The sequence below is a fragment of the Anolis carolinensis genome, chromosome 1 (genome assembly GCF_035594765.1).
Source record: "Anolis carolinensis isolate JA03-04 chromosome 1, rAnoCar3.1.pri, whole genome shotgun sequence".
In the NCBI taxonomy this organism is placed as follows: domain Eukaryota; kingdom Metazoa; phylum Chordata; class Lepidosauria; order Squamata; family Dactyloidae; genus Anolis; species Anolis carolinensis.
The window spans coordinates 201,915,692-201,987,780 of record NC_085841.1 but is presented as its reverse complement, the minus strand read 5'-3'; positions in this window follow the sequence as shown (position 1 = coordinate 201,987,780).

The following is a 72,089-nucleotide window of genomic DNA, read 5'->3' as shown; positions in this document are numbered from 1 at the left end:
ATAGAGTCATGGCGCCAAACATCATAGAATCATAAAGGTAGAAGAGACCATCCAGTCCAATGCTATTCTGCCATGCAAAAGCAATATAACACTCTTGCAGGCTTCATCATTACTGGATCCGTCCTTCAGGACTTTTGCAAACGTTGGATGTGCAATGTTGCTATTTCATCCAAGGCAGAAATTCAACTCATTCTTGGATGGACAAACAGAACCACAACTGCTAACGTTCCCTTAAGGCAGTGTTTCTCAACCTGTGGATCTCCAGGTGTTTTTACCTACAAGTCCCAGAAATCCCAGCCATTTTACCAGCTGTTAGGATTTCTGGGAGTTGAAGGCCAAAACATCTGGGGACCCACAAGTCGAGAACCACTGCCTCAAGGGAGAAACTGTGGCATTACCTCCGAAGTTAAAAAATTGGAAAAACCAAACTCTTCCTTGAAAAGCTGTGATTGTCTAGACATGTGGGGGTTAAATCTAGGGCAAAGGAGGGTAAAAATAGATGGGAGGGTCCAATGTGAAAGGTTTGGAACCCCTCCCCTTATATATAAAACAAAGACTCCGCCTCCAATATGTGGCATTCAGTGTGTGTCCACACCAGGGTAGAATTGGCACCATGCTCTCCAGATCAGCCATGCACGTGCCACATTATGCCCCTTCCATGTTCAGGGAGTTTGACAGATGGAAGGGCTATCTGAGCCTTGCAAAAGTGGTTACGGAGATCATCGCGGAACGCAAGAAGGTCCCATTTCCATCTCAGAGTTGGGACACAATGGAGTACGACATGCAGCTAGTCCTCAACGAGGACAACTTTGAAACAGCATCACAATGGGTTAATGGAAGCAGTTCCAGCAGCAAGAGCTCCAAAGGTAGTGCCAATGGCCAGGCTTCCCAAAACAAGGAGATTTGCAATTTCTGCAAACACAACGGGGAATCCAAGCAGGTCTATTCGTCCCACCGGCTGAAGGGGATGGACGGCACCGTGGAGTGCCCCATCTTGCGCAAATACACCTGTCCGCTCTGCGGTGCCACGGGCGAAAAGGCCCATACTTTAAAATACTGCCCACTGAGCCAAGGGAAGAGGTCGCTGTATCGCAAGTGCGGACGTAACTCGGCTGGACGCAAGGTGAGGAGATAAGAAGATCAGGAGAAGACCGAAGCATTTATTCTTAGTTTTAGTTTGACTTTGTAAAAGAACAACATTTGATTTCGAGCATCATTAACACTCTTTACATTTCCTCCCACTTTGTTTCAGGTTTGGAGAATGGAAGCCCAATTCTCTTAGACTACATTTGTGAGTCCAGAAATGTTTTTTTATGTATATTGTTGCCTTCTTTCACATTTGTTGTACCTAGGTTAATTATATTGTGTTTCTTTTAGATGTGTCAGTTGCCTAGTGTGATGACTCATGGGCCCTGCAGTCCTATTCCTGACAGTATTGTGGCAGATGAGGAGGAAAATATGGAGTTTTCCCCAGATTTCCGGTCGGAGTCAGAGCCTTGGCAGCTGCCTGAAGTTCTAGTCCAAGAACCAATTAAACCTGACCTTGGTGGGAACTCTCCCCCTTATGGGAGAAAACAGGCTTACACGACTGATAGAGGATCGAGAGAAAAATTTAGAAGTAGTGCTCGCCTTGCTGCCAAATATGCCACTGATTAGAGGTATTTCCCCTGAGAAAATACGGGGAGTCTTGCACCTGCAAGCTGGTTTCCTTCGCTCCCTGTTCTCTAGGGAAAGTGATTGTTGTTTGGGGAAACGAGACCCAATATAGGGAAATTGCGCGAAGGATTCCTTGCGGAGTCAATTCGTCAGCTCCTGGAGAGAGGTCATGTGTGTGTGGACTTCGAATCCTGTTCCTTGCCTCCTGAATCTAGTTCCAAGCCTTGTCCTCGTCTCACGGATTTACCACAGATCTTGTTCCATGCTTCAAGTTGCTTTGCCTTTAGCCACAGCTCCAGCCACGTTCCAAGTAACTTTCAGCCTTGTGTCAAGCTTCATTGGATTCAAGACTTTTTCTGTTTTCCCAACGCTTTGCTTGGCAAAGCGTGTGTTGCGGTTATTGGATTATAATCTTTGGACTCTAATATTTCATATTGGACAATAATCTGCTGGACTATATTTGGCCTCATTTGAAAGGTCTGCTTCTGAACTTTATTCTACACTTGTTTTTATTGACTTTATATATTCCTTTAATAAAGATATTAGATAGAATCTGGCCTCAGTGTATGGTTATTGGTGCCCAGCAGCCTAGATCCTGACACCTTGTATCATGCTTTTTTATACATATAATCATGTTTTTTACATATGTAATATCACGTTCCTTTGACATCTGTAATTGCCTTATATCATATTTTATATTGTGTTTTATATATGCAGTTACTTTACATGTTTCTTTTATGTATGGATGTATAATTTTTACATGTTTAATTATATTATTTGCAACTATAATTGCCTAATATCATGCTTCTTTTATATATGCAATGACATCATGTTTATTTAACGTATATAAGTGCCTTATATCATGTCCGGGTTATCATGTGTGTCTCCAGAGGGATGCAGCCCTATCCTTTGCAGGGAAAATATAGAAATATCTTCTAAATGGCTACTGTCTAGAATTTTGTTTTGTAAAGAAAGGAAAAGTTTATATGCTATTGGAAAGAAAGATACTATTTTATGTTTAAATTTTGGAAAGGAATAGAATTGGTTATTATTACTGTGGTCTAACCTTCAATTGTTTGCAAGTTGTTCTAAAGTTTGGATCGTAGAGTTTAATAAACAGAGTTTATGGTTTTGGCATCAAAACTGTTCATGTTGTGCTTAAATGGGATTGAATTTTCTTTAATTTGTGGCCCATAATAGGCTGGTTATAAGCCTGATCTGGAAGGCAGCCAAGGCAAAGACCATTGAGCTGCTGAACTTGCAGACTGAAAGGTCCCAGGTTCAAATCCCGGGAGCAGAGTGAGCGCCCGCTGTTAGCTCCAGCTTCTGCCAACCTAGCAGCTTGAAAACATGCCAATGTGAGTAGATGAATAGGTACCGCTGTGGCGGGAAGGTAATGGCACTCCATGTAGTCATGCCGACCACATGACCTTGGAGGTGTCTATGGACAACACTGGCTCTTGGGCTTAGAAATGGAGGTGAGCACAACCCCCAGAGTCAGACATGACTGAACTTAACGTCAAGGGATACCTTTACACACACACATATGCAGGGACTACACCAATTTAACAAAGTTTCAGCCACAAAAACAAAGTTTCTAAAGTAGAGCAATGACTTTCACAGTAAAGACAACCCAATTTAACAGCAAATAAGACTTTCAAACCAGGAACAGATTTCTGCAATTATTAAAAAATGGTTTATTATAAAAGCTATGAAAATTTGCCAAAAATCAGAGGATAAGGGAAACGTTCCACATTTTGGTGAGCTATCAGTGTTAAATGTGTTCTACCACTGTACCAAGTTTGAAGAAGATCACTCAAAAAATGAGGGCGGGAGAGCCCCCTAAGTCCCCCCCCCCCTTCGGGCTGTTTTTGGGCCACCGCGCATGCGCGTCCGCCATTAACGAATTAATTTAGAAAATAACGAATTTTCGTTAATTTCGAAAAATTTTGGGGGCCAAATTCGTAATTAGCAACAAAAACGAAAAACTGCCCCCTCTAGTTTTGAAACGAGTTTAGAATCAAATTTTTCATGGATCGATCAAGCCTACTACCATCCCCATCCAGAGAGTAAGTAATTTCACCAACAAAAGAAAATCTGATTTTGCATTTCTCACTTTGATTGGCTTATTGTGAGGGTTGCAAATAATGTGAGATCATATAGGGTAGGAATCAACACTAAACTTTTGTTTGTATAACAACATCCAGTGAAACCAGGAAGGAAAGATGTACTCTCTTCCATCTATGATGAAAGTGGCTCTGTGGAAAAGTCCACATGGGGGTATTCAAAGCCTGAAAACCATGGAGTTTGAGTGTTAAATTAGAAAACTGGGTGACAAGAGTTCAAATCCCCACTCAGCCTTGGAAAGTCATGGCATATATGGCCTTGACCAAATCACACTATCATGTTGTATTGTTTATTTCACAAAGAACATGAGGTTTCTTGTTATGTTCATGTGACACACTACATACTGGAGCCAACTTGTGGATATGATGCAACACACAGTTTGGAAAACTCTGATCTAGCTGCTATCAATCTTGTTTTAGTAATTTCTAGATTATGTTATCCTAATGTAGGTGTCCTATGTGTAGAATTGCCCTTCAAGATTGCACTGAAATATCTGTTAATGTGGATCCCATCCACAGATATTTTCATATGTATGCTCCACTTCCATTGAAATATCTTCACTAGTTGCTAATGTATTTCTGGGATCAGTTCAGGGTGATAGCTTGATTTATAAAGGCCCCCACATTTTTATTTTGAACTCCCAAGATAGGAAGGAAAGAACTCCCCAATCGCTGATATATATAGAAAAAAAAACCCTGCCCCTCAAGGTAAATAAGAAGGAAAAACACCAGGCCCCCAAGATTCATAGGAAGGAAAGCCCAAAGACTGCCGAGATGGATAGGAAGGGACCCCCTCAACTCCCATGATGGATAGGAAGGGGAAACCCCCAGATTTCCAAGGAAGAGGAACCAAGATCATGCCACCCTTTAGTCCCCCTTCCACTCCAACGGTCTCAGTCTCCTGCAAGCCAGGGCACCTCTGGCTTGGATAGGAACTAGAGAAGGTGTCACACTCCAGAGCAGGAACCCTCTGTCTTTAAACAGCACACCAGGTTGGTAAAATCAGCAAGCAGTTTATTGTAGAATATATGTAGGCAAAGATTATCCAAGATTATCCATAGAACTTCAGAAGAAAGCCAAGTCCAATATTATGTATAAATCCATGAAGCAAGGCACATGAAAACAAGGAACCAAAACAGCAGAAACTCTTGGCAAAAATGTAAACTTGACAACAGCTTGATACATGGAACATGGAGCACTTGGAAATGAAACCAGCAAGGTTAAAATATGTTGACTTAACTGAGATATTCATCTCCCATGAATCATTATAAACCCTTTTCAAAAAGCGAAACTGACAGGAAAGCATTCTTTCTCACTTTCCCACAAGATAACTGGTTGCTATTTTTCCTTTGTTGTAAATGAGAAGAGCGCCTGGGATTCTGAAGGTTTTGCCTGTGTTTACTAAACCTTTGCTTTTTGTCCAAGGTTTCACTATTGTCAACACCTGGCAAAGCAATCTCAGAATCATGTCCAAGTTGGTGCTCTAAGAAAAGCGATGAAAAGTCTTTCCCAGAACTGTGACCTTACTCAGGCCTCTCTTCTGAACAACTCCAGCTCGAGCCCATCAACAGGAACATCATCCCGATTCCCATTACGCATATCAATATGAACAGCAGACACAATCCCAGGCTCAACAGGGACATCAGACACAATCACAGGCTGGACAGGCTGACATTCAAAAGAAAGGCCCTCAGCACGGGCCTGCATAATAGGGCTCAGGGAGGAAAGAGGGCAGCGATGGGTGGTGTGATGGTGGGATGTTGGGTGACAGAGAGGAGTAGCTGCAAGGTCAGGGCCAGCTCACTGGAAGTCAGGGCCAGGATGGGGAGCAGGAGAGGCAAACCTTTTCTTATTGGCATCACCAGCAGGATGGCCAGGAGGAAGTTGAGCAGTTCTCTACCTCCAAAGCTCTGATTCTTTTACTTAGAAGGCCTCTAGCTAATGGCAAGAGGGAGAATAGCAACAGAAGTCTATTGCAAAGGAGATCACTCATGGGATCCAGTGGAAAAATCAGTCAGATGCTTCTTGAACGGTGGGAACAGAGTAGCTAGTTCTTGATAAGTGGAAATAGGGAGGATCAGGACTCAATTCACTGCACAGCACCATAATTATACATGAATATCCAACAGGATTTCAACCATTATTTTCCTTGCAGACAACACAGTATTTTGCAGAAATTGCTGCACAAACATAATGTGTGTGTTTGTATGCACAAGCATCCACGAGGAAGAACACACACACACACATATTTTCCCTATGTAACTTCTCCACTTAAAATAGTCTTTAGGGTAATATTTGGGGAAAGCCAACTTCCTGGGTTTCCCCTCTTCAGGAATTTTCCACAAAAGTTTGGGGGAATTCAATCATTTATTTAACTGTATTTTCTGAAGCTCTACCATCAAATCAATAATGTCTTTCACATTCTATAGGAATTGCTTCTTTCATTCTATTATTTCTCCTTCTGCATGCTCATATATTATAACTATTGCCATCACGCAAGCATTGGATGGCCTATTGGCTTGCTCTTTCTGATAAAACATTTATAGTGTTTTTAGTATCTACAGCTGCCAATGAGAGCAAGCCAGGTCTTTTTGCATCACTAATGCCTGTTGAACAAAACTTCTGAGGCATGAGAGTAACCCATGTGAAGTGATGAATGGAAACAATCCCTGAGTCTTCTGAAAAGGTCAGTGAAGACATGATTAATATTATGAAGCACTTGTCTCAACAAGGCTGCAAAATATTCTGTGGGCAAAAAATAGTACTTTTGTTAGTGAAAAGTCAAGCAATGACGTAATAAAATGGACTAAAAGCTAATGTAGGACTTACACACATTGCATTAGTCAGTGGTTGCTGAGATGTTGCACTACACATTGTACTGCAATTCAAATGACAGAGAAGAAACTTACAAGGAAATGTGTGTGTGTGTGTGTGTGTGTGTGTGAATGCTTGTATGCCATGTCTGGCTAACAAACTAATGTTATCTTGGTAGCATTAGTTTTCTAGGCTTTGCTCCTGTTCCTGTCATTCAATCTGTACATATTTTTCTCAAACCCTGAACCATCACACTCTATACCACTTTATAAGATAGCATTCTTCCATAATTCAAACCATGATAACTTCAGTGCTTGATTCCAACCTCACTGACATAAGTAGTTCTGCTGAATTACCATTTTTATTTTCATGCAGGATCCCATTCAACTCTAATGGATCAGAACTCCCTACCAGTAATGTTATACCAGATTTCCCAGCACATGACTTCTTCTAGACACTGGACTGATCTGAAGCAAAACTATTTATTTAATAGGATTCCTTGAAGTGTGGTTTTATTTATTGTAGGTGCATAGTTCTATTATCTACGAATTTCCTACTTATGTTATAAATAGGGATCAAACACTAGAAATGCCCCCTCCCCAGTGGATATATAGTTCTCATTATATTCTGAACCAAAAACCAAATGGTTGAAGTTGAGTCTATTTTATCTACATTCCAATAAAGTTTCAGAATTTGTATCTCCAGTGTGATAGTGATTCTATGATAATTCACAAGGTTTCTCTTTTGACCCTGGCAACAATGAAAATTCAGGCAAAATTAATCATTGATGTGCAGCTCTGGATATGCTCTTTTTTCTAATCTAATGTAGTCTAATCTAAATTTTAATGATGATGTTTATACTGAATGTGTTTAATTGCATTTTTTGAATGTTTAAATATGCAAGATTTATATGCCAATCATTTATGTATAACTTTTATATCTTACTAATTTATTTTGTATGTGTATGGCCTATGGTTTAAGCATTGTTAATACTAAATTACTGTGGCACACTAATTATGAACGTGTAATGCTCTTAACACAAATGAAAGATGCCCTAAGAGGAGTACAAGTAGAATGAGAACTAACACTATTTTGTATTGACTTGAACCAAGAAATATTAGGTATATTTAACAGTACTAATATCTCCAGCAGGGTAATTTTATACAAAATTATAGAGACAGCCTCACATTACTGAAATATTCATCCTGAAGCTCTAAAACAGCAGAGAAATCTCAAAGCACCTTTGGTGGATTTTGCAGGCAAATTTACAGTTCTTATATCTTGAATTGAGCAATGCAGCAATGACAAGCAGCACAGCAGCTTTAGTGGATACATAACACATGAAGGGGAGAAGCTTGATTTTTCAATGCAGCTATTCTGTTTTTACTGTCCCTGACATAGTGTTGCTGCATTTCCATAAGAATGTGTCAGGATGAGACATTAAAAGGAGTGATTTCCAAAACTTTTGGTAAATCAGCATTTTTAGTGCTGAGTTTGAACCTGTCATTCCTCAATATACTGTCTTAGAGGGCCAAGGCCACTGAGAATAATCACACAAGACAGACCATGTCAATTCTGTGTGACAGTAAGGATGAAAAAGAAGTCAAAGATCTTATTAGCCTAAAACATTGTTGGCTTGTTAAAAGATTGTATGTAGTAGCACTGAAGAATATTGCTGTGGAGAAGAGCTAAAAGCCTCAAGGAAATTTTTGGACTGATGATGTTTTCTGCAGAAATGTCTGAAATTTTGTAATTTCTATTTTTATTAAAGTAATGAAATAAAATGATATTTTTCCATACAGTAGACCTACATATCACACAAGAAATCAATTTCAGAACTTTTTGTGTAATATGATTTTCTGTGGATGGAAATGTGAGAATTCCTGCATCACTTTATCCCATAAATGCCAAGTAAATAATATGTGTCTGTGTTACAATCAAATAGATTATTCTTAAAAAAATATGTATAGCAACTTTTCAGAAAGTGAAGTACAGTAGAGTCTCGCCTATCCAACGTAAACGGGCTGGCAGAACGTTGGATAAGCAAATATGTTGGATAATAAGGAGAGATTAAGGAAAAGCCTATTAAACATTTAATTAGGTTATGATTTTATAAATTAAGCACCAAAACATCATGTTATACAACAAATTTGACAGAAAAAGTAGTTCAATTCACAGTAATGCTATGTAGTAATTACTGTATTTACGAATTTAGCACCAAAATATCACGATGTATTGAATAAGCGAGTGTTGGATAAGTGAGACTCTACTGTATTGAGATAGACCCTACCTAAATTAGAGCTAGGGTAAATATGGATAAATGCTTTCCTCAACACTCTTCCAATAATAAAAAATACAAAATAAAATGCAAATATAATTCATTTTCTTATTGAAAGATGTGTGAAATTCTGCTTGAAATTCATTTTTTAAAAAAAATGCAAGGTAGAATTCATTTATTCTTCAAAATGCACATCATCTAATGAAACCATTAGAGGTGTGTAATTCAGCCAAAAGGCATGCTCTTTCAGGGTCCATTTTTGGCTAACCCTGCATTCTGTTTACTGGGAAGTTACTTGAAGTGTGTTAATGGGTGCTGTTTTTGTTCAGCAAAGATTCGGCTTATTGGCTACAATGGGAAAAAAATTAAAGGCTCAACCCTCAGTCATCTTAAGGCCTATCTACATGAAACCTATCTCAGTTTTTGATCCCATTTATAACTGCAGGCCTACCAAGTTTCAAAACAATTCACCAATCTACTGATTTTTCAGAATTATTTTAAGTTTTTACCACAACATTTTAAAAAATAAGACAAAGTGCAAGAGAGGGTTCTGGGAATTGTAGTTGCCAGTTGTGTCCATTTTCAGCCAATGAGAGCATGGACACAGCCAAGCTGAGAAATGGAGAGAGAGAAACTTCAGCTTCCATCATGCTCTGATAGAAAATCAAAGACTTTGCAATGCTCACCCTATGCAAGTGCTGCTGGGAAAGCGAGTTCCCAGCAGGGTCCTCTCTGAAGGAGGAGCCTAGGAAACTTTCCAAAAAGAAATGGACATACGCTTCTGCTGCCGGGGGAGGGAGAAAAAGATTCCGCAATAATCCCATCTTCTCCAGGAGCCCTGCCGCAAACCCCTGCCTCAGTTATGTTGCAGACTTAACTCCCTCCTCTCTAGTAACCGATAAAATCCAGCTGCCTTAATCTGTTTTTGGTCAGCTTTTTGGTTCCTTCCTCCCTGTTCTGTTTTCAGAAATTATACAAAATGGACCACCGAATATTACAAATCATTTTGTTCAAACTAATTCGGGCCCAAGTCTAGAAACCATATTTGTTTTTTCTATATCTATATCTATAATCTATATGGAATCAAAACTATTGTGCAATCTGTGACTTTTTCATGTTTGTAGTTAGAGTTAAAGAAAAACTTTTTATCATTCCATTGTGGTTTTTCAGTAGCGTTCTCAAAGATAATTGAAGGAAATGATCACTTCCTAAAACTGAGATGGAAATTGGACTTTCTTAATGGCAAATCATAGGAATCCTAGGAAAAAATCCTTACAGTCAGTATGTCATCCATGCATGCATGCAGAAATGGCATAGACATTTCTGCAGCATTGTAAATGTACGATTTCCTTACTTAAAGCAATAATTCAGTTTCCCCTTTTCCACATGGACATGTCAGAAGTCATACCAAAGGAGAAGAGAGAGAAATGGAAATCAAGGAACATTCCCCAGAGTTCAAATCTCTTCAAATGTACTCACTCCATTTGTGATGCAGATGCCTTTTAAGAGACTTCATTTTGATTTAGAGGAAGTCATTTTACTGGTCTATGAATAATACCATTTAACTTTCAAATATCCACTTTTCTTTAGCTTAAAAAAATGCCATTATATAGTTGTATCTTGAATATTTTTAAAAACCTATCAGTGATATTACAGTTGTGACAGATCTTTTAAAAAGTGATGGACAGAAGTGTTTTTGCATGATGCTAAAAATCAAATATATTTTTGTGTTCTGCATGCTTAAACTTAGTAAAATCAATGATTTAGATCCTACAGCCAGTTAATTCAAGACAATTCATTGGAGGAACATTTTCACACAGTCCCCATGACTAGCTCAGAAATAAATTGTATTGACTCCCATAGGGATTATTTTTAGATTACTGGAGAAAGGCTCACAGCTAAAATGGTTAGAGATATGAATGTCAGTGCTAGTTTCAAGAGTCCCAAAATTGTGACAAACAATTACAATATTTAAGTAATACTGTAGTTTTAAAATTTCACAGAAAACATAATATTTATTTATTTATTCACTACAGTCAGACCCCATATCCATGGTTTGTGTGTGTGTGTGTGTGTGTCAGGAACGACCTGAGAAACACTGAGAGAATTGGCCGTCTGCAAGGTGGTTGCCCAGGGGACGCCCGGATGTTTTTGATGTTTTTTTTAATCATCCTTGTGGGAGGCTTCTCTCATGTCCCCACATGGAACTGGAGCTGATAGAGGGAGCTCTTCCACGCTCTCCCCGGGTGGGATTCGAACCTGGCAGCTTTTAAATCAGCAACCCAACCTTCAAGTCACAAGGCTTTAATCCACTACACCACGGGGGCTCCTATATCCATGGCTGTAGCCATGGATTCAACAACACATGGTTTGAAAATAAAAATCCAATAAGCAAACTTTGATTTGACCATTTTATATAAGGGATGCTATTGTGCTACATCAAAGTTTATAATGGGATTTTGATAGCGCGGACCCCCCCTTTCTATAATTCATCTGACCTGCGGCGGGGAGTTCCGCAAATCCAGATCGCCTGCAAAGTGGGAGAACGTTCAGACCGTAACAAATTATTATTAAATTTTCTTTTCACTGCTTTCCCCTGACACTGTAACAAATCCTTGAATAAAAAAGGTATCCTTTCCTGTAACCTGAAATCCTCTCCAGTGGTTATTTTGTTTCCTTTCTTGACTCCCTCGCATGAAATCCTCCCCCCCCCTTCCTCCATTAACCTCACCGCGTTCTCCTTGCCTTATAACAACATGGCGAACAGAACAATTTAACCCATAACTTTATCAAAAACATTCCCAGCATGCCTATCTTTTATATTTAACACTCTTTGAGGCCCCTGGTTCAAATACAACCAACAGCGCTGAAATTCGTCCATTTTAAAGCATTGAAACAGCTGACTGTCAAAAAAGAGAAAAAGCCGGCTCCCGATGGCTCTCTTGCAGCCGCCCGCTCCCCAGCTCCCGCGGCTGGCAGATTTCCTTTGCAGGGACATAAGCTCTCCCCAGGGCTGCTGGTGGCAGACTGCCATTCCCTGGGAGAGAAATGTAGTTTCCTCAAGGACCAGCTGCGATCCTCCTCCGTTCATCCATTCATCTTCATTTTTATGAATGACCGGACTTCTCATTCATATGTTTGCCTTCAGTTCTATGAATCGCCGGGCTACCAAGAACTGGAATCAACAGGAATCCCTTCGCATTATTATTGCCTGAACTGCTTATGAACTTTCCATGAATTGCATGCTTATATGTTTATGAAATATTGGGATCAATTCTTTATTAACTGATTAGCCAAATGTAACTTGATCTGTGGGCTCCCTGGAAGACACCCAACTTCATGTATTTCCCCTTTATATATATTATATTACAAAAAAAGGAAACCGGGTTTTCTCTCCCCTTTAAAACCGGAGGGAATCTAAATCTCCTCCCGGTCCTTAGGCAACCCGCGATATCGCCAGATTGTTTACCCACACCCCCCCAGCCTATACTTCCACTCAGAACTCACTCAATTTCGCACCAAGAATCACTCTAATTCATATTTATGTCTAAAATCGCCTAACCTTAAAAATACAACCAACAGAGATCATTTTTGACCATTCCTTCTCCGATCATCAGCTGATTGTCAAACTGCGTTCTTTGCCTAAATCGCCTCCCGCCGTGCGTTATTAGCGCAGGAAGGGAAAATAAGCTATAAACGCTAATATTTAATATATTTTTCGGCAATTTTGGGTGGAAATTGATAAGATACGATTTTCTATATTCCCTAGTATATTTTAATCAAGGAAGGCACAGTCTGAACTCTAGCTGACCCCGGAAATTCCTGCCTTCCCTCACCCTAAAATTCTGGGCTTCACACATATAAGAAGGTGAACTGTCACCAAAAAAAAAGATTTAATCTATTTTGCAACTGCATGGCCCATAGCCAGAGATTGACCCCTAGTTCGGAGCAGTCCCCAGGGTGATAAGGTCTCATATGGTAATGTTGACCACAATCCCATCCTGGACCCCTGGGGAGCCAAAAGGAAGACTCCCCACTGGTCCTGTCTCCGTAATCCCATAGTTTCAATATAAACTGACATCTCCGCCACACCTCAAGGTGTTCATGAACTGTGTACGTGTGTAAAGGACCCCGGACATCCCAAATGACCCTATTCAAAAACAGCAATAATCTTAAGATTATCTTGGAAGGCGCTAGCCTCGGGTGATCGCTTTGCATAAGATAACTCCAATGATTCATTCACCAGAACCCACTGTCCAGCTGATCCCCGCCTTCCCCAACCTGATTGGCCCTGGCAGAGGCGAAGGTTGTCCCTCATTGGCTAAGGCGCAGAGCGGGAAGCCTAGCTCCCGCCTAGTGTGACACCCTCGACCTATCAGCAGTCAGATGAGCGGAGGGACAGGGCGGGAAGTTCAAATAGACTTCAAACTTGTAAAATGTATAAAATGGCTTTATTTCCAATGTATCGTTACATCTCGCATGGCGATCTATCGTGGCGGATGTCCTTTTCAGCTGAATCGCTTTAATAAACACTTTGGCAGTTTTTCCTTCAACTTGGCAGAGTCTTTTCCTTTCGGTCTCAGGTAAATTTATATTCCGGGTTATTTTCTGCCTCCCTGACGGCTCGCCAAGGTTTGTTCCCTCCTCCTCGGAATGGTCGGATCTCCCTCACAGGGCAGATCCGGGCTAATTGCGGTCTCGATGACAATTTGAGCATATACAGATTTTGTCATCCATGGGGGTGGGGACTGCTCTGGAACACAACCCCAGTGGATACTAAGGATCCAGGGCTTGTACACACTGACACTATATTCCAGTTTTGAAAAGAAGTTTCTCCTGGAAATCCTGATGGATTTTCAGTTGGTAACACAGCTTAAAACCTGTTACCCTGGTTTTGCCCTGCATTAGGAAATGTCAAGGAGTGCTCCAAAACATCTGCAAAACTCAAGAGCAGCCCCACACTCCAGGATAGTTTGGACTGCTGAACCAGTTCTAATTTAAATCAGTATACTGTCCACATGGCCAGTCATCACTGCCCCCTTTTCCCTCTGTTTTGCAGAACAGAGAAAAAGAGATGGATTAGAGACATAGAATACCAGGCTGCCCTGAAGCAGAGATGCTCTGGAATGGACTTAGATTTCAGTGTTTGTATAGGTGTGCCCCCACTGTATTCTTAAAAAGCCATTGGTGTGATGGATTGCCCATCCTAATTTGGCTGCTGATAGAGCTGTCTTGTTCCCTGCTGTAGAGAAGTTATGTGTTAAACAGAGATTAGTGATATGATTTTATTTATTTGTTTGTTAAGGGAAAAGGGAGTTATATATTAGCAAGGAAAAGCCTAACATGGAAACTAGCTGGAAGCAGCATTTGGTAGGTTGCCATGGTAACACAGCTTCCCTTGGGAGAAAAAGGGGGCGTGGCTAAGTTGACAGAGTATATTCCCTCTTTTTTAAAAAAGGAGTTGCTGTGAAGGTTTAAAAAGGACAGTTGCGGTTAGGTTTTGGAAAGATTAGGAGCTGTGGAAATCAGCTAAGGACGGCAGCTTATGGTCACTCAGGGGAAAGGCTGGGAATATAAGTTGACCGGGAGTTTAGTATACTGTTTTGAAGAGAAGCTATTTAAGAAATATCCATTGAAACAAGACGGCATTGTAACTTAAGATCCTGAAACGTTGATGTATTGGAACCATACGCTTATGTACAAATAAACTTGAATTTTGTTATTGTTCATAAAGATAAGTCTCCTTGCCTCTCTGTAAGCCTGAAAGAAACCCATTACCTCACGTTGGTGGCAGTTACCATACCTATCTATATAAGTTACAGTACTTTTATATATAAGTTACAATCTTTACTCATTTAAACCCATCAGTTCGGTTATCCTTCCTTATCCCCTAAATCCTCCCTGTCATACATTCACACATCCTCCATCCCTCCCTCTCACACATGCACACATCTCCTCAATTGGAGGCAGCAGTGGGATTTAAAAAAAGGATTTCCCCTGCCTGAGTGAGTTTCACAAATTGGGGCTCTCTTCAAAGGTGTTCACCTTACTAGTATATTCCCTGGAGAGATGGTCATGTGGAAGTGGTTATGGAGAAGAAGGAAAAGAAGAGGGGAGTGGAGGTGTTAGCACTGGTAGAATGGAAAGACTTATCTGCTGAAATCTTGACTTCTGTCTCAATAATAATAATAATAATAATAATAATAATAATAATGCACAGCAGACAAAAAATCAGTACAAGAAAACCGTACTACAAACTAGAGCTGACAGCTGGCACAACAAAACATTGCATGGAAAGTTCCTTGACAAAATTGAAGGAAAAGCTGATAAGGAGAAGACCTGGCTCTGGCTCACAAATGGGACTCTGAAGAAGGAGACAGAAGGCCTGATCCTTGCAGCCCAGGAGCAAGTCATCAGAACAAATGCAATTAAGGCCAAGATCGAAAAATCAGCTGATGACCCAAAATGCAGACTGTGCAAGGAAACCGACTGTGCAAGGAAACCGATCCTATTAATTTCTCACTCTCTGTTGATTATTCAGAGAACATTCAATGTAGCCAGAATGGATCCTCTGCAGATGGGTGACACTTCCCATATGTGATGTGGGAAACATTGCCAAGAGGGAGCTGCGTGTGGGGTGACAGATTCACCCTGCCATCCCTCTATTTTCTCTCCGAAGCCGGGAGAAGAGAGATGTTTTGCCTGGTCTTTGTGATAAGACCCTTGAAATGTTGAATCACTATCATTGGCTCTTCATGGGAGTTGCAGCCAGGCACGTTTTGTCTGTTGCTCATTTATTGAATGACAAAGAAGCCTATCTTCTTGTTCTTTTTTATCACTTTTGCACAATATCAATGAAAGTACTGATTCTTCTGGTTTTATTTACCACAAGTTATAGGAAATGATATACCTTTAAGTTCAAATAATCTACCATCTTTCACGCTGCCCTTTTGGGGATTTATTTGCAGGCTTCCGCTTCTTTAATTAGGAAGCTATTTCCACACATTGCATTAAGAAAGTCTCTTCTTCATACACAAAAAGGCATACATCATGGCAGGATGGTATATTCACCTTGATTACTTCCTTTTCAAGCAAACATGCCAACACAGTGTGCAAATTTCGCCTTGTTTGCAACAGCTGAATTCCCCTGGCTTGGCACTCCTGCTGAAGGATATGATACACATCAGAGAGCCCTTTATCTTTTCATGATATACATCTTTGATATGTATTATTAAGGCATATGACAAGCCTAACTGCAGTGTAGCCATGCATATAAAACACATGTCATCAGTCACTGAAAACTGGGCCTGAGGGTATTTAAGGCTGAGTGGGTGGGTAACTTATTTGTAAGAGTAATGTGACAACTCCTTTAATCTCAAAAGCAAAAGCCAGTAAATGTTTTCCCACAGCTAATGAAGTATTACATCCATCCCCAAAAGGAAGAGCTTTTGACATATCACTTCTTTGTCAAAATTACATTCCTTTTTTTTAATGTCAATGAAAAGATTTGGAAAGTATGATGAATTCAAAACAAATATATATTTCATTCACCAGGATGTCTTTCTTTGGATGGAAATTCCGTTCTTTATTTTATTTTGTTCTCACTGAGTAGAAATCAAAAGTTGAGTAAAACATCTCATCATATCACCACATGGATGGAGATAAAATGAAAAAGGAGTAAAGAGAGATTTTTAATAGCAGTTGAGAAAGACAGGGCCAAGGCTGATGTTCTTATTACTTGTGGGTCTGCACCCCATGCGCTGCCAGTCAGTTTCTGCAGGATGTTATTGCGTGCAGCTACTTTGTGCTTGGTGTTCATGCATTGTTTCCTATATGTTAGTGTTCGATCTAAGGTGACACCAAGGTATTTAGGATGGAAACAGTGTTCGAGCTCTTGGCCTTCCCAAGTAACTTTCAGTTTCCTGTTGGCTTCACGGTTACGTAGGTGGAAAGCACACACTTGTGTCTTGGAAGGGTTCAGCTTCAGGTGGTTCTCTTTGTAGTAGCTGGAGAGATCTTTCAAGGCATTAGTGAGTTGCTTTTCAACTGTTTCAAAATCTTTCGCTTGTGTTGTAAGGAAACCCGACTGGAAAGGGTCCAGGCCGGCTATATCATCCAAAAATTGTTGCAATTGTCCCAGTACAGCCCGCTCTATCATCTTACCTAAGAATGGAAGGTTAGAGACAGGACGGTAATTAGCAAGGGTCATGGGATCCAAGCTAGACTTCTTTAGCAAGGGACGAACCCTTCCCTCTTTTAGGTTGTCCGGGAAGACAAGCCATTGAAGAGAGTTGAAGAGAGCCATTGATTATATTACTCAACGGATCAAGTAGACCTTCCATGCATCACTTCATCAACCAATCAATTATTATTTATAATAATTATAAATTCATGTCAGTGGGCAAGGATGAGTGCAATAGACAAATAATAATATTCTTTAGTGACTAATGACCAACACAAGATTAATTTAAGTGGACTATAAATTTAAAATATCCTGGGGACAAGAAGTACATATGGGAATTTAGCACTACATAACAAAGGGATTAAGGGACACCACACACTGTGTGTATGAACATGTTTTCAAATCGCTGTCTCCTATCCAAGTAATAACCAGGGACAGACCTGCTTAGTTTTCAAGATAAGACAGGATGTGTGTGTGTGTGTGTGACATGAATATTACATATACAGTAGACATAGATATAAGCTGCAAATCTCAGGATTGCAGGCAACATTCATGGCAGTTCAAGTGGAATGAAAGAGTTATGATTGTTTAATGTGAATGGGCTCTCCAACTGTCATCTCTGTTTAACCAACAACAGCTTTAATAACATGTTGCAAAAACAGGATTCATGCAACAAACTAGGTATCTTACTCTTTCTCTCTCTCTTGTAACCTTTCCTCTCCTTTTCTCTTCTCTGGATACATTCTCATTCTCTCTATATTCTTACTCTCTTTATTTTCTTGTAATCTACCACACTCCTCTCCTGAACACTTTCTTTCTGGTTCTTTTTCTATCCACCCCAAATTGGTGCCACTCAAGTATAGGCATCATATGGAAATCTGGGCCACCATCAGCATGGTAGATGAGATAATAATAATAATAATAATAATAATAATAATAATAATAATAATAACAATAACAATAATACTTTATTTGTATCCCACCCCCTCTCCCAAAAAGGGATTTGGGGCAACTTACAACAAAAATATAATATACTTAGTAACAATCAGCAATCAAAGCAATACAAATCAACACATTGCTCCAAGGCAATCTCTTCTTCCCTTGATCATCTCTTACTACCAGTATGGTCTTCTTAATATTTAAGTGGAATCTGTTTCCTAGTAATTTGAATCAACTTGTTCATTTTTTTCTTCTGTAGAGAGCAGAAAACAAACTCACTCTAACTTCTAATAAGATCTCTTCAAATATTTAAAGTTGGCTATCATGTCACCTCTCAGTCCTCATTTCTCAAAACTTGACTAAACATAACCAGCTCCCTGTTCTGTATATGTTTGAACTTCAATGGTGGTTTCCAAAACTGGACACAATACTCTGAATAAAGCAGAATATACTCAGATGATTACTTCCCTTGATCTGGACACTATACCCCTGTTGATGCAACCTAGAATTCCATTGGCTTTATTACTGTCTCATCACATTATTGAATTATATTCAGTATGCTGTCAGAGAAGGGCTATCTTAACAGCATTATAGGCCTCGGGCAAAGCAGTGCACTGGGGCCTGCCTACACAACCACTCGCAGGAATAAAAATGTAAATTATCACTAAAATGCACTTATTGGTATCTCCTTCACTTGGCACACAAATGGAGGAGGCTCTGCTTCTGATAATGGAAATGCACAGTCAGCAATTGTTGTCCCTAGCTGTTAATGACTAGTGTTGTGCTTTTGTATGGAATTGCTGTTTGTTTTGTGTAGTTTCATTCATTTTGTCTCATTTTCATATTTGTTCCCACTAACGAAAATGGGGCGCTTATATGAACAGAATTTTCATCTGGCTTACAAAGAAACGAAAATTTTCGGACCATTGACTGCAATGGGAGGGCTTCCGAGGCTCACTCCCCCCACTCAGTTTTGGGCTAGAGGGATGAAAATTGCCACACACAGAGGGCATTTCGACCACTTTTAGCTCAACAACTTTTAAAACATTTGGATCTTCCCCAGAGTACTATTGTTATTATTATTAATATTATTATTAACACCCATTGGCACACATCAGCTGTCATGGGGAAGCAGCCCTCTCTCAGACTTAGCTTAGGGTCCCAGAATAACAATTGTTATTAATATTAATATTATTATTAACACCCATTGGCACACATCAGCTGTAATGGGAAAGCAGCCCTCTGTCAGTACCTGCTTATTATTACGGGACCAAAATGAAAGGAAAACAAAAGCAAGCACGATGACTGTGTGGCTTTCATTTTCGTGTCACCTCTCGTTTCCTACGAAAATGTCATTCATTTTGTCATCATTCGAATGGTTGAAACAAAACTATAGCATGAAAGAAACAAAGGAAACATTTTTGCGCACATCTCTACTAATTACCTACCATGAATCCATTACAATATTCTGCTTCCATAACATTGCAAGTAATAAAAATACATTGGCAAATGCTGACATGCCAATTTTCTACTACAAGTCAACATGTTTCTCTTTCTACCTAATTAGATTTGAATGTTGATGCAGGTGATTAGAAAATTAGTGTTGAATTGTGGTCTGTGTGTAAATTAGCATGGAACCCCTTTGTTCGTATGTCCCCAGGCAACTACCTGGTGTGCCCATGCTTTAAGATGCCACTGCTAAGACTTCTAGATTGCTTTAATAGATACTGTTGTCAAACCCAAGTGTCACTCATCCTATATGTGTGCAATTTCATTTTTTTTTCTTCATGTTGAAATCCATTTTGTTGTTTTGGTCTAGTTCTTTAGTGTGGTACTAAAGTAATTTGTGTCCACTAATTTGTGATTTAGACAAATTTATTCATTGAACACAGGAAACAAATATATAGAAATATATATCCTGATGATATATGGCAGTAGTTCCTTGGAACTGATTCATTTAGAATAGCACTTCATTATGGAATACTTACTTTTATAGTCATTTGTTATCTTTCACCACATGGACCCAAAGCAGCTCACAAAATTTTTAAATATACATAGTAGGATAAGACCATTAAATAAAATAAATAATAAAATATTCATGAATTATCCATAGCATTATAAACAATGAAAAGTTAAAAACAGAATTAAACAGTCATGTAAAGTTTATCTGCTGCAGAGTAATCAGTTTTAATTGTCTTATTATGAACTTACCAAAATTTTGACAGAACTCACATATTTCCATGAATCTACTTTTAGTCAAAACAATTTGTCCAGTTTTGTATGATACCAAAAGAAAGTCTAAGCTTTGTTCTAGTTTCTTGAAAGGCAGCAAGGGCAAACTTTGGATGGCTGGGAAGCAAGGAGAGCTGTGGATATAAGCTCCTTGCTTGGAGAGCTAGAATTCAGAGTCAGAATTAGATTGTTTTCCTCTATGTGGCCATTGGACCTCTTTTCTTTGGATTGAACTTAACCTGATTAGAAAACACAGAGACCTGTCTGTTCTTATTTGTTAATGAACAATCATATTTTATGGCATTTTGTCCCTGTCTCTATTTTTATTACTAAAAATATTTATATTCAAGGATCTGTCGTCAGCATGCAGTAAAATCAATTTAAATAGTTTCAAACAATTTAAAATCAAATGAATAATTTAAACAGACTAAAAACATATAACACAATTTGATACTCCAAGCAAGACAGTCTTTACCTACTGAAAACAGTTGAAAACAATTTAACACCATGCTCATAATCAAATGTGGATGAAATGAGGCTGTAAAAGCTTTAATGAAAAGTCATGTATTTACTTAGTGCCAGAATCAAACCAATGTTAGGACCCAAGCAATCACTTCTACTACAGAATAGCACATAAAAAGAGCTTCTCGTCTGGAGCATTGCAGTTGTTGTGGCTCAGCCATCATGGCCCAGGTTTCATAGAGAGTTAGAGTTAGAAACAGATGAGGTGATGGATTTCGAGGACATTCCTGCTTCAGTTCCAGGTCCCATGGCCTTGCAGGTGCCGGATATTGTGATATTACAGGATCCGCTAATTGACAAACATTCCAAAGTCTCTCCAGTGGTACAGACGTGGGGGAGAATGTAACTTTTAATCCAAGAGATTTTGTTACAAAAGATAGAACCAAGAAACAAGGGGTGAGAAGAAGTCAAAGACTCGCTCCCAAATTGGATAATGATAAAATTCCCATGAGAACTTTGTGGGTCCTGCACTCCCTAATTCTTGCAGACTTGGGATTCTGTTAAAAGTACTTCTCACTCTATGCTGATTGCGGTGTCAACTTTGCCTTTCCTCAGAAGAGGTTCCAGTTTCCAGCTTCTTGCCTTGTCTTCTAAATCCATGCCGAGTTTCCAGTTTCAGCAGAGCTGCACCGAGCCGCGACTCCCGAGTAGACCTTGCCTTGTTACTGCGACTTCCTTGTTCCTGAATCGAGATTGACTCTGCTTTGTTTACCTTGCTTCCTTGACTTTGCTATGGGATTTTTCAAGTTGATTTGCAGTTTCTACTGTTGCTTCATGGACAAACTTTGATTTTTAAAGGAAGCTATCGGGCTTCACTTGTGGATTACAAATTGGACATTGATAAACTCTTTCTGAATTGCGATAGACTATATATTATGGACTATTTCTTACTCTGACTTTCCACTTTAAATGCGCATAGATATATATATTCTGCTTCAATAAACGGCTTGTGTGTTATATTGGCTCCGGTCTGGTTTTCGAGTGCTCGCACTGCCTTGGGGTGCAACAGCAGTGGGACAAAGAAGAAGACAACTTCTGTTGCTGTCAGTCTTCTGGAGGTGTATATGAGGAAAGGTGCTTCTGCTTTTGCTAGGGTTATAAATGTTATCACAAGCACTTTTCATTTGGACCAGAAGCATACTGACATACAGGCAGTCCCCAAGTTACAAACATCCGACTTACAAATGACTCATAGTTAAGAATGGGGTGGAGACAACAGGAAGTGAGAGAAATCTACCTCTAAGAAAGGAAATTCACCCCTAGAAGAATTATCATGGGGAAAAGGTGTCCCAACTGAAGCTTTATCATCAATCCTTGTTTCCACAATAATCCAAATATTTCACAATCCAATTATCACAGGGAGTGTGAGGTGAATCTTCTGAACAGGAGCACAGACAGCAAAACAGATACCATACACACACACACACACTGATGAAGTTACACATTAAAAACATACCTGTTCCGACTTACAAACAAATTAAACTTAAGAACAAACCTAATGAATCTATCTTGTTTGTAACTGTCCGTTCCTGGAAGGTGTAGGACCCAAGAAATAGGCTCACACCGCTGGTCGCAATGGAAAACTTTATTGAATCCGCCTTGCCAAGATGACTGCAAAAGCTTTTACTGACCCTCTTCCGCTTTTCCCCTCAGTATATGGGGTTGTTGCCTCCCCCCTCCTCCTTCTCCATCCACACCTCCCTTTCCTTTTGTCCTTTCCCACGTTTGAAGACCAGACCCTGTCATAAATCAGCCTATCCCGCCAAATGGTCTCCTTCCTCTGTCCTCTTGTAATCAGGTTGCGAGAAGACCAGCTTTGATGATGCTGTTCTTTATTGCACCCTGACATGACTCCCCCCTTCGGACGACGACCCTGCGGGGAGAGACAAAGTTCCGACAATCTAAGAACAACAGCAGCAGAATAAGCCAGGAGAAGGAAAGAAGAAGGAGAGAGAGAGTCCAACCCCCTCCCTTTTCGGGATCATGGTCCAGTTTTATGGGGAAACTTTGTGTGAAACTGTTTTCTCAACTTTGGGGCTTTAACATGCTCTGCTGCTACCCATTCCGGGTGTAAGGTCTGTGAAGACCATTGGACCAAGTAGTACAGTTTCCCCCGAGACTTCTTGGAGTCTAGGATATCCTTGATTTCAAAATGGGTGTGTGCCCCCACCATAATGGGGACCGGATCTGCCCCCGGTTTACTCCATCTGTGAGTGTTTGGCGCTGGTTTCAGCAGGCTAACGTGAAACACTGGGTGCACCTTGTGCCATCTATGAGGCAATTGTAACCGTACTGTCACTGGGTTCACAACGGCCGAAATGGGAAAGGGACCAACATATCGTGGGCTCAGCTTCCGGGATGGTTGTGTGGATTTCAGGTGCTTTGTCGACAAGTACACTAACTCCCCCACTTTGTAGTCCGGTGGTGCTGTTCTCTTTCTATCTGCATATTTCTTGTAATCCACTTTGGTGGTGCGCAAGGCCTCCTGAACCGAAGGCCAAGCGGCAGCGATCTTCTCGCCCCAATTCCCTGGCTTCTCGTCAGAAGGCAACTCCTTTTGCAGTGCGGGGAACGGCGGAAAATCTCTGCCGTTCACAACTTTAAACGGAGAGACCCCAGTGGACGCGTGATCCGAATTGTTAATGCAATATTCGGCAAGTGGTAGCATCGAGGACCATTGATCTTGCTGGTACGTGCTGTAGCAACGGAGGAACTGCTGAAGGGTCTTCTGAACCCGTTCGGTGGCTCCGTCTGTTTCTGGATGGAAGGCTGTGCTCAGGGCCCTTTCAGTTCCTAAAATCCCCAGGAAAGACTTCCAAAACCTTGATGTGAACTGAGAGCCCCTGTCACTTATGATCCGCTTGGGACACCCGTGCAGGCGGAACACGTGTTGCAGAAACAATTTGGCCAACTCGGGTGCCGTTGGAAGTCTCTTAAGGGCCACGAAGTGAGCTTGTTTGGAGAACAGGTCAATTATAGTCCAGATTGTGTTGAAACCGTTGCTGTTGGGCAGGTCTACCACAAAGTCCATAGCTATATCCGTCCACGGTCTCGAGGGGTCTGCTACTGATTGCAACAATCCTTCCGGTCTGCCCACCTTTTGTTTTGCCATAGCGCACACTGGGCATTCCTGCAAATAACCCTTTACATCCTTGCGTATGGTTGGCCACCAGAATTGTCTATCCAACAGTTTCAGAGTTTTTGTAAACCCAAAATGACCAGCGAGCTTGGAGTCGTGTGCTTGGGCCAGCACCCTCCCCCGAAGTTCCTCCGGTACATAGTATTTGGAACCGTGAGTCCACAATCCCCCTGTTTGAGACAGTTCATCCCTATGAGACTGGAGCCAGGGGTCTGCATCTGCAGCTAGCCTCAATTCCTGGGACAGTTCGTGTGGTTGACCACTAGGTGGGGGCTTTTCCTTCGCTGTGGCCCTTGTCTGCACCATCAAACCCAGTTGTTCTTTCGTGAACACAGTTCCGACTTCCCCCAGGGCCGAATAGTTTGCATCGGGCATTCGAGATAGGGCATCTGCCATCCTGTTCTGGGTCCCCGGAAAGAACTTCAGCTTAAAATTGAAACAGTTAAAGAACTGTGCCCATCGCAGTTGTTTTGCATTCAGCCTTTGAGGGGTACGTAAAGCTTGCAGATTCTTGTGATCAGTCCATACCTCAAATTGGGCCTCGGTTCCCTCCAAGAAATGCCTCCAATGGGATAGGGCAGCCTTCACTGCGAAGGCCTCCTTCTCCCACACCCGCCAATTCCGTTCCGTTTCCGTGAACTTTCTTGATAAATAAGCACACGGTCTTAGAGCACCCTCATCATCGGCCTGCAACAGTATTGCTCCATAGGCCGCCTCTGATGCATCACAATGAACCACGAAAGGTTTGTCCCGTTGGGCATGAACTAATATGGGTTGACTTGTGAACCTCCTTTTTAATTCCTCAAACGCCTCTTGGCACTCAGGCGTCCAGTTCAGTTTCGCACCCGGCGTCTTAGTCTTACGAGTCTCCCCCACTCCCTTAGTCTTTAGTAATTCTGTCAAAGGCAGAGACAGCTTGGCAAAGTCTTTGATGAACTGTCTATAGAAATTTGCAAAGCCTAGAAATCCCTGCAGCTGTCTTCGAGTCCTTGGAGGCTCCCACGCCAATACATCCTGCACCTTGGCGGGGTCCATAGCTATGCCTTTTGTGGAAATGCGGAACCCCAAGTAGTCTAACTCCGTTTTGTGGAATTCACACTTGGAGAGTTTAGCATAAAGCTGATTCTCCTTTAATCTCCGCAAGACTTCTCGAGTCAGCCTAATGTGTTCAGACAGTGATTTACTGTACAAAAGAATGTCATCGAGATATATAATAACCCCCTTATATAGCATGTCACGAAAGGTCTCATTTATGAACTGCATGAACACCTTTGGACCTCCGCACAAGCCAAAAGGTAAAACTTTAAAATGGTACTGCCCAAGGTGACAATTAAAAGCCGTTTTCCAACAGTCTTCATCTTTGATTCGAATCCTATAAAAAGCCTCCCGCAAGTCCAGTTTGGTAAAGATGCGTGCCTCGCCCAATTGCGCCAACATCTCTGACATTAGGGGAAGCGGGTATTGGTTTGTGGTGGATATTGCGTTAAGACCTCTATAATCCACCACCAATCTTAGGCCGTCTGCTTTTGGCCTGAAAAATACTGGCGCTGCCATGGGGGACTGAGATGGCTCGATGAAGTCTCTCTCTATATTTTTGTCAATAAATTCTCTGAGTGCCCTTTTCTCTGGTTCCGACATTGCATAGAGTTTTGGCTTAGGTAGTTTGGCATTGGGGTCTATTTCAATTGCACAGTCCGTCTTCCTATGAGGGGGCAACTGGTCACACTCCTTCTCACTGAACACCTCTGCGAATTCATGGTAGACTCTGGGAACGCTTTCCAATGGTACCCCCTGTGACGTGGCTGCTATCGCCCCCTCTGGCTCCAGTACCTCTATGTCTTTCGGGGTACTCTCAAAATTGCAATTTCCATCCCAGAAAGTAAATGTCTCCCTTTTCCAGTCAATCTGAGGGTTTTGCCATCTCAGCCAAGGAACGCCCAAAATGACTGGCTGATGTGCCATTGTTGAAACCACAAATTGCAATGTCTCAGCATGAGAACCCATAGTCATTCTTAAAAACCCTGGTTTTTCTGTTACTGGGACTCCGTATGCTGGGGTTCCATCCAATTGTGCGAAGACTACTGGTGTCTTTAGTGGGTTTGGCTCCACCCCCAACCTGTTTGCTAGTTCGGGAGTAATTAGGCATCTCGTGCACCCACAGTCCAACATAGCATCTGCTTCTACCTGGATCCCTGTCTCTGGGTTCAATAGCCTCACTCTGACTCTCACAATGTCACAATTTACTCTTCTCAACTCACCCCCGTTGCCCTCTGGTGGTTCGATCTGTTTCCGGGCGTTCAAAACAGATCCCGGTCATTTCCCGGTAACTCCAGGTCCTCCGCTTCCTCCATCTCTTCTGCCTGAAGCTGCCCTGGGGCTACAGCCGTTTCCGTTGCCATGGCAGCTTTCCCTTTTGCTAGTTTGGAGTTCTGGTGGGGTGGCTTCTGGCTGTGAAGCCTCTCTCCTTTTGTCTCCACGCCTGTCCCTTTCGGACACTCTGCCGCTCGATGTCCCTCGCGGCCGCAAGCGAAGCAGGCCCCCCTCCCTGCTCTCCTCTCCCTGCTGGTCGACCTTCCGCGACGAGGGGAGAAGCGGCGTGTTGCTGCTGTCGGGGGTTTGATTCTGTTGCTCTCCCTTGGACGACGAGAGATTTGCTGTTGGTCCACCTCCACGCGCCCCGCCAGCAAAATCCAGTCCTCCAAGTCTCTTGGATTTCCTCTGTGTAAAGCCCACTCGAGCACCTCAGAGCGTAAACCAGCCCTGAAATATTCCAGTTTGGTGGTGTCGGACCAGTCCCTAATCTTCCCCGCTGTGGCTTTAAATTCCAGGGCGTATTCTGACACTGTCCTTCCTCCCTGGTATATCCTTTTGAGTTGGGCCTTCGTCCTCTCCTCTGCCAAAGGGTCTTCGAATCTCTCACGGAGGGCTCTTAGGAAATCCTCCAGGCAGGCTAGCTCCCGGGCACCAGTATCATACATCTGCATTAGCCAGTCTGCAGCTGCTTCTTTCAAGTTTGCCCCCACCGTGTGGATTTTTGCGCTTTCTGAAGGGAATTGGTCCCCAAAATCCTCCATGAAGTGTCTTACGTTTGTAATGAAATAAGACAGCTGTTTGGGGTCCCCGTTGAACTTCACCCGAAATTCTCCCTTCCCAGGCATTTGGCTCCTTCCCGACAGGCCCGTGGGGAAAACTGACGTCCCCTGCTGCGGCATCTCGTCCTCATAGTCCTGTGGACCCTCCCCGGCAAAGGGACGGGGTTCAGTGCCTCTCCCGGGCAGCCCTCTCCTCTGCTCCCGTTGCTCGACTGTCGCCCTCCAGGACTCGTTTACCTGCCGCTGCATCAGATTCATCTGTCGAGAGAAAGTTTCAAACATTTTCTCCATCGCATCTAATCTCCTCTCCATCCTTCTCATCTCCGGGGCTCCCTCTCCGTCTCGCTGCCAATCGCCTCCCATCTGGATCTTCCGTCTCACCGTCACTCCCCTGCCTGCGGGTAACTGGGTGGAGGTCAGCGGCTTCCACGACGGGTCCGAGGGGTCTGTCCCCCCTTCGCTCAACGCGGGCAATGGGTTCCTTTCCTCTCTCAACTCCTCTGCACCTCGAGGGTCGCCTGTTCTTCTACCAGGAAGAGGAATTCCTTCATGGTTTCTCCTCCATCAGGGTTCATGCTCTCACCGGAGAGACCTTTCCTCATGGGATGAGCCGAAAAAAAAGGGGAGTAAAAGTTCCTGGAAGGTGTAGGACCCAAGAAATAGGCTCACACCGCTGGTCGCAATGGAAAACTTTATTGAATCCGCCTTGCCAAGATGACTGCAAAAGCTTTTACTGACCCTCTTCCGCTTTTCCCCTCAGTATATGGGGTTGTTGCCTCCCCCCTCCTCCTTCTCCATCCACACCTCCCTTTCCTTTTGTCCTTTCCCACGTTTGAAGACCAGACCCTGTCATAAATCAGCCTATCCCGCCAAATGGTCTCCTTCCTCTGTCCTCTTGTAGTCAGGTTACGAGAAGACCAGCTTTGATGATGCTGTTCTTTATTGCACCCTGACAGTAACTCGGAGACTGCCCATATATTGTTAGCAAATGCAATTCCTTGGTTCACAATCTGTGGGTCCCTAGGTGTTTTGGCCTACAACTTTCAGAAATCCCAGTCAGTTTACCAGCTGTTAGGATATCTGGGAGATGAAGGTCAAAGCATCTGGGGACCCAAAGGTTGAGAATCATTGCTTTAGATGGTATTTTATGGTTTCTATCTGGTGTTTTTGTCAGTATTACCTGGAACCTCTTAGAGCACCTGGAACCCTAGATTTTCTCATAACTGGTGGCCATGATTGTTCACATAGGAAGTATGAAGTTACTGCCATGCTTCTAATTATTTCCCTGTGTGTGTAAACATAATGTCAAAGGTTTTAGCCCTTAGTTCCTTCTCAGAAATTCTGAAAAGTGAAATTTACAAAGTGCTGACACTTCAAATCACAACACTTGAAGTGGCTACTTAGTCTGAAGCCTCAGCTAGCCTTGCTTCACCATAAATGTCAAGGAAAAGGAAATAGAAGGAGGAGGCAGAGGAAGGCTACTACAGTAGAGTCTCACTTATCCAACATTCGCTTATCCAACGTTCTGGGTTATCCAACGCATTTTTGTAGTCAATGTTTTCAATACATCGTGATATTTTGATGCTAAATTCGTAAATACAGTAATTACTACGTAGCATTACTGCATACTGAACTACTTTTTCTGTCAAATTTGTTGTTAAACATGACGTTTTGGTGCTTAATTTGTAAAATCATAACCTAATTTGATTTTTAATAGGCTTCTTCTTAATCTCTCCTTATTATCCAATATATTCGCTTATCCAATGTTCTGCCGGCCCGTTTATGTTGGATAAGTGAGACTCTACTGTACTTCTCATTCTACCTATTTCTTCCACTTTTCCAACTGTATAGAATCTGGAGCTGGGTGGTCCTCCAGATGTTTATCAGAATTTTATTGACAATTCCCACAATTTTTAGTTTGGGTAGAGCTGTCCAACAGCATATTTTACTCCACTGCTCTCCATCTCTGATTTAGAAAATCTTCTCCTAATATCAGATGGCAAGAGCCTTGTTTGTTCTGGTTCCCATTGTGATATAAAATTAAAATATCTGTATCTGGTACACACACACACACACACACACACACACACACACATGCATGGATTATTCATCCATGGATTCAATCATCCACAAATTGAAAATATTTAAAATAAATCAAATAGAAAATGTTGATTTTGCCCTTTTATATAAGGGATACCATTTTACTATGCATTCTGGTATTCATCGGCTGTCTTGCAACCAAACCCCAGAGCAGGGGTCCCCAAACTAAGGCCGGTGGACCGGATGCAGCCCTCCAAGATCATTTACCTGGCCCCCGTCCTAAGTTTTAGACTTAGGCTTGCCCAAAGTCTGAAATGACTTGAAGGCGCACAACAACAACAATCCTAATTAACTTGACTATCTCATTGGTCGGAAGTTATGATATGATTTGCCTATATTGATTAATCATTAGAAGTAGCTAGATGAGTGGGATGAACAAATGTGTGGGAATAATAATCAGGGTAATAATCATTATCATGGTGATTATGCCATTTCACAGTCTTCTTTTAGCAGCAGAAATAAACTGAGTACAATAGTGCCATGCATATAAATCTGTTCCCTGCCAGGCAACATTTGATGGATTTTCCTCCTTTTCTTAGCAGTTTCTTAGTACGTAAAAATGTAATCTCTGCCCAAAATGTGAATGACTTACTTTCTCCAGACTCAATAAGCTATTCAAGCATGTTACATCAATGACTGTCAAGGCAAAATCCTGCCTGAACTGACTTCCAAAAAGTCAATTAGACTTCAATATTTAGTTACACTTTCCTAAATGTAGCGAATTCAAATGCTAATTCAGCGTGTTTACTTGCAGTCATGAAACGTAGCTTTGTTTTACTTCCTCTGTCCCTGCCACCCACACAAACATGCATTTTTCTCAGACCTTCTGTCAAAAAAACAAAACAAAACAAAACCATCCACCTTCACGCCTTTCTATGGAACAGAATGCATTGAATGTTGTTTGTTAGAAACAAGAGTGGTGAATGACTTCTGATGAGCAGTTAGGTAATATGCAGTGATGTTTATAGTATGACAGATAAATATTTTAGCTCCCCTGCACACCTACCTCCATGTGCTCCTTTTATATTACTAGGTAGAATTTGGTGTCTTGTCCAGAGCTTCGGTAGTTTATAAATGGCTAGTTATTTATAAGTCAGGAGCCCTGGTGGCGTAGGAGCCCCGGTGGCGAAGTGTGTTAAAGCACTGAGCTGGAGTCCGAAAGGTCCCAGGTTCAAACCCTGGGAGCGGCATGAGTGGCCGCTGTTAGCTCCAGCTCCTACCAACCTAGCAGTTCAAAAACATGCCAATGTGAGTAGATCAATAGGTACTGCTCCGGCGGGAAGGTAACGGCGCTCCATGCAGTCATGCCGGCCACATGACCTTGGAGGTGTCTACGGACAACGCCGGCTCTTCGGCTTAGAAATGGAGATGAGCACCAACCCCCAGAGTCAGACATGACTGGACTTAACGTCAGGGGAAACCTTTACCTTTATTTATAAGTCATTAGCATAACCAAATTACAGTGGGCTCTCCACATTCATGGGTTTATCTTTTGCAAATTTGATTATTTGAGGATTTAATTACTATGCTCTTGCTAGATTTTTTTACATCCTCCAAATAGCTGAAAGCTGGTCACAAAGTTAATCTGGGGGACCTAATGATTTCAAGAGAGAACACTTATTGAGGAATCTCTAGATCTTTCAATGTGATATTTGTTTTCCAATTATCTAGGAACCATATTTGTGAGTAGATCAATAGGTACCACTCCAGCAGGAAGGTGACAGTGTTCCATGCAGTCATGCCGGCCACATGACCTTGGCCGGCATGACTGGATGGAATGCTGTTATCTTCTACAGACAACATCAGCTCTTCGGCTTAAAAATTGAGATTAGCACCAACCCCCAGAGTTGGACACGACTAGGTTTTATGTCAGGGGAAACTTTTACCTTTACTATATTTGGCTACAATTCTTTCTTCCTGGAAATTATTCAAGAAGCAGTAGCTAATGGCACATGGGCCAGCACCTTTTACAATCTCATCCAGCTTTGTGTACAACCCAGTCTCCCAAGTATTCATTCATCTTCTGAATGTTAGATGCAGATGGTGCTCTATATGAAATTGGATCAGGTAGGTAAACATGCCTTACTTTTTCTGCCACAGTGGTTTTATACCAGCATGGATCCAAAATGGTTATAGCTGCTGCAAAAGAGGTATTGACAGCAAGGACATCATGCAACACTATATAGCACTTACAAAAAAATGCATACAGGCTGCATATTTTAGGTGATGGATTCAATAATGTGCTTTCTGAGGCCAGATTCTAACTGCAGACTGTGGTTAATAAAACTGAAAATGGCTATACAATAAAATTCATACCTGCTCATAAAGCCTGAAGTAGAAAGCTCAATAGTGTGACGAAACAATGAATATACCTTCTGTTTTATCACAGGGTGCCAAAACCAACTATCCCTATAATATATTTGAGACACATCTGAGATCAAAAAGAGAGCAAATACTGCAATATCTGTCTGCCAAGGTTTTTCAAATTACTCAGTTTTGTTGATGCTTACATGGTATTTGCAACAATAATGAGTTTTAAGAGAGAAGAAGGAAGGTGGTTTGTTTCTTAGCTTATTGGATAAACAGAAAGCAGGAAAGTGCTTCTTAGCTGTATGGAAGTATAAATGGAATAAGCTGGCTGTTGTTTAACTGGTAAAAAAAATAAACCACAAATACAAGTATCCACTATTACAGTGATACAGAAATCATTAAACCTAAATTTAGTTCAATACATCAATTTGAAAACAGATACAAAAGGCGTTGTTAAACAATCAAACAAAGGACTGTTACATTCACAGTTACTCGCATTGGAATCAAACTGTTAGCAAAGTATGCGTGTTTAAAACTTTGATCTTTCTGATCCACATTTTAAAAAATTCAAAAAAACAACTAAAAAAAAGGACTACAATCCACCTGATGAAGACGCTTTTGAGTTGAAACCGGTTGTGGTTTTGCAGTCTACTATCCATAATAAAGAAACAAGAACAATCATTATATATAAGAAGAGGACTCAATTTGTGTATGTGAAACAATCAAAGAACTAAAGAACATTTATTGTTTATGAGAAGAGGAGTAAGTTCATCCTTCAAGAGAAAAATATTGTTACTACTGTGAATGTAACAGTCCTTTGTTCGATTGTTTAACAACGCCTTTTGTATCTGTTTTCATATTGATGTATTGACCTAAATTTAGGTTTAATGATTTCTATATTACTGTAATAGTGGATACTTGTCTTTGTAGTTCCAGGGAACCCATTTTCTTTTTTGTTAAAAAAATTGAAACCCTTAATAGTATATACCAGGCTGTCCTAACTCATTAATTGGATGCTAGTTATTCTACATATGTTGGTGTACCTATTTTTTTTGCCATAAAAACAAACACAATTCAAAACTTGTTCTTCCAGATTCCAAGAACTTTAAGAAAGTGAAACATTTGGACATGGTTAAATGTGAAATAGACATATTTGCCCATCTCTAGAAATAAATACACCTAAAAGTGACTGATTTTCATGCTGGAAAAATACTTTAGGACAGTCAGAATCTTTGTCCTTCTAAACATGAATGAATAGTTTCCAAAGTTTCAGTCCTGTGGTGTAAGATCGGAAAGTGTCGGGTTCTCTTCTCCCAGTTGTGCTGTGGGTCAGTCTTCCACCAGAAAAAGCACCAAGACACACACTGGTAGATTCCAACAGGTTTTATTGTACAGAATACCAGAACCTTCTCTTTGGCCCATTTATATAGTGGCTCTCACATACCAGAGGATAATTGAGGTTTTATGGCTGGCCCGTTTTATGGCTGGCATCTGTTCTTTGTCAGCCGACCGGAGATGTCAAAGATTGGAGATCATGACAGAAAGCTTTCTGCACAGTCCTGGGTCGCTTTTCATACACTGAATAGTTAGTATTTCTCACCACAGATGTTCCTCTATAGTAGTGGTTCTATGCCTGTAGTCCCCAGATGTTTTAGCCTTCAGCTCCCAGAAATCTTAACAGCTGGTAAACTGGCTGGAATTTCAGGAGTTGTAGGCCAAATACATCTGAGAACCCAGGGTGAGAGCCACTGCTCTATAGCACTCTCACTATTCATATTTTGAATATGAGAAATACTTATAGTTGATGGAGAATTAGAAATAAAAGAATTGGAATCCTGTCATTCCCTTTATCCTTAGAGAAAGAGTTATGCTCACGGAGTGATAGCCATGACTGAATCAACTGCTTGTGTGTTTTAGCCAAGATGCATATAACACTGGGCAAATGTGCCTAGTGTCATCCAACTCAACAAAGCTTACCAGCTTACATGGTGGTTTAGAGATATGATAGACCTGCTGTCATTGCCTGAAAACGCAAAAATCACAGGCAAATCAAGTGCCACATCTAGCGTGCTGTGTTTCTTCTGTTTGGTCTTAACTGTGTAGGACTAAAATGAAATTCCTGTTGTGCTCTTGTTAACTACCATCAAGTTTACGTAAGGAACCTTCAAACCACATCAACAGCCCAAGTCTTGACAAGTATTACAATGTTATACATTCTATTACTTCTTTTACAAAATCTAGCATCCCTAGATTCATTCATTCATGCTTCTCACATTCCATGTTTCTATAATATGTGTGGTGGGTCATTCCATGCCAAGTGGTCTAAAATTTTAAAAAAGTTCCCACCATCATGTTTTTGAAATTTGTTCAAATTTTAGGTGTAGCACCAGTCAGTTTCCCAAAATCTGAGGCCTCTAACTACAATATTTGCGGATCTAGACCTGTTTGGAAAATTATATGCATCCTCATGGTCCTGCTAGTTACTGCATGGATAATGGGCATGGCCCCTATGGTGATGGGGATGCTGTTTTCAATGTGATACTTAATGGTTACATTGCAAAACAAAAACATATTCTCGTAGAGCAATTTTTTCTCTTTCAGTTGATACTATTCACAAGCATATTCAGGTAGACCCTTTTTAAATAATTGGCTTTGAACTTTGATAGTCTTAAATGTATAAAAATAGCTATAAAAATAAAAAATTACTGATAATAAACCAGCATTTGCAAGACTTGTTAAACAGGCTGATTTTCTTTTTTATGAACTAAAGCATTTCCTGCAGAGTCTACTGTAAACACTGCATGTTGTGGCTAACATGCAGTGTTTGATAGATTTTACCATTTCCACCGAAAGTGCCAAATTTGAAGAGTTCTTGCAGAGCAGTTATAGATGCTGGGTAGTTGTAAATTTGCCAGTATTACATCCAGCACAAGCATAATGCTTAGACAAAATTTCAAGTTTGTATCTTTGTTTGCAGTCTGAATATTAGTCAAAATATGTTATGACACATTTTGATGCACATTTTGAGTCAACTTGTTTGACTGGATTTTGCATTCATAATTTTAAAATTAATTTCATCAGAATCAGCAAAAAAAAACTGCACAGGATTTCAATTTACTAGCCATTCTTATACATTTAGTTCCAATTTTATTTGACCCCAAAAATGGCATTTTGTTAAATGTTGTGTGCATACTGACTGACTATCCTTCAGATAAGGGGGTCTAGATCAGCATCTATTGAAGTTAGAGACCTCAAATTTTGAGAAACTTAGTTTAATACCTGACTGGCTCTACAGCTAAAATTTGAACAAAATTGGAGACATGATGGTGGAAAGGTTTAGACCACTTGGTATGGAATGACCCTGGTATAACTTTGGACTTGTCTTTTATTGCTGTGCATGTCAATAACTGAACATCCTTTCTGCTTTAATCCAGTAGTATTATTAGTCACATTGCTGTTCACAGTTGTTCCCAATAGTTCGATGAGTGCCATTCAGCCTAGAAATTTCATGTTCTGACACAATCTCTCGTTTCATTTTAGATTGTCTCCTCATAGGGTTTTTGAGGTGGAAGGCTTCAGAAGTGGTTTATTACTGCCTTCTTCTGTGTGGTACTAACAAGTGTTAGTTATGATGCTATTGCTGTTGCCTCTGAGAGATTTTCCACCAGTGTCAACCCTATTACTGCTGTTGCCCAGTAGCTGTTTGGCACATTTAGTCAGGCTTCACCAAAAGAAGGATGGCATAATCCCATGAATCAATCAATGGAATACGCATTGGTGTTTGACATTCCCCACTTTGTTTGAAGAGGAAGAACTATAGAACTGGACTCAGTGAATATTTACTAACTGGCTTGCTCCATGAAAATATATATCTCCAGTTGTCTGAGTAGAGTTCTCAAAATAATTTATCAGTAAATTATTTTCTGCTGTATGTTTGCCTAGCTCTACAGTATCTACATCTATATATTCAAGACTGGAAGAGCTTGCAGGCAAAATTAGCACATGTGGCAATGTTTTCTCTGCTTTCATTATTATTAATGTACCTGACACACCATCAGGCAATTAAATCATTGTTATTAATTTTTATTATAATAATGTATGTGGCTCCATTTTGTGTGAAGGACATTGTTTCTCTCTAGTGAGCTCAGCTTACCATAAAAATCAATGGCAGAAATTATGTGGCATTCTGATTATGTGCCATTATGTGCCATTCCCAGCAGCACTTGCTAGTTATTCATTCATTTATTTGTATGATTGGCACTGTAAAAATAATAATAAATAAAGGCATCCAATGCCTATGAAATCTGGGAGTTACAGTAAAACCATATTCATAAGTACAGTAATTACTACATAGCATTACTGCATATTGAACTACTTTTTCTGTCAAATTTGTTGTAGAACATGATGTTTTGGTGCTTAATTTGTGAAATCATAACCTAATTTGATGTTTAATAGGCTTTTCCTTAATCTCTCCTTATTATCCAACATATTTGCTTATCCAACGTTCAGCTGGCCTGTTTACGTTGGATAAGTGAGACTCTACTGTATTCCTATTGAGCAGAGGTAGATGATAGAGACACCAGGAGGGAAAAAATCCCCAGCAGAATGGAATTGCAGCAGGCGAAGAATGGGACATATATTCAGCCCATTGGTGTTATTCACAATGTCTGGCATACTGAATTATGCAAGTCCACCTTTCACCATTGCAACTCCTTTTTTTGACTATTGTAGCTTCAAGTTGCCTTTCAACTTGTGGTGATCCTATGAATTTCATAGGGTTTTCCTAATGCAAGGAATACTCAGAAGAGGTGTTGCTAGTTCCCCAGACATATAGCCTACAGCACCTTGTATTTGTCACCAGTCTCCCATCCAAGTACTAACGAAAATTGACCCTGCTTAGCTTCCAAGATCGGACAGTGTGAAGAAAACATGAGGTAGACATAGCCTCAAAGCAGCCAACTGCAGCGACAAGTGAACATGAGCTTCAATACTTAAACCATGTGACATTACTCTGGCACTGAGTGGTGAGTTTACTTTAATGATAAATGACTTGAGGCTAAATCACCTAAAGTCGCCAGATCCTGGCTGATCTTGGAAGGTAAGCAGGGTCAGTTAGTACTTGGATAGGAAAATGCCAATGAACACCAGGTGCTGTAAGCTATATTTCAGAGGAAGGAAGCAGAAAAATCACCTCAGAGTGTTGCTTGCCTAAGAAAACTCTATAAAATTCATGAGGTCTCCATAAGTCAACAGGCAACTAGAAGGCACATACACAATGATAAATGAAGCTAAAACAGCTACGTCACCAAAGAAGTAACATTATCCTTCCTTATATTTCCATTAGCTGAAGAAGTCCAGTTTATTGTCCATCCCAAAAAAAGAAATGAAATAATAATGTTTTATTCTATTCTACTCTAGTCTTCAGGGAAGCATCCATTTTATTTGAATGTCCTACCATATTTCAGTTCATATGGAATATTACAATTGTCTTAATTTTATGTTGCCATTTCTCTCCCTGTTCGGTGCTATATATTTATATCCCATATTCTCAGGGAAAATGATCCTGGCAGGAATTTCTGGTAAAATCATGCAGCTCCCAGCCATCTGTTACTCAAATGGCAGTAGGTAAAAAATAAAATAAAATAACAGATCATGGGCCAACAGCTAGCAGATTGCCTGTTGCATTTGAAAGAGAGAGACACAGATATTCAGGAACAATAAAATCCCATTGTCCCCTGCTTCTTACAAATAAACATGGTTTGTTTTAGGGTTTTCCCCTAAACACTGATAGCAGTGTGGTCCTCAGAGGAATGGCAAAAAATAGGGAATGAAAACAAAACAAATATCAGATCAGAAAGTGAGTGGGAGGAAGAAATTGCTTTACAGAATATTTCACCAACATCTACTGGGAAGAAATTCACATAAACATGCCATCACGGAATCCCACATGAGAAAGAATAGTCTTAGATCTTCATCAGATGGAGATCCTCAAGCCAGGAGAAAATGGGGGCAACCATGGGGCAGAGGGACAAATCCGGCAGCCACTGGAAGAAACTGTCGCTGCGCCCCACATTGTCCACATCACCCCCTTCCCTATCCCATGGGGGTAAGCATTGCCACTGAGAACACAAGAAGCCTCCCATGTTCTTAGGTCTCCGTAGTAGGATGCTGCCAAGATGCTTGAAGAGCGGAGTCCTAGTGGAAGTAGCCATGCACTGAAGTGGCATCAAACTGCATTGATTCTACAGTGTAGGTGCATGTTAGATGGGGGTAGTCCAATTCAGCAGGCACCATTCATGGAGGTCAAAAACGTTATTCCTTCTTATTTGAGAATTGTTCCTCAGATTGGTTTCAGAGCAAAGTAGAGAAGCAAAGGGTTAGAGGATTATAACTGTGCTCAACAACATAAAAAAAGGCTGTTACGATTCGTACTGTAAACCTATAGTTTAATTTCAGATGAGAATATGTTTGATATGAAATAATTTCTAAGTTCATGGTGTGATTTGTTTAAGTATTTTTAAACAGCATGATGGAAGTTTAACTAAGTACATTATACAATGCATTTCAACTCTTTTTACTCACTATGTTTTAAATGAAGGATTTTCCCCCATTCAAAACAACATTTAGTGGGTGGCTAATTCCCTGATTTAGTTTCCATTCTTGCTCTCTGATACCAACTGCTGTTATGCTTCCTGTTCCATCTTTAGTAATTATATGGTAACTTGAACTAACTGTGCCATGCTATGCGGATGTGATCTGCAGAGAACTTTATATCCAGCAATGTATAGTCAGTCAGTGCAGGTCTTGTTAAATGAAAACAATCATAGACACATTTGTGTTTTTTCCTCTTTCCCATTCTTGCTACTGTCCCCTGAAGAGCACATGACCCAGGCAGAAAGAAACTAATCATTATTTTCTTCTCTTGTAGATGAACCATTTGAGTCATGTCGCCTTTTAAATTACATCTAGTGAAACCTGTTTTGTTTCTGTTTTCATTAAAATGGTAATGGATACAATGCCAGCTTTATGATTAAAAGGCTGTGCATTGATACAATTATGTTCACAATTGAAATTATTAATGGCTCAATGTCTCCCAAGCTGATGTCCCATATGCAACATACCTCTTCAAGGTCAGGGAATGAGATTCTCTATATTGGAGGAAATATCATCTGCAGTCCTACCTGCTTATCCCCACAGAAACAGGAACAGTTCCTATCTATGGTGATGAAGCTCTGTTGGCAGAGAAGGAGAAAGTGGAGATCAAAAGCATGGCACAAGTAGATCAAGAAAAACATTGGATACAATGGATCCAAAGTCTTCTCATTTTCCAGCTTCATGGAATCTTGATGTCAGGAAAAAATGCAAGGTTTTGTTGTATTCCAGGAACTTTGCTAAACCTAGTTCTTTCATAATTTCCATCTGGCTATATATTTTCAGCCCTCAATGTCAAAGTTAACATTGCCCTGCCAATGCACCACAATAACATGAAATATGAGCATCCTGACCAGTTGGGAATTGTGGGTCACTGTTGACTATTGACTGAGTTGGCAGCTGCTGGAACTTGATCATGGGAAAAATATGATATTCTTAGGCATGGAAAAATTGCTGGGCTCTCTATCTCCCAATGGAGATGTTGATATCTCTTTCTCATCTGAGTCATTTTCAGAGCAGTGTGGAGTCCAGATCTAGGAGTGACGAGAGTGTTCTTTTTAGCCACATATTGATCTCATCCTTAGTTACATTTTCCTGTAATAAAATCTCATTTTCTATGTATCTTTGTGACTCTGTGTATCTTTGTGACTCTTTGTGACTTCTATGTATCTTTGTGACTCCCAGTTGGGTTCTAATCAAGTGTCTAAATCTAAGTAGAAGTTGTTAAGGTAGAAGATCTGGGTAGAAGTAATATTCAGCTGATATAGTCTTAGGCCATAATTCAGAAAGTGTGCATTGAGGAGTAGCATACAGTCTTAGTCAAGTGTTTATCTTCATGTCAGGAGTGACTTGAGAAACTGCAAGTTGCCTCTGGTGTGAGAGAATTGGCCGTCTGCAAGGATGTTGCCCAGGGGTCGCCCGGATGTTTGATGTTTTACCATCCTGTGGGAGGCTTCTCTCATGTCCCTGCATGGGGAGCTAGAGCTGACAGATGGGAGCTCACTTTGGTACCTGGATTCTAACCTCTGACCTTTTGGTCAACAGTCCTGCTGGCACAAGGGTTTAAGCCATTTCACACCAGGAGCTCCAATCTTAGTCAAGATGCTTAGTCCTCAAAGCCAGCCAAGATGAGACAAAAAATTGTACAAGAACCTCTCCCTTTCTGTATGACAGTAAAAATACTAGAAGGTGTTTATGTATTGTGGTTGGAATCTTGTATCAGCTGAGTTCTCCTGGCCCAATCCATCAAGCACTGAGTGCTCGACACTATTCGTTTCAAGAATACAGAATTTCAGCATTGTCTTCAAATTACACAACTGTGGAAAACAGAGCTTGAGAGTTTAATTTTAAAAAACAATGTTCCCATGACTTGTTATAGTTTTATAAGAGTCATTATGTCTACTCATTACAGTGCTGGAGAAAATAACTCATGGAACTAGTTGCAATACGCAGTATGTATTAATTAGAATGATAGAATCACCAAAAGAACCATCAAATCCAACCCTTTGCCATCCAAGAATATAGAACTAAACCATTCCTCAAAACCATTTCCCAAAAATGGACATCCAAACATGGTTTAAAAACCTCCACAGAATGTGAGTCTATCATCCTTTGAGCAGTCCAAACAGCTTTTACAGTCAGTAAACCCTTCCTCATCTAAGGGTGAAACATGTTTTCTTGTCATTTTGAATCCAATAATAATAATATTAACAACAACAACAACAACTTTATTTATAAACCGCCCTCTCTCCCCAAGGGGACTCCATTGGTTTGATCCTTGTTTCTGAAGCAGCAGTAAACCAGATTGCTCCACACAAGATCCCTTCAGACGTTTAAAAATGGATATCACCTCACTGTTTATTGGATTTTTTTTCCAGACCTTTGGTTATTTCAGTTGTTTTCTTCTGCTCACATTCCAGTTTTTTAAATATCTTTCTTGAATTGTGGAAACAAGAACATTATTCCAGGTAAAGTCTGACCAAATCACAATAGAAGGACATTGTGTCCCTTGAACACGAGACCATATAAAATCATACTCCTATCACTATACTATTGGCCGTCCTTCCTTCATTCCAACTATACTCCTATCACTATACCTGCTTCTCTCATCCAATAGGATACATCAATGTCTATGATGTCATTTTTCAGTCTTCTCTAAGCTAAACATACCTAGCTCCCTACATTACTCTTCTTATGGTGTTTGTCTCCAAACCTTTTAGTTGCATTTGTTTATCTTTAGGATTGATAAGAAAGTTACATTCAACTTCAAAATAATTTCCATAAAAATGCCTAAAAATTCCTTTGAAAATCAAGAGCAACAATACTTTGAAATTACAGATAATCCCAAAAGAGAAAAAGAAAGGTTAGGTTTACTTGGATCAATAGTGGGAAACACATATACAGTAGAGTCTTACTTATCCAAGCTAAACGGGCTTGGATAAGCGAATATCTTGGATAATAAGGAGGGATTAAGGAAAAGCCTATTAAACATCAAATGGGGTTATGATTTTACAAATTAAGCGCCAAAACATCATGTTGTATAACAAATTTGACAGAAAAAGTAGTTCAATACACAGTAATGTTATGTTATAATTACTGTATTTATGAATTTAGCACCAAAATATCACGATTTATTGAAAACATTGACTACAAAAATGCCTTGGATAATCCAGAATGTTGGATAAGCGAGTGTTGGATAAGTGAGACTCTACTGTACTTCTATGAACTAATCTAGCAGATGAAGTTCATCTACACAGCATCAGTTATACAACTGATCATTGCATCATTTGTATTTACTATTGATTTACAACATATTTAACTTTCAAATACAATTACACACCACCATCCATCACATCCAAAGTTCATATTTTACAGTTGTATGCTTTTAATTAATGCAAATTGCATATTACAAATCAATTTTGATGGAAAGGAAAGGGGAAGAGTAGATTAGTAGAGAGGGGAGATAAAAATGAAGAAATAGATGAAGATGAAGGGAGAGAAAGTAAAATAAAATAGTTAATCATTGACTTGCATAATGTAATGTTGGAATATTGTGATTACACATCATTTTTCTATATGTAATTCTACATGTGTCAAATTGTTTGAAATTGAGACTCTTTTGTCTAATTTAGTACCAAGAGTATTTCTGTGTGCTGTTAATAATAGAATATGTTGATTCCAACATACTGTTGTTCTCAGTTTTCTAATTTTTGGAAGATTATACATTTGGCTTTTAGCAAATCATTTCCCCATCTCACTGGCACTGGGAATAAGGCCTGCCAAGACATGCATGCACAGTCTACTATTAATTATTTGTCAAGGACTATATACATTATTTTCTTAATTTCTGTCCAAAAGCTGCTATAGTTTGACATGTCTGTGGGAGATTTATCTGATGGGGCTGTATCAAGATTTAAATACATTTCTCTGTGGATTGGTTTCATCATTGAGATGTAGAGAAAAATGTCTTATCCTCCAAGACAAGTTTTCTTATCTCCTGTGAGAAAGCATTTCCTGATACTATGAGACATCCTGCCAGAAAATGGTCTACTGTCATTAGGCTTTTCACGTTTTTTTGTACTAGTAACCTGTTTAGTTGTTACTAGTTGTAACCCAGACACAGCTTCTTGTAGCTTTTGGGATTCATCGTTATGGTTCTTAATGGGCAAATGTGACTACAAAAGGCAAGTAAAGACACAACTGGAGGACTTCTGGGATGGTGCAGTTTTCAATGCTGGGAAATATCTGCTATGCTCTATCTGACCTGGGGCATACTAAGAACCGAGAGATTTCGCAGAGTCCTTCTATAACTGCTATTCACAACTGGGAGAAGACAAAAGATGCCCGTTGGAATTCACTAAGTTAGTTATGAATGCATAATCACCTTACTTACATATCTATGAATTGTCTCCAAGCCTGATCCCTCAACCCTCACTTAGGCTGCATCTTCGCTAGGCATGCTACTCTGATATAAATTTGGCCTGTAGCAGGCCAGGATCCAGCACATATATGTCACCTCTGTTGTGGTAATCTCTGAGTGGTTAGACTCAATTTAATCCTCTCTGGGGGAGATTCCACCAAAAATCAGCAGAGTAGCAAAAGCAAAACTTTTAAATGCAGCAGTTACTTACACGGGGGTGAGCAAGAGAAGCCTTTGATCAGTTAGGATTGCAATGGACTGCAGAGTCTCAGTAAAAGTTCAAAAAGTATTTATTCAGGTAAAAAGAACTCCATTGTAGATAGAAAGGCTTGGGAGCTTTCTAGTCTACTCTAGACTGGTTTCTAAGGAAAAATAACAAACATCTAAATAGTTACATCTTGCCAGGAGAGACAGCAAGATGCTTCTTGTTAGCTAGAAGAACAAAGGGAGAAGAAGCTTAGAGAGGGGCGACTGACCGCATGGTTGTGCCTTTTATTGGGGCAATAAACATTCCAATGGATAGGAAGTTAGTATCCCTAAAGAGTCACATTTCTACTAACTTCAAAGTAAGGGATGTGACGTAAACAGGATAGAGTGAAAAAACAGTAAAGCCTGTCTAGGCATGCTTTGGAAACAGGGAAAGGATTCCCCCAATCTAACTCTATCATCTATCTAACTACATTTAGACTTGAGTAGTCCAGGATGATTCCCAACAACCTCATACTCTGTGTTACCACTGCAACTCCCAGATGGCCACAGAGCTTTGTCACATCTGCTGTACAACCAGCAAGAAAGAGAGGGGTGATCTTCCTTCCTTCTTGCAGGCCATGGGTGTGTCCCATTCTGAGATTATGGAGCTCCATGACCGGTGGGGAGTGACAGAGGTTGTCATACAGGGATAAGATATCTCCCATAACTGATGATCAGTTCAGGTGTCATTGTACATCTAGACATTGTGTTGGTCTGAAACAGACCTAGTTCAGCTGTCCACACTGCCCTGAAGCTCTGGGATACTCCAGTCTAGCAAGGTCCAAAGCATTCCTGCACATTGCCTAAATCATGGCAATGTCAGATTAAATTTTAAAAAAACATGGCATACTTACTGGAAGTTGCTGTGCATTTTAGAACTTCATCCCACAGGATAAGCAAAGCATTTAGGATCATTGTTTTTCCCTTAAGATTCACAAAGCCCCATTTTGAATTTAAATTGATGATTTTCCTACCCCCATTGCATGGTTTTCCTCTTTCCACTTTCTTTTCTAATTATCCATTTGCCCCCTCATCACTCAAGAAACATATTTCTCCTTTCACACACCCCTTTTCTTTGGATATTACAATTTCTTTTTATAAGTACAGATAGTTCTGTATTCAAAAGGTATATCTATTTTATGTTTAAAATGAGAGACAAATTACAGTTCCTTCCTCATCAATTCCAAAATGGTAAAGGCAGAAGAAAGGAATCAGTACTGCCCATCTCAACTCCTCCCTCTGTTGCGAGAGCACTGAAAACCAACACAGAGACCAATAATCTTTTAATATCTTTATTAAAGCAATAGTAATCAAAAAATGAAATGGTGGGAAAGTTGAGCAAGCAATAGCCCTTTAAGAAAAGGTATAAGATAGTCCAGAAATGTCAAGGAATATGTCCAGTATTAGAGTCCAAAGTCCAGAAACCGAAACACACTCAAAACTAATGATAGCCTTTGAGTGGGGAATCAAATCAACAAGCTAGGCAGACGAACGGGCTCCAAATGTTCAAGAATAGTTCTTAGAAGCAAGGCAGGAACTTGAGATTGTGGAAATAAATCTTGGTTCGTGAAATAACAGGAAAGTAGACTTAAATCCAGGTCTACTCGTGAGTCACAGCAGCTGCTAGCCACTTGAGTCAAGGGGCTGGAAACTGGAGATGATGTATCTTCTTAGAGTTGAACAACGTTGGCACCGCAGGGAAACTACTGGGAGCAAAGCTTTTATTGAAGTGCAGAGTCTTCCCCTAAAAGGGGGGCCTTCCTTCCCAAAGTTCCCAAGGGAAAGGCTTCTAGAAAGAGTCTCCATGCTCAGCCAAGTGGGCACTTCTCCTCAGCGATTGTTTCTCAGATCTTTGCTTGTTTAGATACTCTCTCCAGTTGAAGGTCACAGACTCCGGTGAGCTAGAGACATCTGGCAAGGGAGTAGAGTTATCCACAACACTCTCCCTTTCAATTAGAACTGGCTGTGTATCGTCAACAAGTGGCAGCTGCAAATTCATCGGGTCTTGCTGACTCAGAGAAATATCAACATATTCTTCATCCTGGTCAAAGGCGAACCCAGGGTCAGGTACAGGGGCCAAAGGTAGTTGGGATATAACACCCTCTATTATGATGTCATCATTACGCTTACGAGTGGGTAACGGGGAATTCCCACCACATGGTTAATTGGACAATTTTACATGTTTCTACAGAGGAAATCTAAAAGGAAGACAATTGCCAATCAACATAGGGAGTGTAGGGGGAAAACACTTTAGAAATGGTAAAATACCTGGAGCCCACTGTACAAGCTTGAGTCATATGATTGGCTCTGTCAGTAGCAATTTTTAAATTGGTAGAAACACTGATTTTACTGCATATGATGAAGTCCATGAAGACAGAAAGTAGTGCATTTGTGGTGAGTCCACTTTTTTTTTTTTTACTAATGTAGACAAGACTTTACCAGACAGAAACTTTTGCAATTGATGGGTCTCTATTCCTCTGTTGATTGGGAAGCAGTTAGCTGATGTTTTAACTTGCTCCTAAAATTTCTAGCTCCAAAAACAACATTCTTTCTCCAATTTCTTCTTTCACTATAGATCACATGTATGGGAAGTGGGAGTGATGGGAACACCAGTTAGCTGCATCATGATTGACAGGGCACCATGGCCTCATCTATCACAATGGCAGCTGCCCAGAGAATTAGAGGACTTTCATGGTCCCAATGTTTTCTTAAACACAAAGGGATTATAAACTTAAACCATTCAAATAGGAGCCCCCAGATGGCGTAGTGGACTAAGTGACTTGAAGGTTGGGTTGCTGACCTGAAAGCTGCCAGGTTCGAATCCCACCCGGGGAGAGTGCGGATGAGCTCCCTCTATCAGCTCTAGCTCCATGCGGGGACATGAGAGAAGCCTCCCACAAGGATGGTAAAAACATAAAAAACATCCAGGCGTCCCCTGGGCAACATCCTTGCAGACGGTCAATTTTCTCACTCCAGAAGCTACTCAAGTTGCTCCTGACACGAAAAAAACCCCCATTCAAATATCACAAATTATACATTTGTGAATTCCAGCCATCATTTGCTGCATTCTGATTGGCCACCACAGAAAACTGTTAGCATCCACAAGAGAGCCCTGGCACCGTAGTAGCGTCTGACAAAGCAAGAACTGGGACAATTTTTTTTGAAATAAAAATCCATGTGTTGTACAATTTTTTTTTATTTCAAACACCATACACACTCACACTTTTCTCTGCATAACTATTATGGTTTTTACACATTTTCTTCTTTAATTTGTGCTCCAAAGTCCCACATTAAAATAAGAAATCATTCAAAAATGTAGAAAAAATTTCATAATCTCATCCGGTAAGATGAAAATCTTTGAAATGTTCCTTTCTTCTTAGAGTGAACAAATAAGTGAAGCATTATATCCCCAATTCACCAGAAATCTTCCGAAAGAGAGAATGTGGAGATACTTTGTCTTCATCGGAGCCTGCTGTAATGTCAAATGCCATTCAGTTCACTGTTCATTTTAATTATCTCGTGTCATTCAGTTTCATTCACACCCAAAAAAATTAAGACATGATTTGGCAGGAGGGAAGACAGTGAACAAAACTGAAGCAAAAATCACCCATCTTTCCTATAAAAATAGCCAAATCGCTTCAGATTGCACTTCCCTTTTCTTTCCTCCCCCGCCCGTCCCTGAAATGGCCAAGAGTAACATTGATGGATGTTCATTCCTCATACTGGAAGCTTTTTCTGTCTGCTTCTTCCAGGGCTGCCGAGCAATGATCAATACAGTTCTCAGTACTAATTCAGCTAATCGTTAGGAAGTGCCTGTCAGCTGTGAAAACAATCAGTGTCTAGATTTGCACAGCTCAGTCAACTGTAACCTTTTATCGCCTCTAATAAGAAAAGTGGGACCCATCTTCTCTCTCAAACATACTACCGCAGCCTATTTTATCAACTGTTCAAAAACAATACGGGAGTCACAACTCTTACGCTAGAATTTCTGATAGGCTGTTAGTCATTAGATCTCTTAGAGTCTAACCTCAAATAGTTGAGCAAAACGTAACTCCACAATAACTGGGGCATAAAAAAGATCAACGGTACAACCTAGGCTTATGTGTTTAGAACTACCAAGAATTTTACCCCAAGACAATAACATTTCCTATGGATGGGCAACTGGGGACACATCTACACTTTAGTTTTAAGGCATTTTGATACTAGTTTAACTATTATGAATTAATACTATAGAATAACAGAAGCTATGGAGCCCCCGGTGGTGCAGCGGGATAAACTGCTGAGTCGTTGAACTTACTGACTGAAAGGCCGGCAGTTAGAATCCGGAGAGCGGAGTGAGCACCTGCTGTTAGCTCCAGCTTCTGCCAACCTAGCAGTTCGAAAGCATGCAAATGTGAATAAATCAATAGGTACCACTCTGGCAGGATGATAATGGTGTTCCATGAAGTCATGCCAGCCACATGACCTTGGAGGTGTCTACAGACAACACCGGCTCTTCGGCTTAGAAATGGAGATGAGCACCAGCCCGCAGAATCGGACATGACTAGACTTAACGTCAGGGGAAACCTTTACCTCTAACAGAAACTGTAATTTTACAAGATCTTTAGTTTTATGTGCCAAAGAGTGCTGATACCTCATCAAACTACAAATCCCAGAATCATTGAGCCATGGTTGTTATAATGTAGTATCGAGATACATCCTAAAACTTTCCAGATGTTTTGGGTCAATGGATAACCTAGCCAGCATAGTGTCTGATTATGGAATTTATAGAGGATTAACCACTTGGATTTCACTTTGAGAAAAGAGTGGGAAATATATTAAATGTATACATGAATGGATGGATATACAGTAGAGTCTTACTTATCCAAGCCTCGCTTATCCAAGTTTCTGGATTATCCAAGCCATTTTTGTAGTCAATGTTTTCAATTTATCATGATATTTTGGTGCTAAATTCGTAAATACAGTAATTACAACATAACATTACTGCGTATTGAACTGCTTTTTCTGTCCAATTTGTTGTAAAACATGATGTTTTGGTGCTTAATTTGTAAAATCATAACCTCATTTGATGTTTAATAGGCTTTTCCTTAATCTCTCCTTATTATCCAAGATATTTGCTTATCCAAGCTTTTGCTGGTCCATTTAGCTTGGATAAGTGAGACTCTACTGTATATGGCTGCAGCTTGATTCCACATATGTATTTTGAGGGTTCATTCTTACATACACATCTACCTAGATGTAAGCCTGACTGAATTCAACAAGAGTTGTTTCCCAGTAGACATGAATAGTATTTTCCTGTGAATATGTTACAAAGGTCACATGACATAAAATAAGTGTTATCTTCCTTGTTTAAACAATTTACATTCAACTGTCTTTGATATTATTTTATAGTAAGCCTGTGCAGTCTAAACATTGCCAAAATGGACTATGCCATAACTTCATCTATATTTAAATAGCTTTCCATTCTCTTTGCTGTTAAAAGGCGCTAAGGCCCTCAAGTGCTGAATTTCATTTTAAAACATTTACTGAAAATATTAATGAATACATCAATGTAATATTAGTCCAACGTGATGGTACTTTGAAGTGGTGTCCCATCCTTCCTTTACCTACATGGAAGGTGGCTTCTGAAATCCTCAGCCAAAGTCTGCCTCTTGTGAAGATAAGAGTTTATCAGATTGAACTTTCCAATTCTCTAATTAAAATTTATGCAGGAAGAGGTGAATTTTAGGGGTTATTACGTATACTCTGTAAATACTATTGGGCTACAACTCCAATGATCTCTCACTATTGTCTAGAAGATTCTCCACCCTATAAAATGGAAAGGGCAACTCCAAATCATTGCTGATTGGTGAAACTGAACTTTCTCAGCAATGCTGTGAGAATAAAGTAATAAAGAACCAGACATGGTCTGGTTTGCGATAAAAAAAATAGATAGATAAGATGAACAATCGATGTTTATGTGAAAATGTGTTGTCAAAGGCTTTCATGGCCGGGATCACAGGGTTGTTGTATGTCTTTCAGGCTGTGTGGCTATGTTCCAGAAGTATTATCTCCTGACATTTCGCCCACATCTATGACAGGCATCCATACCTCACAACCTCTGAGGATGCCTGCCATAGATGTGGGTGAAACGTCAGGAGAGAATACTTCTGGAACATGGCCACACAGCCCAAGAGACATACAACAACCCGATGTTTATGTGTTTGTGCATGTGTGTAGTAGAGTAAATCAAACCAGAATTCTCACTAGAAATGATGATGACTAAAATGAAGATGCTGTACTTTGGACACATCATGAAACTATGTGATTCATTGGAATAGATTATAGCATTCAGTATAGTGAAAGACAGTAGGAAAAGTGGGGGATCATACTACTGATGCATTGATGCAATTGAGGAAACCGCAGGGTGCCTCTACACATACATTATGATGCTGTTTGAAGTTGGCTCAAGAGCAGGATGTCCACAAGACGGGCATCCCCAATACATACTATAGAGTGGATCAAACAAAAAACAGTGCTTAAAAAACCTTTTCAACAAATCAGCAGAAAGTCTGGAATAGACCAGATAGTTTGCTGTAGCCCATCAGAGTAATATCCCATGCAGGTCTTGCATCTCAGAGTGAAAAATGTAGAGTGCTTCTCAGGACATCACTAGCATTGAAACAATTTAAAAAACGTCAAAACTCAGCTGGCTGGAAGATAAACAATTGCTCTCCCTGGGATAGGAAACTCCATCATGCCCATGGGAATGCTTGCTTTCTGCCCCTTTGTTCTAATTCACATTCAGTAGATACTATGGCCTCCTTGAATTGGTTCCTTGGGGTATTTGTTAGGTGCTATATAGCAAAATTGGTTCATTTTAATCAGTCTCCAAATTGCATTATAGTAGCAGTGTAGAAGCACCACAGGCTCAAGTTTGCAAGACTTGAACAGGATAGATCACTGCCCATAGAGTAGCAGATTTTTCTTCTGAAAGCATGACTAATCTATATATATAAAAGAGTGATGGAATCCTGGCGACCGACAAAACAACAAAACTAAACACCCCACAACCTTGAAAATTGATAGCACAACCCCTCATCCATGCCTCTAGGTTGATACAACAAAAAGAGAAGAAAAATAAAGTCCTAATTAGAGGAATAATTGTTTTTATCCAATTGCTGCCAGTTAGAAGGCTAAGCTCTGCCCACTTGGTCTCCTAGCAACCCACTCAGCCCAGAGGACAGGCAAAGTTAGGCCTCACTTAGGCCTGATCCACACTGCCTATAAAATATAGACACCACCAATCCAAGAGTTTGGAGAGACCCCTAAGGGCCATCCAGCCCAACCCTTTCTACTATGCAGCAGGACACAATCCAAGCATTCACAACACATGGACAAAGTATAAATACTATACAATACTACACAGGGACATAGACCCCCTCTACCCTCACCACTTTCACAGTACACAAACAACCAAATGCATACTAAACATAAAGACAACCATATAACAGACATTCAATACCACCACTACCTCAACAATTTCTCACCAACACAACCAGACAACGCCACAGCAACGCGTGGCCGGGCACAGCTACTATACATATAATATATAATAATAATTTTATGTTTTACCTCTCTTCATGACTGGAGGTGAGTTACAACATTGCTGAAACACATAATCAAAACACACAATCATTTAATCACAACTAGTATCCTATATTTGGCAATCATTCTCAACACCTGGATTCTTGAGATACCTGAGGTTTGACAGATCATAGAATCCTAGAGTTGGAAGAGATCACTAGAGCTATCCAGTCCAATGTATTTATTTATTTACTATATTTATACCCTCCCCTCTCTCTCTCACCCCAAGGGTGACTCAGAGTGGTTTACAATATGACAATATTCAATGCTGCACATACAATCAAATAAAAAGCGATAACATAATATATAAAATAGCAAAGAAAAACATATAAAACACCGTAAAACTGTTGAAGTATTAACTGTTGACCAACCACTGCCATACAGGAATAAAGAATCATAATATAATTTCAGTGAAGAATATTTGTCTGTCTATTTTATTGTGTTAGGAGAAAAGAGAATGCCCTGATTATTCAATACATTTTCCAGTTTTGGGGAGTAGTTGGATCGTAGCAAGTTATGCTTGAATATCCATGAGAAAACACTTATTTGGACACGTTTCTTGATTCTCTAGTTTCCCCCCTGTGAGGGGTTCACACTATGCAACCCTTGTTCTATAATTCCTTTCAAGCTGCTGATTCTGTTCAAGCTGAGAAAGGGACTCATCATCAACAGTGAGAATAACAGTTTTGTCTTAGTTGCCTTGAGCAATTGTTTTCTTGGAGAGGTTCAATTTGCTAGTTTTAGACCTCCTGCCATAGAAGAAAAGAGCCTATGATCATATTGATTATAGTATGCCACACGTGGAGAACAGAAACAACCGTTTTTGTTGGGTTTTTTTTTTTTTTTGCTTTTATCAAGCTTCTCCCAGGAAAAAAAATCACCAGCATAATTAGAATTTTATCTATCTATCGATCTTTCAATCATCTATTTCCTATGTGGGAGTGCGGAATAGTTTGTGTTTTAAATGGAGAAGCAGCCATGGAAATAGATAGCATTGAAATTATATTTTCTTTTTACCTGGAACATTAGTTTACAATGAAGTGTGGTCAACAGACAGATACTTCTTATATGTTCACTACAAGCTAATTCAAGATTGGGCAGATCTGCCTCTATTGGTACATATCTTTCATAGTCGATCGAAATTTTGACTCCTGTGAACAGCAACAAAATTATTGTCCCTCTTCTCCTCCTTTTAAGTATTCTACAGGAATGAAGAAGGCTTGAAGGAATTAGGAATGTATTTTTCCATGGAGAACCTGTGAATTCACCTAAGCTTCAGTAATCTAAAAATAGATTCCCAGCCTTGTAATTTTATTTTTTGTCATTTACTTGAAGCATCATATCTCAGATGAACCCAAGTCAACAAAGAAACAATTTTTTGCCATACTGCACACACTAGTGTCCAGGAAGAAGATAGGAGGCTACTTTTTCTTCTTCTTCCCACCTTGTACTAATTCTTCCATGGTGCTACTCTGTGCAATCCTTGGCTCTGTAGTTTGGTGAGATTCTTAAAATTATCTGCTAGGAAGCTGTAATGTCTGTCTGCAGAGAACTATGATACAGCTACAAATCCCAGTTCCCACAAGATGGAAACATGCCCACTGAAGAGGTATCAAACTGCTATTACTGGGTTGTGCAGATAGAACAAGCTAATGTGCACTCTTCATATCTTCAACTCTAGTGTGTGTGTGGGGGGGGGGGCGGGGGCGGGGGGGGGGGGAGACGCACCTCTTTATGATTCCTCAGCTTAATGACCAAACATGTATCTTAGGACAGAATGGAGGATGGACAGAGAAAGACAAATTGACAGACAGGGAAAATATCTTCATTAGGAGGACCTAAAGAGAGGATGAACAAGCTTTGTTATGCCTACATCATTTGTGCTTTTGCAGTAACTTCAATTTTATAAACAGTCTAGAGATCCAGCATGATGGAGTGGTTTTAGGACTGGAAAAAGACTCTAGGAAACCAGATTTGAATGAATTCCCATTGGCTCTGTCATGGAATCTTATTGGGTGCCCCCACTGTGCCGCAGAAGGCAATGGTAAATTTCTTTTCAAAGAACCTTGCCAATAAAGCTTATGCTCAACTTATTTATCTTTCAGAGTCCGCATGGTGTAGTGGTTTGAGCATCGGAACATAACTTTGATCCATTGAGTGACCTTGTGCAACTTACTCTCTCAATCTCAGATAAGGGTAATGGGAAACCTGTGTCAACAAAGCTTGCCAAGAAAATCCTAAAGCAGATTCAATTTAGGGTTACCATAAGTTGGAAAGAACTTCAAGGCATACAGAAAAACTTAGTCTTGCAATAAATGTTCATAACTGTAAGACAGTCTGTGTATACAGATAATTATGACAATCAGTGTAATCATAGACCATGCTTTTTTAAAAGTACTGTCAGTCTATATTTATGACCTTCCAAAGTAAGGAGTTCTGTCTTTGGCATGATTGTACAGAGATTTGGATCTTGAAGCATCCCTAGTTTTCTTACCTGTTGTCAAGCTTTCACTGTTTTTTTTTTTTTGTTTTTTGTTTAAAAAAATCTGCTTAAAAAAAGAAAACTAGTGCTAGACTGATTATGCCGCCTGCACTGTACTGGAGAGCAATGTATCATGTAGTAAGTAAGATGTATGCATCCTAAAATGACTTGAGGCCACAAAACACTATTACATTCTTAAATTGGTCAGTGTTTGGATGGGATACTGCTTGGGAGCCCTAACTATGGTATTCTGAGACTCTCAGATTAGTGAAAGATATAAATGTGATAAATAAATAAGAAGTTCATAAAGGCATTTCTTTATGAACTCAAATTACTTTGCTTTGGTGTAACAATACATTGTGATATGCAGGTACTTATCATGATAGTAATTTTCCCAAGGGGAGCTGTCTATCTATATCTATTGCATACAGTGGCATCTGGTGGCTCTTATGTCAGTTTGGCAGTTAATTCACCCTGGGTTTTAATCTGAACTGGACTATCTGAAGGAACCATCTAAGGCACTGGATCTATTTTGGGGTTAGAGCCCTGTGGGTGACTCCTTTACAGTTCAGAGCAAACCATGAATAGATTCACTGCTTCACATCAGAACCACCAGCTGGTGATGATAAGATCCAATTCTAGAAGATATGAAAGTGATAAGGACTGAGGTTTCTAGATCAGTTACTTTTGTAACTAAGTAGCATCTCCTGACCTGACCCTCCTGCCCATCAAAACAAGCAGTTGTTGTGAGCAATGGGAATTTGTACTTATGTTGATTGGGATACAAAAGACTGATGTGACCACCCCCTCCCAAAAATGATCTCCAATGTAACAGACAGGCATAGGATCATTGTCACAATTCCTCTTCACAGCAGAGATTACTTGCAGGAAAGTGGAAGCATGAATCTGTTGCATCTGCAGGAGAGCAGACCCTTGTCACATGCAACAGCTGCTGCCTAGTCAGTTAGGTTTGGGAAAAATGTCCAGTTCTTACATACTCACTGTACTACTGAAATGTAGGGATTATGAATATGAATCAGTTATCAATGTGGATTTTCACTGTACTCAGGATCTTCCATTTTGTTACATTCTCCCTCCTCTCTTGGGACTTCATCACATTAGAGCATCTATCCACTTTTATCTGGTTGCTGCCTCCTGCAGAATTCTGGGGTTTGTAGTTTAGTGAGGCCCAAGACCTCTCTGGTTGAGCAGTTTAAAAGCCCCCACAAGGCCCAGAATTACAAACCCCAGAATTCTGCAGGAAGCAGAAACAGGATTTAAAGTGGATAAATGCTGATGAAGTCCTTAAACCTTCAGCATTCTGTGACTAATAGGCTTGCCTGGACTCATCAGGCTAGCAGGGAGTGTTGGATTTATGTTCCATTTAATCCTTCTCCTAGTGTTTTCATAAATTAGGTTTTCCCCAGATATATTTCTCTCTATTTTCTATGTAAACCTATTTGGAATGAGTGTATAGAAACATATTTACAGATATCAGTATTAGCATATTTATTTAATGTCTTGGAAACTCTGTATATATGAGGAATTTTGGAATGTTCATCATTTATTATATTGCATATTGTTAATTGATGTATGATTAATTTGATTTCAGACTTGAGTTGCATTGCTCACTGTGCATGACATGACACTGCAAGACATTTCAACCCCCAATTGTTCTGCATTGCCCCGTAATCTTGAATGTATCGTGGCGTGTTTTGCTATAATAATCTCAGCATCATTTATCTGGAATCACAACATTTCTGTCACTCTTGCCTCACTTGGCCTGTAAAGCCTTCACTCACCCATTTCCTTTTTTATGCTCTGAAAAAAATGCAGTGCTTTTTCCAGCTTAGCAGCTTTTCTGTACATCACGGTTGTGCTTTTTGTAAACAGAATAAAGTATGCTGTTTATCATTGTTTTCACTGTGTGGGAGGCCATATCCATTTCTTCCTTTCAAATTACTTCAGTGGCACCTTTTGTTCTTTCTTGAGATGCCCTCTTTATATTTCTTCACACAAATGCTTGGAAAATATATAGTATTCTGCTACAATTCTTTTAAGAATGCTAGCAAGAGCTGAAAAGATGCAGTGAGAGTATACTAAAAGGGAACTTTTTTGTGCATAGAGAAAAATGCTTTTAAAAAGGAAATTATATGATGAAGACGGAAGACATGGTAGAGAATGTGCGTATTTAATGTGTCTTCTGCATGAGGGTATCCAGTTTTTGGGTGCTAGAGGGATTGGTGTCCCCTTTCTCTCTCCATACTGGCCAAAGACCTTCTCATTTATTTATTTTATTTATTTAAAACATGTATATTTCACCCTTCTCAGCTCGAAGGCGACTCAGGGCAGAGCACAACATATATATGGCAAGCACTCCATGCCTGGACATAAAATAATTACAAATATACACCAACATTAAAATCAGTTATAGTAAAGTTAATGGTTTCCCCCTGACATTAAGTCTAGTCATGTCCAATTCTGGGGGTTGGTGCTCATCTCCATTTCTAAGCCAAAGACAGCATTGTCCATAGACACCTCCAAGATCATGTGGCCGGCATGGCTTCATGGAGCACTGTTACCTTACCACCAGAGTGGTGGCTATTGATCTACTCACATTTGCATGTTTTCGAACTGCTAGGTTGACAGAAGCTGGAGCTAAACGCAGGAGCTCAGCCCTCTCTCCGGATTTGAACCTCTGACCTTTTGGTCAGCAAATTCAGCAGCTTAGTGGTTTAACCTGCTGTGCCACCGGAGGCTCAAATCAGTTATATCTACTTTAAAATCTGCTATTTAAATGAACTCAGGACACCATGCTGGCTTTGGTTTACTATAATGCTCTAGTTGCTATTCTGTGCTTCATGGCGAACAGGAAGCAGCAGATAAACAACTTAGCCAGACACTAAATCAGGGGTCCCCAAACTAAGGCCCGGGGGCCGGATGCGGCCCTCCAAGGTCATTTACCTGGCCCCTGCCCTCAGTTTTATAAAATAATATTTTTATATCAGTTTTAATAATATAATATTGTATATACATATAATATTGATAGAAATATTATAATGTAATACAATGTAATACTAATAATAATACCATATAATAATATTAATTATATATTATATATTGCATGTAATATTACTAATAATATTACAATATAGTGGTATAATTCAATATAGTAATATATAATGCTAATAGGCTTGATCGATCCATGAAAAATTTGATTCTAAACTCGTTTCAAAACTAGAGGGGGGCAGTTTTTCGTTTCTGATGGTATTTCCGAATTTGGCCCCCCAAAATTTTCGAAATTAACGAAAATTCGTTATTTTCAAAATTAATTCGTTAATGGCGGACGCGCATGCGCAATTCCCAAAAACAGCACAGAGGGAGAGGGCTTTACAGGACTCTCCCACCCTCATTTTTTGAGTGATCTTCTTCAAACTTGGTACAGTGGTAGAACACATTTAACACTGATAGCTCACCAAAATTTGGAACGTTTCCCTTATCCTCTGATTTTTGGAGAATTTTCATAGCTTTTATAATAAACCATTTTTTAATAATTGCAGAAATCTGTTCCTGGTTTGAAAGTCTTATTTCCTGTTAAATTGGGTTGTCTTTACTGTGAAAGTCATTGTTCTACTTCAGAAACTTTGTTTTTGTGGCTGAAACTTTGTTAAATTGGTGTGTGTGTGATATATATTGTGTGTATATATATATATATATATATATATATATATATATATATATAGTCCCTGCTTATGTGTGTGTGTGTGTGTGTGTGTATAGGTAAAGGTAAAGGTATCCCTTGACGTTAAGTTCAGTCATGTCTGACTCTGGGGGTTGGTGCTCATCTCCATTTCTAAGCCCAAGAGCCAGTGTTGTCCATAGACACCTCCAAGGTCATGTGGCCGGCATGACTACATGGAGTGCCATTACCTTCCCAGAAACACCCAGAAAATGGGAATTCCAGACAGGAAACAATCTGGGCCAGCTGATACCTCCCAACAAAGGATTCCCCCAGGTAGGAAGCAGCCAGGCTTTGAAGCTGCAAGGCTATTCAATGCTAATCAAGGTGACCAATTGCAACATTCACACTTGCCTCCCACAGACAAGAGTTCTTTCTCCCACCCTGGACCTTCCACAGATATATAAACCCCACTTGCCTAGCTTCGCACAGACGTCAAAACCTCTGAGTATGTCTGCCACAGATGTGGGTGAAACGTCAGGAGAGAATGCTTCTGGCACATGGCCATAGAGCCCGGAATACATACCACAACAGTGTGATCCCGGCCATGAAAGCTTTCGACAACACAACCACAGTATCCATTCAAGTTCATGTAGCGTGGTATGGACTGGAGACCTGTATTGGGGGAGGGAGGGTGCGAATCTGGGCCCCTGGGAGTCGTAGTCCTCCCTCCCTCCCTCCCTCCCCGGGAGCAGCCAAGGACGGGCCTGGCCCACACCCCCTCGCATCCCGGGCCTCTTCCTCCTCACCGCCAGGCCCCTCTCTGTCTCTCCAGGCCTGAGCTGAGGCGAGGCGGCGGCGGCGGCAGCCATTTCCCCCCTCCGTCTTCCTCCTCCTCCTCCTCCTCGGCCTCCTTCCCCCTCGCCCCCTCCCATTGGCTGAGCCCGTGACACCCCTTTTGCTGAGGGGCAAAAGGAAAGGAGTTTGGGTGATTTGCAAAAGCTTTTTTTTCCTAACGAAAAAAATGAAGAAATAAGAAAAAACGGCCTCTCGCGATTCGAAACCGCGATATCCAGACGTGTGGACAATCAAGGTCGTATATTGCTTCAAAACAAACGAAAATAACGAATTAATAACGGGTAACGGGGAAATCGAATTATTTGAGCAAGCCTAGTATATAGATATAAATTGTAAGCCACTCTGAGTCCCCTTCGGGGTGAGAAGGACAGGATATAAATGTAGTAAATAAATAAATAAATAAATAATAAATTTTTGACTTAGGCTCGCCCAAAATCTGAAATGACTTGAAGGCACACAACAACAATAATCCTAATTAACTTGACTATCTCGTTGGCCAGAAGCAGGTCCACACTTCCCATTGAAATCCTGATCGGTTTGAGTTGGTTAAAATTGTTTTTATTTTTAAATATTGTATTTTTCTTTCATCGTTGTTGTTGTTGTTGTTGTTGTTGTTGTTGTTGTTGTTGTTGCACTACAAATAAGACATATGCTGTGTGCATAGGAATTTGTTCATTTTTTTTCTTCAAATGATCATTCGGCCCCTCAACAGTCTGAAGGATTGTGGACCGGCCCTCTGCTTTAAAAGTTTGAGGACCCCTGCACTAAATAATAATATCAATGACAAGATCTGTAGGGGGTCCTCCATAGGTCTCAGTGGAGCTGTAATCATTTTGTTTCTGACTACAGGGACATAGCCGGTCATTTTTCCAATTCTACTTGTTCTCTACGAAGTACATAATAAGTTGAGTTGTGGGAAGATACATAGCTCAGATTAACAGAGGATATTTATGCTACAATGAAATGACATTGGATTATGGACATTGTAGGCCTAGATGATGGACTGCATTAATAGACAAAAAGGCAGAGAAGCTGGATACTATCATTCTTTTTTTCAAGTGAGTGAAATTAATAACGTAAGTATCAAAAGCATTTATTATTGAAGCAGTAAATAACACCAAATTGCCTTTTATTAAAATAAAACCAATAAGAAAAGAACCAGGAAAGAACTATATGTTGTTAGCTGCCTTGAGGCGCATTATTGGGAAAAAGACAAGATACACATTGACAAAAAATATATATAAATAAATCAAAGAGGAGGAGGAGGAACCTAGTGGACTGCTTTTCTCTAACCTATATAAAAGTTATGAGACTATGGTCACAACATTTAACAGTATTCATAGGCCAGATTTCAAAGTAGCAACATAAATCTTCTGTATGTTTTTTTCTGAAGGAAGGAATTATTATTATTATTATTATTATTATTATTATTATTATTATTATTAAAAATATTTCTTTGAAATAGTGTTTAAAAATTGCAGTTTTTGAAATCTAGTCACAGTTTAGGACTTAATCTCTTCAAAATTCACATGAAGTATGTTTGCACAGAAAACAATATTTTCTGTGAATAAAATAATTCTGCCATGAAGGAATATTACTTTCAGCTCAGAAAATGCTGTATTCTGCAGAAAACAACTACATACACAGTTTACATAGAAGAGTAGGATAGAGTAAATCTCAAACTGTGAAGATTCTCATCTTTTCAGAACTCTTCTTGTTAGGATTTCTTGACACTTTCCAGAAACATTTTTTTACAAATTCGCTAACATTTTCAAAGGAGCTGTTTGAAATTTTAATTATGGAGGCTCGGTTATGAAAGCAAACACACGAGAGAGAAGTTTCTGGATTAAGAATTATTCACAAGGTTTTTGGATGAATGGAACTATGCACTTTATACGGTTTAAATTTTGTATTTTGCTCCATGTTAATGTAAATTGTTTCTTATCTGTTTTATGTTTATTGTATTGTTGTTTTGTATTGGCAATGAATTTTTGCCAGACTTGTAAGCCGCCCTGAGTCCCTTCGGGTGAGAAAGACGGCATAGAAATGACATAAATAAATAAGGCTGAATGCACCTTAATTCTTTTTGGTTCTGTTTGTTTCATTTCATTCTACTTTGTTTTTATCAATTTACAATTTGTAATCGGGCATTCCTTCGTGCTTGGCAGCCCGATAGTCTTTATACTATGGCACATGTGCTAAAGGCTTTACTATAAAACTTTAATGACAAAACTTTTGAGAGTTCATGGTTTATCTATCACTATAACTATTCTAACATGGACTGCCTTGAAATGACCTTGGAGTCATCTTTTGTGAAGAACATAAGATTGGCACTAAACTTACCATCCTCTTACAGAAAACTTTAGAGGAGCTGATTCAACTATATTTTCCTCTCATTCCAGTCAAGAAAATGATCTCTCATTGTTTTCCCCCATTTCCCTGTGCAGATTGTTTTTTAGAAATGCAATCAAATACCCAGTCCATCCTTCTTAACTCCTCCCCACCACATCTATATTATGTTGCCTTTTGAACCCATTCCCCAAGAAATAAATGCTTTGTGCATTAACCTACTGCACCAAGCACTCCCCTTACATGAGACTTTGCTAATGCCTTCACTGTTAAATATATTGACCAGTACTATTATTTTGCCATTATCATTAATTGAATGGTGTTTCCCTTCTGCTGCTATTTGAACTCAGTGTTACCCATTCTGCTAATACAGTACTTTCTGGACGACTGTTAACTAATGGGGCACTAAGATTAGTTTAATCATCAATTAAGATGAGAAAATTAAGAGCATCCGCTAGACTGTATATATGAAACAGACTTAACAAGGACCAATTTAAACTTTACAGAACTGAAACAAAAATATGGTTCCTTTGCCTTTAGGAAAATGATTGTTTTGCTCTTGCTTGTGTGTGTGTGTGTTCATGTCACTTCGTAAATACACATCACTAAATAATTCATCCACTTTCCTAATCTTATAATGACTAAATTGGTTCTGGCCACTAAGGAATAGTTCCAACTGTCACTTTGCTTACAAGCCCATAATATTATGGTGTCACTCACATCTGCTGGGAGCAAGGTCATCCACCAGACACTCGAGAGCAAGTTCTATTGACTGATCCCAGATGCCTTCTTACTGAAACTTAATATATTTTTAAAGCTGGAAAGGTGATGAACATGCACTCAGACAGACAGATCCTTCAACCCCTTTCCTTTCAGTCGACAGGAACTGGCATTGATAGAGTGTTTTGGGGGAGAAAGGCTTTACAGTTCTGAAGGACATCTATTTGAGTTGCATCAAATTTAGAGCTTCTTAAATATTCTCTCACCCAGCCTTCAGAAAGGCATAGTGATGGGATGTCTAACCTAGTGCTCCAGAACTGGATGTAAAAGGTCATTCACAGTAAGTGAGAATTTATTTTTCCATGTCAAATCTTTCATGTTGGGGGGAATCCAGATTGTGGGCTGCAAAGCTTTTCATGTCATGTTTCTAATTAGGCCCATGACTCACTCTCATGAATAATATATATCAAGATGCATATTAGCAACTAATCCCACTAAATCATCAATTTACAGTAACCCTTGGCTGTGGCAACCATAATAATGAAAATGTCAAAGATATGGCAGTATATTTTTTTTACTCAACAGATGTTGGAAGGTCTCCCTAGATGCTAAACTTCCAAAGCTGCTTATCAAGACTAAAAGGAAAGGCAGGGGAAGATTCTCAAGGTGAATAGTGACACCTGCGCAGGACCATAGCAACATCTGCACAGAGCACCTCTATAGCCCCACTGCCTTACAACACCTGGCTAGGGCACCTCCATGTCCCCCCCCCCCCCCCCGCTGCTTTGCCAGCTACTCTATCACGGCCTTACTACCCTGCTGCCTGGACTATTGCTGCCCCGTTCTCCTCCATGACTCCTGTTTGCTTGGGCTGTTTTTATTCCATCAGCCCATTTCAGTTGGGATTGAATGTATGCTTTTAAACTGTTTTATTGTACTTATATTTTAACTGTACTATTCCATTGTACTTAGGTAAAGGTAAAGGTTTCCCCTGACGTTAAGTCCAGCCATGTCTGACTCTGGGGGTTGGTGCTCAACTCCATTTCTAAGCCGAAGAGCCAGCATTGTCCATAGACACCTCCAAGGTCATGTGGCCGGCATGACTGCATGGAATAATAATAATAATAATAATAATAATAATAATAATAATAATAATAATAATAATAATAATTTTATTCTTATACCCCGCCCCATCTCCCCGAAGGAACTCGGGGCAGCTTACATGGGGCCAAGCCCGGACAGAACAATATAAAAACAAAACAATAAAACAAATCAATCAGACAATAAAAGCAAGTCATAAAAACCACATACAAGATAAAATGATAAAATCATGAATTGGGTTCAAAGGATCTAGGCCAAAGTGCTAAAAGTGCAAATATATCATGTCATCAGGGAAGGGTGGTTACTCAGCTGTGATGGCTATAAAGTACCATTATAATACTGGGGAAGGCATACACTGTTAAATGGGCAACAGGTCGATCATACAGAGATCAGTCACCAAAAGCCTCTCGGAAGAGCCAAGTCTTCAGGAGAGGAGAGTAGGGGCCTGCCTAATCTCCCTGGGGAGTGAGTTCCAGAGCCGGGGGGCCATGCTGGAGAAGGCCCTCTCCCTCGTCCCCACCAGCCTTGATTGTGAAGGTGGTGGGAGAGAGAGGAGGGTCTCCCCCGAGAAGCGAAGAGGTCGTGCAGGTTCATAGGGGGAAATACGGTCTCGAACACTGGAGTGGTACCTATTAATCTACGCAGAAATATGGTTCCCAGATAATTGGAAAACAAATATCGCATTGAAAGACCTAGAGATTCCTCAATAAGTGTTCTATCTTGAAATCACTAGGTCCCCCAGATTGACTTTGTGACCAGCTTTCAGCTATTTGGAGGACGTAAAAAAATCTAGTAAGAGCATAGGAATTGAATCCTCAAATAATCAAATTTGCAAAAGATAAACCCATGAATGTGGAGAGCCCACTGTAATTTGGTTATGCTAATGACTTATAAATAACTAGTTATTTATAAACTACCCAAGCTTTGGACAAGACACCAAATTCTACCTAGTAATATAAAGGGAGCACATAGAGATAGGTGTGCAGGGGAGCTAAAATATTTATCTGTCATACTATAAACATCACTGCATATTACCTAACTGCTCATCAGAAGTCATTCACCACTCTTGTTTCTAACAAACAACATTCAATGCATTCTGTTCTATAGAAAGGCATGAAGGTGGTTGTTGTTGTTGTTGGTTTTTTTGACAGAAAGTCTGTGCAAAATGCATGTTTGTGTGGGTGGCAGGGACAGAGAAAGTAAAACAAAGCTATGTACCTATTGATCTACTCACATTTGCATGTTTTCAAACTGCTAGGTTGACAGAAGCTGGAACTAACAGCGGGCGCTCACTCCGCCCCCTGGATTCGAACCCGCAACCTTTTGGTCTGCAAGTTCAGAAGCTCAGCTCTTTAACACACTGCGCCACCAGAGGCATGCCATTGTACTTATATTGTTTAAATTGATATGTTATATTTATTGTTATATATATATAATGTGGCTTTGAATTTGCCATGGTCTGTAAGCCACCCTGAGTCCCCCTCAGGGTGAGAAGGGTGGGGTATAAATATAGAATGATGATGATGATGATGATGATGATGATGATGATGATGGAGTAGAACCAAACAGGACCAATCCAATCAAACTTTACAAACTATACATTTTAGATGAGTGAAAAAGAATACATGCACACAGAGCTTACAAATCCAACTCTAAATAAATAAAGCTCAACTTCAATGATTTCTCAATTGTGGTCTTAACCTACATATTCTCCACACTTTTAAGTTGACACATGTCAGCAAGTTTCAGAATGACATGTCCAGTATCACCCATGTGCTACACATTCAGTATGGAGGAGACATAATACAAAGTGTGTAGGAAAATATATATTTTGCATACTTAGGCTCTCTTAACCCTATATTATTGAAGCTATTATTTAAGTGGTTTTCTTACTGTAGAGCAGGGGTCCTCAAACTTTTTAAGCCAAGGGCTGGTCCACAATCCTTCAGACTGTTGAGGGGCCGGATTATCCTTTGAAAAAAAAAACAAATTCCGATGCACACTGCACATGTCTTATTTGTAGTGCAGAAACAACAACAACCACAACAACAACAATGAAAGAACAATACAATATTTAAAAATAAAAACAATTTTAACCAACATACATTTATCAGGATTTCAATGGGAAGTGTGGTCCTGCTTCTGGCCAATGAGATTGTCAAGTAAATTAGGATTGTTGTTGTTGTTGTGTGCCTTCAAGTCATTTCAGACTTTGGGCGAGCCTAAGTCTAAAATTTATGTATTTATTATTTATTTATTTACTGCATTTATTTACTACATTTGTATCACACCCTTCTCACCCCAAAGGGGACTCAGAGTGGCTTACAACTTATATGTACATACAATATATTATATTATTAGCATAGCACAATATTAGCATTATATATTACTATACTGAAATATACCACTATACTGTAATATTATTAGTAATATTATATGTAATACAGAATATATAATTAATATTATTATATGGTATTATTATTAGTGTTATATTGTATTACATTATAATATTATTATCAATATTATATGTATATACAATATATTATATTATAAAATTGAGGGCGGGGGCCAGGTAAATGACCTCGGAGGGCCGCATCCGGCCCCCGGGCCTTAGTTTGGGGACCCCTGCTGTAGAGTCTATTTTCCACACATATGGTGCTCTCAGCCCCCATTTAAATGTATTCTTAAATCAGGTCTGACCTACTTTGATGTGTCCGGGGGGCTACTTTTAAAGTAAAAATATTCAAAGTATTTGTGAATGAAGATGGAGGTGCAATGAATAGTTTTGATGTTAAACTGGGTTGGTGACCTATTTTTTAAAAAGGCTTCCAGAAAAGACATTTCACTCTTAGTTTGTTAGACAAATTCAGGTACCGTTTTCACATGTGAAAATTGATAATTGGTTTATGAAGCACAGTTCATCCTCTGTCATAATAAAATCACGCAACTGAATTAAAATCTACGATAAAAGATTTAACTAACATAAAATGTGGAACATGAACATGACATTTTCATCCCATTTAAATGTGCAATCATAAATGAAGATCCTCGTAAGCATGTCAAATGGAACTCAGTAGAATCTGTTTGTGAAAGAGGCATTTCTTATTTATTGCAATGGGAAGGGATTAAAGAACTGTTGAGCTCCCACATTGAAATCTATAGGAATAAAATATACCAAACTTGTGGTCTATGCCCTTTGAAGTTTAATCGTAGGATTTTACACTGAAGTGGCTTAACAGCTTAGCAAATTCAGCTGAAATGTGGAGCACAGATTGTATATCTCCATAAAAACTTTGCCTGATTCCACGTCAACACTTTCCTGAATGAGAAGAGAATTCTGCCAATAAAGTATGCTCACAGAACAGAATGTATAGTTGAATGGGAGAGGGGAGAGAAACAACTCCAGACCCCACATTTCACTACTGCTTGTGCCATTAGCAAATATGCAATTACTCTCTCAGCTGAACCCATATGCTCCACAGATGGAGTACTTCCCTATGGAGTACTTGTTCATGACATCAATGTCATGGGCACGTGGAGTACAGAAAGTAAATGCATTCAATGAAGAGGGGTGTTCATTACAGATATATTGACATTCATAGATTTACATTAGATGTATAAGGAAAAGTGATAATATTAATTGAGATAGTAAAGGTAAAGGATTTGCCCTGATATTAAGTCCAGTCATGTCCGACTCTGGGAGCCAGAGAGCTGGCATTGTCCGTAGAAACCTCCAAAGTCATGTGGCCAGAATGACTGCATGGAGCGGCATTACCTTCCTGCTGGAGTGGTACCTATTGTGTCTCGGTTTGATGTGTTTATGGGCATTGAATGTTTGCTCTATATGTACATAATGTGATCCGCCCTGAGTCCCCTTCGGGGTGAGAAGGGCGGAATATAAATACTGTAAATAAATAAATAAATAAATATTGATTAATTGAGATAATATTCTGGAAAACACTTAATCAAAATTATTCAGAAGCTGGTTTCTACACATGAAAAAGATATGGATCCATGCTTGGAAGTTGGGACTTGGATATCTGACGATCTTTTTTGTCTTAACTACTGGACAACACTATCCAGTTTGACTTCTTGCTTTTTTTTTCTTAACAAAAATTCACTGCCAGCTCTGTTGATGTAAACATTGCTATGTTTTTCTTTAATTGTATGCCTTGCCTCCCAAGGATTCTGCATATTTCAGCTAAGTTTGCACATGAACCTGAGTAATAAATAGATTTTGTATTTTATGAAACTGGAGGATAAATGCTTGTTTATTCAAATAATTTTCCTGTGAACCTCTTCCCGGCCACCTACTGCTGCTGCTGCTCAGTCGTTTAGTCGTCTCCGACTCTTCGTGACCTCATGGACCAGTCCACGCCAGAGCTCCCTGTCGGCCGTCACCGCCCCCAGTTCCTTCAAGGTCAACCCAGTCACTTCAAGGATACCGTCCATCCATCTTGCCCTTGGTCGGCCTCTCTTCCTTTTTCCTTCCATTTTCCCCAGCATTGTGATCTTTTCCAAGCTTTCCTGTCTTCTCATGATGTGGCCAAAATACTTCATCTTTGCCTCTAATATCCTTCCCTCCAGTGAGCAGCTGGGCATTATTTCCTGGAGGATGGACTGGTTGGATCTTCTTGCAGTCCAAGGCACTCAGGATTTTCCTCCAGCACCAGAGTTCAAAAGCATCTATCTTCCTTCGCTCAGCCTTCCTTATGGCCCAGCTCTCGCATCCATAGGTTACTATGGGGAATACCATTGCTTTCACTATGCGGACCTTCGTTGCCAGTGTGATGTCTCTGCTCTTCACTATTTTGTCAAGTTTGGCCATTGCTCTCCTCCCAAGAAGTAAACGTCTTCTGATTTCCTACAGCATTGTTTTGTAATGCCTGATGTTTTCAAATGCTTGTACACCATTCTGTGATCTTCTGCTTGGCCTAAAATATATTGAGCTATTCTGAATTGTGGGTGAAATGTAGACAACAATTTACTCCTTTTATCTAAAGAGGTTATGAACTGATGAGGGAGCAACAGTGTTGATAATGACCACAAAACTGACAGTCCAGAAAAAATATTGATCCACAAGTCTCAGTCTCAACATCAGGTTTCTTTTTTCTGTACAAAGTCCTTTATACAAAAAAACTTTATACAAACATGCTGATTTATTTATTTATTTTTGCTGTGTGTTTTTTTTAAAAAAAAGAAAGAAATGATCCACATTTAATGGAGCAAGGGAGAAAAGAGCAAGTGCAATGAAAGAGCGGAAACTGCACAGTGCTCTCTCTGCAGAACTGGGAAATAATTGAAAGAAAACCAACCTCAGAGGACCCCTAATGCATAGTTTCTTCTTTAGAAGAAATGGCAGGCAATTTGGAACTAAAAACATTGGATCTTGGAAATGAGAGTTCCACACTGTGCTTCTGCAAGTCACCCTCCATATGTTGTGGGTGAGAATTAGGAATGACAAGGCTTTCTGGTAAACTCAACAGTCTCAATTAAAGAAGTATTTTCACAACTCTTCAGGCTATGAAAAAAATGAGCACCTTTCCCTTGGCATTCTCACATTTGCATGATATATGGTGTGTCTCTAAGACATAAAATACACACACTTTGCATATACTTTGAACGCTGTGGCTAAAATGTGTCTAATACACCATACATAGGACAACAGGGGAATGTTACAAATATATGCACATATTCGGAAATATACGTGTGAACCTTTTGAGTGAAGAGAGCACTGAGCCTTGCAACTTGGTCTGAAGCAAGGATGAGTTGAAAATGCAGATCAAGTTCAAGGAATTCAGCAAAACCCAGAGTGGGAGATTTTCACATCATTAGGGAGCTCTTTTTTGTTTCTCTACATGTCCAATATGAAACTAGTAAACATTTTTAAATATCATCACATGCAAGAGGTGGAAACAATTTGAAATTTAAAAGTTGCAAATGTGAGAGAAATTGATAGATTTGTGGCTGGAATCTTACCAGTCTAGAACTTTGAGTGCATAACTCTTAAGAGTCTGGGTCAAATCCCTCTTTGTGGAATCTGTCAGTGTTGAATGAAGGGTTACATGAAAACACTGGGAGAGATCTTTCGGAGACATGGAACAGGGTGTTATCAGTATCCAAATGATACCCAAATATATTTCTCCATGCCTTCAAAAGTAGTCTCAACTAAGAATAACATGTCTCCTCTGAACGAATGCCTGAAGGAGGTAAAGGGCTGGACAAGGAAAAAACAAACGGACAAAACAGAGGTGCTTGCTGTCAAGGGTCCCTAATCTGGGAGTGGAGGTGTGTCAACCAGTTCTGGATGGGGTCATACTCCTCCAAAAGACTGCATTCATAGTGTGGGAATGCTTCTGAATCCATCTCTCCAAATATCAGCCCAGATAGATGTGACAGCCAGGAGTGCTTACTATCTGCTTCGGCTGATATGCCAGTTGTACCCTTTCTGGAGGACCTAAAGATGGTAGTATATATGCTGGTAAGCTCAAGGTTGGACTTCTGCAATGCACTTTACATTGGGCTACCTTTGTACCAAATTTGGAAACTCCAGCTGTTTCAAAATACAACAGTCAGCCAGATTGGTTGCAGGAACATTTAGGAGTGAGCATATTACACATATCCTAAAGTCATTGCATTGGCTGCCAATTAGTTTCTGGGCAAAGTACAAAGTGTTGGTTTTGATTTTTAAAGCCCTACATGATTTGGGTCCAGGTTACCTAAAGGATTGCATTTTCCCATACAATCCGCTCAGCACACTGCGGTCCTCTGGGGAACATCTGCTCCAGCTTGCCAGAACTCGACTGGTGACCGTTACCCAGAAGACCTTTTCATCAGCCACCCCAAAACTGTGGAATGACCTTCCAGAAGAGCTCTGATAGCTAAATGAGCTGTTGGAATTTAAAAACCATCTGAAGACCTATCCCTTCCAGCAGGTCTACCCAGCTAGTTTTCATCATGAATTTTAAACTTGTGTCCTGTGTTTTCATCTCTGTTCTGTGTATTTTAATATGGATTTTATAAAAATATGTCTTGATATGTATATTTTATAGAAATACATTTACTATGTATATTTATAGAATGTTATCAATGTTTATGTGTTTTAACTATGCTGTAACCCACCTCAAGCCATGAGGAGATGCAGGAAAGAAAGAAAGAAAGAAAGAAAGAAAGAAAGAAAGAAAGAAAGAAAGAAAGAAAGAAAGAAAGAAAAGCAGCTACTTTTTTCTGAGAAGCTCTTCAACTTTAACCTCAGTTGACACTGGTGTAGCATGGAAGTTCCAAAGTTTAGCTGCCCATAATTAATTTGACATGAGAGAAGTGATTTTTGGTTTTTGAAGAATGTACAGAAATTTACCAATTTCTTAATATGCGCAACAGAAAAAAATGGATGTGGGAAAAGGCAGAATTGACAAGTTTTCTTTAGTGAATGGGCTGAAACATGTGAAGAGAGGCATATAACATATTGTTCTTGACTACTGACAAGTTAAGTTTGGATTTTGTGATATATCAATTATCTGTTTTTGCTACATTTTTTCCTGCTGTGAAAAGCCACCTCATTTCTTCTTATCATTTTATATGCTTATAGCACTTTTGAGTGCTTTTGTTCCCTCCATTATCACAGGTTCGGTTAGTAGGGACGAGGGAGAGAGCCTTCTCTGTGTTGGCCCCTCGGCTCTGGAAATCCCTCCCCAGGGAGATTAGGCTGGCCCCAACCTTGTCTGTTTTTATTAAGCAACTTAAAACTTGGTTCTTTCAGCGCACTTTCGATTAAACAAGAACTATAGACCCCTTGACAACCATGCTGCCATCCTGCACTTTATCTCTGAACCCACCCCATCCTACCCCTAACGTTATCTTGGAAATTTTTTGGAATACTCAGTCAGGCACTTTATGGAATAACCCAGTTACTATGCACTTTACCTCGACTCCCTTTTATTCCTTTGTCCCTTGGTGGTGAAATGGATATGGTTTTTAAACTTCTTATCTTGTTTTTATGTATAATTGTGCTTGAATTAGTTTTTGATTTTATTCTGCTTGTTATTTTATTGTTTGGTTTTATATTTTAACTTGTTTATACTTTGTCTTTTCTGGGCTTGGCCCCATGTTAGCTGCCCCGAGTCCTTTTGGGGAAATGGTGGTGGGATACAAAAATTATTATTATTATTGTTATTATTATTATTGACACAACGACGTTGTATGACACAGCAAACAAGATAGTCATGCTGGATTTCGTTTCACAAAACCACAAGTCGAACACTTCCCAAGTGTCTAGGACTGTGTGATGTATTTTCGGATGATGCGTGCAGATCCCAGCAGGGTGGTCTTTTGCAGTTGGCAGATCGTAATTTTGTCAATGTCTATTGTAAAGAATACACACAAAGGGTCAGAAAAATTCTCAAAAGCAAGCTCAATGGAGGCAACACCATCAAGGCCATAAACACCTGGGCCATACCTGTCATAAGATATACTGCTGGCATTATAAATTGGACACAGATGGAACTGGACAACTTGGACAGAAAAACAAGAAAACTCATGACCATTCATCATTCACTGCACCCTCGCAGTGATGTTGACCGGCTCTATCTGCCTAGAAGATCAGGGGGCAGAGGACTCTTGCAAGTCAAACAAGCAGTCAAAGAAGAAGAACATGCCCTGGCAGAATATGTCAAGCAAAGTGAAGAACCAGCTTTGATTGAAGTCAAAAATCAGAACTCCTCAAAGCACAGCAGACAAAAAACCAGTACAAGAAAGATACACTACAAACTAGAGCTGACAGCTGGCACAACAAAACACTGCATGGAAAGTTCCTTGACAAAATTGAAGGAAAAGCTGATAAGGAGAAGACCTGGCTCTGGCTCACGAATGGGACCCTGAAGAAGGAGACAGAAGGCCTGATCCTTGCAGCCCAGGAGCAAGCCATCAGAACAAATGAAATTAAGGCCAAGATCGAAAAATCAGCTGATGACCCAAAATGCAGACTGTGCAAGGAAGCTGACGAAACCATTGATCATATCCTCAGCTGCTGCAAGAAAATTGCACAGACAGACTACAAACAGAGGCACAACTGTGTGGCCCAAATGATCCATTGGAACTTATGCCTCAAGTACCACCTGCCAGCAGCAAAGAACTGGTGGGATCACAAACCAGCAAAGGTTGTGGAAAATGAACACGCAAAGATACTTCCGAATCCAGACTGACAAAGTTCTGGAACACAACACACCAGACATCACAGTTGTGGAAAAGAACAAGGTTTGGATAATTGATGTCGCCATCCCAGGTGACAGTCGCATTGTTGTTGTTATTATTATTATTATTATTATTATTATTATTATTATTATTATTATTTGTGAGCAGTCCCGAGTGTTAGGCAATAAACAAACAAACAAACAAATAAATAATTATCATCATCATCATTATTGATACAAAGACAAAGTATGACACAGCAAATGAGATATATGTGCTGGATTTCATATTATTATTTTTTATTTTTTATTTTTTATTTACTATATTTATACCCCGCTCTTCTCAACCCCGAAGGGGACTCAGAGCGGCTTACAGATTATGGCAAAATTCAATGCCGCATTATACAACAAATAATAAATATAACATATCAAATTATAAAACAATTAAAACATATACATGCAATAAAACATTAAAACATAGTTTTAAAGGAGCAGATGTTCCATCAGGCAATGAGACAAAACTGGTGTCGCAGTGCCAGCATTCACTCGAGAGGGCCCAGGTGAGTCAAGGACCATGGCCGGAAGAAAAAATGCCAGCATCTCTGTGCTGACCCCAGGATGCTGAAACGGAGGTGGGTAAAGATGGAGTCTGGCAGCACCAAGCGGCCAGAGTCCCCAGGAGCTGAGCCAGGGCAGCAAGGGAAACAAACACTGCCCCTTCACTCCAAGCCCCTGGTGAAGGTACCTTCACTTCTTGCTTTTGCCTGAGGCCCTGCAGGCGACGTCCTTTTTATGCTCCAGCCTCTGAGCAGCAGGTGTTGCTTGCTGGTTTTGCAGAGTCAGGGACTCAGTTCTGCCAGGAGTGAGTCCCCAGGAGCTGAGCCAGGGGCAGCAAGGGAAACAAACACTGCCCCTTCCCTCCAAGCCCCTGGTGATGGTACCTTCACTTCTTGCTTTTTCTTATTTATTATTATTATTATTATTATTATTATTATTATTATTATTATTATTATTTTATTGTATGACACAGCAAACAAGATAGACATGCTGGATTTCATATCACAAAATCACAAATTGAACACTTCCCAAGTGTTTAGGACTGTGTGATGTATTTTTGGATGATGCTCGCAGATCCCAGCAGGGTGGCCTTTTGCAGTTGGCAGATCGTAATTTTGTCAATGTCTATTGTTTCCAAATGCCGGTTGAGATTTTTTGGCATGGCACCCAGTGTGCCGATCACCACCGGAACCACCTGCACTGGTTTCTGCCAGAGTCTTTGAAGTTCAATCTTGAGGTCCTGATAGCGGCTGAGTTTTTCCTGTTTTTTTTGACAATGCGACTGTCACCTGGGATGGCGACATCAATGATACAAACCTTTT